The sequence below is a fragment of the Typha angustifolia genome, chromosome 15 (genome assembly GCF_048772165.1).
Source record: "Typha angustifolia cultivar Huaian chromosome 15, ASM4877216v1, whole genome shotgun sequence".
NCBI lineage: Eukaryota > Viridiplantae > Streptophyta > Magnoliopsida > Poales > Typhaceae > Typha > Typha angustifolia.
The window spans coordinates 18,589,061-18,647,086 of NC_133253.1; the positions used below are offsets into that span (position 1 = coordinate 18,589,061).

Genomic DNA, 58,026 nt, shown 5'->3' on the forward strand with positions numbered 1-58,026 from the left:
TAACACGTAGGATACACTGAAGAGTGAAGTGTGAAGAGTGAAGAGTGAGTAACGTACGACTTACCTGGACCTTTTTCCTAGGTCTTAGTTGATTTTAAGTGCGCCGGAGTGGGTCCCTGAAGCTGAAAGCTAATGAATTCCCTATGTTTGGAATACTTGTCAGAGTGGCGCAGGTATAATATTGAGACAAGCTAACGATAATTTAAATTTGATTATCTATATGTATCCATTATTAAATTTTAGTTTAAATTAATGTTAATTAATAAAAAAATATATAAATTATTTAAAAAAAAATATTCGACGAGGTAAAATTTAATTTAACTTTCATCCAGTTAATTATAAAAAAAATATCAATATCTTTATTCTGATATAAATTACATTTTGTTAAGAGTATATATATCTTTTATTTAATAAATTACTATGGTAATATAAGTATAAAAAAGAATCATTTGAAGGGTATACATCTAAATATGAAATTTTAAACAAGCAAAAGAATTTAGAAATAAGTAATCACCTACTGCACATGACTTCAAGTTTCAGTGTTCTTATTATACTTTTAAATTATATTAAACATTAGATGTCTCTCCTTAGAAAGATAAATAGATATGAATGGTATTGAACAAGAGCTCATATTTTAAACTTAGTTGAAAAGAGGTTAGTTAATAATGTATAATTACCAATTCATCCCTCGACAAACTCAAACATATTCTTGGTTAGTACTATGTCTACATAAGGTTCCTCTTGGTTGTCAAACATATTCTTGGTTGCACTATGCCTATATTAAGTTTCCTCTTAGTCGTCGGATCAAGAAAAAAGATTGAATTAAGATAAAAGGAGGGCTTATTTTAAAATAAAGATACCTTTTATTTTAATTTCTCTTTATTGTTTGGTTTCAAAAAGATAGATAAGTGCTGGAATAAAGAAAAAATTTAAGATCAAATGATGTTTGGATGTGATAGATGTAACAAGTGATAAAATAATCAAATTAATCTTATTGCTAATTTTCTAAATTATTATAAATAGTTTTTATTGTTATTTATTTTAATTATATTTTACAAGTTTTATATTATTTTCTCATTGATCATTTTGATAAATTCCGGGGAAAAAATAATTTAACTTAATTTATCAAAAAATATTCACGATAAATATATTAGAATGTTACTAAGTATAATGTAGTCGTATTACACCGATCAATATGAATCTAAATTATAATATATCACCATATATATTACATAAATAAGTGAAGACAACTTGGGCATTTATTTTCCTATTTTTAGCATGATTTTAAAAAAATAATAATAATTGCGTCTATTCCGAAATAACCCACTTATGTCAGTTAACCAAACAGCCCCGAATATACATTTTGGAGGCATAGTATGATAGTAACGGAGCGTTGCTGTTTTATAAGCATACAAAGCGCGAATGCTGCCACTTTTTACTGACGTTTGCACACGCAAGATCAGAATGGTCAGAAGAAGAGGACAGATCATACCTGGTCCACGGCTGACCTGTGCGTGAGATGGGAGTTAACATGTAGACTACACCGAAGAGTGACAAAAGCGGAAGGATGGAGTTGGACTTGCTTTTCTTAGTGTAATATACAAGTTGACAATACGTGCGGTTCTAAGGAAAGTCCGTGGGATATTTATGAGCTAGATAAATAGCTGCATGCGACTTTCTACTATTGGGTTTAGAAAGTTAATCCCAGCCCAGCCCATTCTAGCTCAGCCCAGCCCAGTATATTGTTCACGTTTTCCACCGACCCAAGAAGCTTGACTTTCTCAGTCTAATGTTCGACCAAGGTAGTGTCGCAAGGCCCAACAAATATCGCAGTAATAGCCGAATCACAGCCACAAATTTGCCTCGCGTCTCTGGAGTTCCCTCTCCTACTACCATATCCAAATCCCGGAGCTCCTCTGGGAAGATGCAATAGACCAAAATCCCTCCAATTGCCATGATCAATTGCCGTCCTACTCATCTCATCTCACCGTCTAATGCTGCGCTCGCCCCATTTTGGCCGAGCGAATTCGATCCCAAGCCCGCAGCCTTCTCCGGTTCGAGAAGCCCGGCTCGTATCAGATTGTTTCACTCTTCGAAAGATTTAAGCCTCCGCCTCAGAGCTGTCGAGGACGGCCAGTTCAATGGAGCACCAATGGCGTCCACCCCCGCCGATGACGACGACGACGATGATGACGAACTCTGCCCGGTGGATTGCGTGACGGAGTTCAAGACGGAGGAAGAGTTTCAGAAGATTATGGAGAAGGCCAAGGAGACGAGATCACTCGTGGTGGTGGACTTCTACCGCACCTCGTGCGGGAGCTGCAAGTACATAGAGCAAGGATTCACAAAGCTGTGTAAAGGCTCCGGGGATCAAGAAGCCGGCGTCGTCTTCTTGAAGCATAACGTCAGTCCTGTTCCTTTCCCTTCTTAGTCTAACTTTTAACGAAATAATTAACTTTAGAGAGTTATTGTTGCGATTTAACATCTATATTTGTTTTTTTAATAAAAAAAAAAGGTCATTGATGAATATGATGAGCAGTCAGAGGTTGCAGAACGGCTGCGCATCAAGGTAGTTCTCTTGATACTATTTTAACCTTTGATTGTACATTGTAGTAACTAGTAACTAGCTTTGATTGTTTATCTTGTGTGTCTAGTATTGGAAGGTTCTTTGTGAACAGTGATGTATATGCTCTGACTAAATTTGTTATCGAAGGTTGTATAGAGCTCCTCTTAGAGAACATATTTGAGTCATTTCCTTTGTAGGATCTTTACTATCGTTTCAATGATGTATATTCCTTCTCTTAAAATATAGAATCAAAATTGTAGCTGTTGATGCTTGTTTAGGTGCACTAGATTTTGTTATCTATCACTATTAGCTGGTTCACGTGTTTGGTCATATAATTATGTTGTGTTAAGGTGTGCTGATCTTTGCAGCAGTCCTCTCTATCCACACTATTGTAGTATACATTTGATCAATTGTAATTTAAGAGCCATAAAATGGAAATAAACAGTGGCATTTTCAGAGGGAAGTCCCTGAAAAGGTGCTTCTATATTCTGCAATTTCATAAACAAGACTGTCTTATTTGTTTATTTTACTTGATGATTTGTGATGGAAGATATTATTTACATGAATATAAAGTTTAAAAGCCTTCCAAGATAGCTGTGTTGTTTGAAGTTCTACATTGTGTGTTCCTGTTTCAACAGGATACCCTATTGATATAACTATAAAATGAGGTATGACCCTCAAGTATACATCTGCTAAAAAGAAATTTTCAGTGGCTTACTAAACCAACTGCTTATGATATTTTAACAACTGATATTCTAATACCATTCCTGAGTTCACTTACCATGTCTTTCTTATCATTAGAATATGCATAAGATGATTCTCGAGTAGGATGCCTATAACTCTAACTTCTGTTTAACTTCTCCTTTTACTTTATTTACCCTTTTTTTCTTCTTAACCTTCTTCCTCTCTCTTTTTTATTTCTTTTAACTAAGATGCTCCGTAAAAGTCTATCTAAGTTTCCTCTTTTTATCATTGAATATGCAACGGAAAGTACAGGAATTGTGATTCATGGAACAATGCATATGTTTGATTATATATCTTGCCTTTTCCATTCCTATTTCATATCTTATTCTGACTTATTTTTCCAATACATTCTGTCTCTATAGACCTTATGCCTTGCTTTTCTACTTGGCCACATGCGAGCAAATTTTATTTCTCTATATATAATAGACATCAATTTATATACGTACACCTCTTAATTTTTTTGAACTTATGTTCAGAAATATAGATGGATATCAATTTATATACATACACCTCTTATGTTTATGAACTTATGTTGAGATCGACCAGGACCTGAAATGGCGAGACATACTTCTGATTGAAAATTCTAAAAGTTCTTTTATTTTTGGCTTCCAATTAACATCGGACTTACTAATGTAAATGCAAGTCTGCTGCCATCTTATATTGTTAGATGAAATGTTTAATTCATTTTATGCAGGTAGTACCATTATTTCACTTCTATAAAGATGGGGTCCTGTTGGAAGCATTTCCTACTAGAGACAAGGAGAAAATTGTTGCCGCCATTAGTAAATATACGTCTCCCAAGTAAATCTTGAAGTTACAGTGTTACGTACTTTGGCAATTGTACACTGATTCAGAACCTGTAAATGTGGAAAATGTACCTCATTTTTCTAGTACATATTGTGTTATTGAAAATTCTTTGTGATCTATTCAACTGATGATACTCTTCTCTTTGTTTGGAGGAATGAGCTCATTCTTGTGGTGAAAAGTAGAACTAACAAGGAACTCTTGAAGCAGATCTGGACAGAGCTAAACTTCAAGAAATAATAAGTGAACAACAGTTACTTCATGGGGTCTTGAGGTGTCAACTCTTGAATGCCATATGAAGGTACTCCTTAATGTAAAACAGATCCTTTGTTCCTACATTCTACTATCTGCGGGGCTGTCAAAAAAGCTCATGTTTGACATCATGGGTATTTTAGTTCGAAATACTAATCAAGCCGAGCTAAGCCGAGAGCTCAGCTCAAATTAGCTAAATATTTTTTAAATATATATTGTTTGTTTAATAATTTATAGTAAATGTTATAGTGTACTTTAATCTCAAATAAGATTATATAAATTAAATCCTAGATTTTACATGTAAAAATCTAATTTTTTAAATTAGTTGAATGACATCTAGTTCCACGTTAGGAAACGAAGTGTTAAAATCATCTTTATATATACCCAACCCTCAAAAAATTTATATTATTATAACTCAAAATTAAATATATGATTAAAAAAATTAGAAATTGAGCTAGCTCAAGTCGAGTCAAGCTATCTCGATAATGTTATCAAGCCAAGCCTATATTATTAGACTCAAGCTTGAGCTCCAGCGCCAGCCAAATTGAGACTAGCTCGTTCAAACTCGGCTCGTTGACACCTAACTTTCTAACTTTCTATAATGCCTTCTTGATCTAGGGTGTTTGGGTAGCCACTTGAATCGTCCATTCCTTTCTACCAGGCTACCAGTCTTAGAAATGATATATACCACTAATCAAAGGCTTCCTGAGGGAGGAGGAATCCTGAGTTAGAAAATTTCGACTTACAGTAAGTGAAGGCAACAATTAGGCCTTGTCTCAGTTATAGATGCTAGAATGTTCAAAAATATGATTGATCCTCTTGACGACCTTAGGATGGATAGACTAGGCGGTCAAGATTTACTGAAGAAAAATACTAATTCACGATTACGATGCTTCATTAAAGTAACAGCTATGGTATGGAGTTGAGCAGAATAAGAACTGCAATATATTTATTAGATATCACTCGAGTAAAGTTGTAACTCGTATGTTGTGCGATTCTTTTACCTTTGCTCTGCTTAAGCTGGCCCTCTCCGTTCACTATACAGTCAATAGTTTTACTACAACACTACTGGCAATCTGAATCTCCAGACTCTCTTTGTTCCTAGTCTTGGGACTTGGGCTAGGATGCATTAGAACTTAAGTTTAGCCCAAACTGGACTAATTTTGATGCACTTCAAGCTAACCAGTTGAGATGCAGGAGTAGGCAGCCTTGTATTTCCAAAAGTAATGTGCTAACAATTTTATTACTGCTGGCTGTGATGGCAGCTTTAACTGTTAGATAGTGTCGCTAAATATATTTACCAATAGGTAAAATGCTCAAAAGATACCCTTCAAAGTTTCTTATTTACTTATAAGCCTCTATACTTTTTAAAACTTTTTTTTACGTGAATATTTTTTGGAGTTAATAAATTGTTAAATTTAAATATAAAAAGACAAGAAAAATATTCTTATTCTAATTTGTAGGTGTTTTTTTTTTATTAAATTATTCAAACTTAAGATGAAAAGTAACCAAAAAAATATATATGCACATAATATATGTTCAGTTACAAACATTAGGAATTATGTATGGCAACAATTATAAATTTAAACCAAAAAGAAAAAGAAAATCTTTGTTGGTATTTGAATAGAAATGCGGGCAAAATTAAAAGCAGTAAAAGTGTCGTACATTTCCGTGGCCCTCGGAAAAAATATTTAATACTAAGTTTTATTATTATTTTGTAGACGTTTAGAAATATATATCAACAAGATAGTGCCATCTTTTATATCCACAGAAATCTCCTGCTGCCTGTAAAGTGATTAAAGGAAGTCAAGCAAGTGATGAGGACTACAAATCGAAATGACGAGTATTATTATAAATAAAAATAAAATTAAAAGAAAACTTGATAATATCTCAATTAAACTCAAATAAATATATGTATATATATATATATATACAACATGAGTCTTTTCATGTATGTAAGCATACTTTCACCGGCCCACTCCTTCAGCATGCTGTTTGTTTTAGATGTTCACCATCACACCATAAGGATCACCTCCAATAAATTTGACATAAAGTAATTCACCAAGCTCGTTAAGAGAGCAAGTTGTCCCAGAGCAGGAACAGAGAGCCATAGCCACGTAACCAATCTAAGCTCCTGTACACGAAACCCTACAAGGAGTAGCATAAGATCTCGTTAAAGCACGAAATCCGTCGTCCTTGTCCTCTTATTAGCTATAGCCCCGTCTGTTTCCTTGGTCTCATCCCTACGACCTATCCAAATAATTCATCCACTGACCGAGGGGAGAGGGGGATTGGGAGATTCTTTGCATTTGTTCTTCTTCTTCTTCTTCTTCTTCTTCCCCCAAGAAAGCACGTCCTGAGATCCCCTGTGATGGCGACTGGGTACCCAAATCCAAGGACAACTGCTACCTCAAAGATATCTCAGATCCCGGAAACACATGTCCGCTGATGGATAGATGGATCTCTGAGGACTTAGGAGGGGACTCATGTGAATCCACAGTTGGCTTCGTTGGGTTAAAACGCATGTAGATTAATTCCCTCGTGATGAATGCTTAATTGTTAAAAAAGGATGTGTTGTAACATACTAGATATAAACAATTTAACAAGCTTTCATTCTTTATTTTTCTTAATTTGTTCAATCTCTTTCGGTGTGATAGAACACGCACCATCAGTTTTACGTGCAAATTTAAGTTTTGTTAAAGAAGGCACAGGTGAAAAGGCTGATTAATATATGTATACATATATATATATATATATATATATATATATATATAGTGTAGTGTAAATATTAGTTTCGTGTTTATGAATACTGTGAAATATTATTTCCATGAGACTTTTGTTTATCTTAGTTTCTCATGTCATATTATAAATATTGTATTTTGAATCGTACTGTGTGTTTAGTCTGTTACCTAATCTAGGCCTGCATTTTGTGGGTTGGTTCAAGTGCAATGTTAGGTGTGTGCAATTTATCGATTTACTCATGTGCATCCAACAACTACGATCGCTCTTATTTAAATCATGCATCCACTCTATTCTCTTTTGAATTCGATTAAGATCATCAAATGAGCACGCGTAATATGCTGGAGCACATTCAGCAGTGTATCCGAATCGGCCCCCATTGGATCCACGCTCTTACCTAACAGTTCATTTTATAGCTCAACTGAACTGTTCATCATTCGCACCAATTCAGTACATATCCGGCATTAAGCTTAGCGCATATATAAAATCTCAAAGACCTTAAACTTGTTAGGTCGTCAGGAGTTAGCCACTACTGCATAGTGTGGAGAAATGGTCCCTTGGGCAAATTAGATCTCACCCTACCCTTGTCCCACCACTAGCAGCAATTCATCTTTTAGTGTTTGATTGTGATCCCCCAACTCCTACTGTGGACCTACTTGTGTTTCTGTACTTTATCTTATTCATAAGATTCATGGTTGTATCTATTCTTGGATTCTGAGGAACTTATCCATCCATAAGCCAATGAGACCGAGAGACAGAGAGAGAGAGAGAGAGAGAGAGAGATACTCATTCATGCTTCTTATCCTTTAAGGGTGGTGCTAATAATGCAACAAAGGCGGTATGCTCCCTAGCTAATTGCTGCATCTTTTAAAGGGGATGTATACCTCCAAGCTAATCCTGCTTGAGCTTGAGTGCATGATTGGGTTGGGGTCACGTTGCCCCCAATGCACGGGAATTTGTTCATAATGCAAGCTCAATGAGCTTTCATCATGAATTCTGCTGTCCATGAGTGATGGGATCTCAATGAAACAGATGAATAGAATTTTCTTTCTTCCAAAGAATATTTGATGTTAGAAGGATATCTTTCAGTGCCCACAGGATCTTCTCGGATATATTCTAAAACATCATCAAAGCTTATCGGGATAATTCCAAATGGAACTTTCAAATAATTGTCTATTTTCACATGAATCCTTTTATTTACTATTTGACTTTTTGGTTACCAAAAAGAAAATATTATCCTTGTTATTGAATGATTAATTTTAGATGTTATAAGTATTGTTTTATCTTTATTTTAGAGGTAAATAAAAAGGACAAATTAAGAGCTAAAAGAGTCAAAAGTGTGACCAAAAAAAATAAATAAATAAAAAAGAGAGTAAAGAATATATTGAACTAACAGCGAAGAGAGCATGAGATTTATGCGAGTTCTTTTCATTCCCTACTCAAATAATTGAAGTGGCTGATAAGGATTGAAGTATTGGTTTCTGTTTTAGCTACATGATAAGAGCTACAGTGATCTAAGTCTATTTGAAAAGGAAAGTAAAGACGGAGACGAGTGACATCTAGGCGTGGCCTGGTTGCAATTCTGCACCGACATCGCTTAGGGCAACTAATAGTCGGTGGTTAATTAATTAGTACTCCCCCAGCTCTTCTTGAAAAGAAACAGTTGAGCTGAGGAGGGCAAACCATTTGATAGGAAATATCTCCACTTAAACATGAAAGATTTGCCTGATAACTTTCTTCCGAGAAAGATAAAATAATAATAATAATAATAATAAAAAAGGTAGGCAATATGTCCCTGAATCATTTAATCTTTCTAGTACAGTGGAGGAGAAACTCCATGCAAAAGTAAAGTAGCCCTCCATCCATCCATCCATCCATCCATGTAACTTGTAAGAATTGACGAGAATCCTCGCTACAATTTTATCCCTAACCATTAGTACTTTACGACAACTGCTAATTGTACGACCTATTCATTAATTATCATGGTAAACAAAATCCATGTGAAGAAGCAAATGATTAGGAGAATCTCATTTATGTAGCTCTCACGCTCATCGACTCCTTCCTGTTTCTCTTGCGAGACTCATGTGACCCAAACAAACTACTCTGCCATCGTCCTTTATTTGCCTCCGTTTGGATTGAGTTTAAAACCTTTTCTTTTCAACCATGTTAGTAAATATATACTGTAACATTAATTTATACGAAAGCTAGGTCAGTATCTCTTTTCTTTAGTGTAATTAGGAGAATGGCATCACTAATGCAATTTCTTTTTTCTCAAAAAAAGTATTTAAGGTATTATATTCTAAGATGAAGAGATAAGGTTAACCAAAATTTGAAGCTAATCCACGTTTAAACGCCACGAAAATTCACGTGAGGAAGCCAATAACGGCAGGCAATAAGTTACTTAAAAACGACGTCGTACGAGACTCGTGTGACCCCAAAGGTATCAGTGCGCAGTCAAAACGTAAATTCCGGACGGCGTCAGATACAATAAGAAATCCGAATAGATTAAATTATTATTATTATTTTTTATTTTTTTAAAATTGGTAAACGTGATACTTACGAGGCGTCTATAACATTCTTTATGGATGGCAGAATACATGTGAGGAAAAAACAACGAAGAAAAGAAAAGAAAAGAAGAAAAAAATCGTCGAGATTCATGTGACGCCCAAAGCCACCAACAAGTTACAAGTGCAACTCCACGCCGAACCACGGATCCATCGGCCGAGTGCGAGGCGGACCCAAAATGTCCGTCCTCCAACTATCTCCAACCCCACCACCAGAATATCGACACGTCCTCACTTTCTAGCTGTTGATGACGTCGACCACCACCCTCGTCCGGGGCCCCGCCCATTCCCGAACTTTCCCGAGCCGTCGGATCACTGGGGCCCCCCACCCATGGGCCCAGGTCCTGGCTGTAACGCACCCTAGTTGTCCGTTGCGCGCCACACCTGAGCCAAAGCATCCTGGGCCGTCCACGGGCTCTGATCTCGGCCGGGTGCGAATGTAAAGGCTATAGGGTCCGACAACCTTAGATCCTCTGTCGTCCTGCTCGAATCCAGACACCTGTGAAACCATGTTGGTTTGTTGTACTTGTGCGGACGTGCCAACTTAGCCGCACTAACGTTATATAGTAACATGACCTCGTCATGCGTCCGACCGGGAGCTAAAAAATTATGGCAAAGTCTCATCGCGTGGATTTGGTAAATATCCTGGGAGCGTTGTCGCGGCTACACGTGTGTGAGCATGATAATTATATATTTACTCCTCCATTCATTAATTTTATTTTCCCCTCTATATATACCCATTAATCCTTAAATCCCCCTCTCCATCTCCCCCTCCTTGACCCCTTCGACCGATCGATCCCCAAAGGGTCGGAGTTGGAGATGATGGGTTTTTATAGCCTAGTGTGCACATTCTTTCTCCTCCTCCTTCTCTCCTATCTCTTCATAAGAAAGCGCAAGAGAAGGCCTGTACAGAGAGCTCAGCTCCCACCTGGCTCCATGGGTTGGCCTTACGTTGGAGAAACCCTTCAACTCTACTCTCAAGACCCAAATCTCTTCTTCTCCGCCAAACAAAAGAGGTTAATCAATTAGTTACTACTCTTCCTCAAACTCTTCTTATTGGTTATTTCTTTTCGGTGCTATGTACTGAAATCATGAATTGTGTCCTGTTTAGGTATGGTGAGATCTTCAAGACCCATCTACTTGGTTGCCCTTGTGTCATGTTGGCTAGCCCTGAGGCTGCCAGGTTTGTATTGGTAAACCAAGCCCACCTCTTCAAGCCTACGTATCCCCGGAGCAAGGAGTGCATGATTGGCCCTTCGGCCTTGTTCTTCCACCAAGGAGACTACCATCTCCGGCTGAGGAAGCTTGTCCAAGGCTCGCTGAACCCCGACGCCCTTCGCGGCCTGGTTCCGGGCGTCGAGTCTATCGTCATCTCCGTGTTCGACTCGTGGAATGGGCGCGTCACTAGCACGTTTCATCTTATGAAGAAGGTTAATCAGTAGATTACGAATCATTTGGCCAACTGTTTAGCAGTTTTATTTATAATGCGGTGTTTCTAATTGATTTTCATCGTTCAGCTCTCTTTTGATGTTGGCATCCTTGTCATCTTTGGCGGCCGGTTAGATGAGCGTTGTAAAGAAGAGTTGAAGAAGAATTACGTGATCGTCAACAAGGGTTATAACTCATTCCCTACTAAGATTCCAGGAACTATGTACTACAAAGCAATCCAAGTAAGAGACGTTAATACGATCTACAATATTTTCTTCCACTTATATACGCTTGTTCGCCTCGTATGAATGTTTCTTTTCGCAAAATAGGCGAGGAAGCGGCTGCATCGCATACTGAGTGATATCATGAGCGAGAGGAGGAAGAAGGGAGAGGTGGAGAACGATCTCTTGGGATGCCTCATGGAGTCTAAGGATGACAAGGGAGAGCATCTCACCGACGACCAGATCGCGGACAACATCATCGGCGTACTCTTTGCGGCGCAGGATACCACCGCCAGTGTGCTCACATGGATGATGAAGTACCTGCATGATCATCCAAAACTTCTCCAAGCAGTGAAGGTAGTACGCATGGCACTCTTTTAATTTGATCACCAGATGGGACTAGTAATAGAGACTTAGTACTACTTTCATCTATGTAGGCTGAGCACATGGCCATACATGAAGCCAACAAGTCATGTGGAAACCATCCCTTGACATGGGCCCAAAGGAGAAGCATGCCACTGACTCATAAGGTGTCTTCATCTACCCCTACAAATGTATTGCAAGCAAGTGGATAACTATCCTCTGAGCATGTGTTTGTGCTCATGATTGGATGTGGAAAGTGACGCTACTTCTTCTCTTTTCTTTTGATCTAGGTTTTATTAGAGAGCTTAAGGATGGCAAGCATCATTTCGTTCACGTTTAGGGAAGCAGTTGCTGACGTCGAGTACAAAGGTAAGCATGTGTTCCAAGTCGAACACTCGAACTCTACTTATATATATATATCTATATATATTAAAGGAAATAGTACTCTTTTGTCCAGGATTTCTTATCCCGAAGGGGTGGAAGGTGATGCCTCTCTTCAGGAACATACATCACAACCCAGAATTCTTCCAAGATCCAGAGAAGTTCGAGCCGTCTAGATTCAGTGTACGTACGCGACTAGATTCGTTAATAGATGACTTGATTCGCTGGGCACTTTTAATTATGTTCGCTTTCAGTACATTTATTCCTTTATTTTAGGAGTCAAAGGCCGCGTATGAATTCAATTAATTAACACCCTAGCTATAACGGCCCTGACAGTGACGGGAAAAAAGAATATGGCAGCTAGTTCTAACGTTATAACAACCATGAGAGCATTCTATAATCTTATCGTGTCACTTTTTTTTGCATCCATAGAATTTTTCCCATTCTATAATATTCTCATGCTCCTTCTGTGACAAGTACAGGTTGCACCCAAGCCCAATACCTTCTTGCCATTCGGCAATGGAGTTCATGCTTGCCCAGGCAACGAGCTAGCCAAGCTTGAAATGTTCATCGTTATCCATCACTTAGTCACCAACTACAGGTGAGTGTAGTATATCCCTCCTTCTAAAGTACTGGACCACATCCATTTGTGTTTATTTGGACTATATATATTTTTTATATCTTAAAAAGACTAATTATTCTAGATCATGGTTTTGCTGTGCAGGTGGGAGATCGCTGGATGTCATGGTGATCAGATCGAGTATGGCCCATTTCCAATCCCCAAGCATGGCCTTCCAGTTAAATTATGGAGATCAAGCAGCAGCATAATGTCAGTCTAATCGCAAAAAATTCTCGGAGCTAGGCATTTAACATTATCAATCTAGATAAAAAAAAAAGCTTACAATTCCTCTATCACCAAGGCAAAAGAGAGGGATCCATCTCTAGCTTGCTAGCTAGCATTATTATTGTTATTTTTATTTTTATTTTTATTTTTTTTTGCTTTGTTAATCAATCTTATGCTAATTATTTGTCTATTAAAAAGAATGTGATTTGGAAGCCTTGTTGTCCCCCACGCATTGCCTTTTCCAACATGCAATATTCTATGTCGACATTCGCTCGGATAACGAAATAACATCAGCAGCGTGAAAGTCAAATTTGATGCGTAGCATAGGATCCACATAGGATTGGACAGGTACCGTGTCAACACGTGGCAGAAATAGGTGACATTTGCTCTGGGCTCCCAGTGGAATGGCCTAAAGAGAGCCAGGTGTTGTTGTATCGAGTTTGCCTTGATGGGGAGGGTACATTAACTTTAAAATCTATGATTAATTAAAAATAGACCAATGTGGATTGAATCATTTGAATGTTGAAGAGAGGAAGTTTGAGTGCTCTGCTTGTTAGGTCTAGCCAACACTCAGATAAAAGGTAACAAATTAGACCACATTCCTTGATGACGTTATAGATGAGGTAATTAATTTAATAATAATAATTAAATAAAATATTCGAAGCAGTGTCTTTAATTTGGACACAGCCCAGCCCAGCCCAGCCCAGTCCGGCCCGGTCCGGTCCACTAAACCAAGCCATTTTTACGTCTAAATTGCTCGCATGAAATTACTAGCGGTTACATCTTTTGTGTCTGAGGAGTTATATGTACTAAAATAATAACAAATTAACGAATCTAGTCGCGTACGTACATTGAATCTAGACGGCTATTATTGGAAAGACTGAAGCTTAAGAATATTAACAATAAACCTTGAAGAACTAAACGAACAAATGCTAAATGTTTGTATAGCACTGATTTGGACGTTGCAAGTTAATTTGAGATACAGTGATAGAGAAGCATTACTTGGGTTCTTGATCACCCTTCCTGATCACTACTCTACAACTTGAGTTTTAAGATTGTTTCAGCAATTACACAAATATACTAAAAATATTGTCTATACCATTAATTAACCTAGCTCGATCCTACATAGGTCGAGTACAGGTGCAGTTCTCGCCCTTGCCAATCTGCAGGGATGCTGGCATCTTAATTCAAGGCACCATGCATCCATGATCTCCTTCGTCACACCATCCTCTCTTCCTCTTCCCACTCTTCTTTCTCTCCTCTATATGCACCCCAAAAAGCTTAACTAAACTACCCTCTTCCTCAGTCTGCTCTCCTTCTTCTTCCTTCTCTTCTCTCTTAGTTAGAGTTAGCGTTGCATTGTCTTGCATCAAAAACTTGAGGTCGATCGCTTTGACGTCGAGGAACTTGGAGAGGATAACCAGGAGCTCCTCGCAGTGGCGCTTCGCTAGCATTAGCTCCTTGTTCAGTATCTGGTTGTGCTTCTTGAGCTGTTCGTTCTCGTTGGTTAAGCCGAGTAGATCTTGGAGTGGTGAAGGAGGAGGTGAGGGGATGGAGGAGGAGCTGTGGACGTCACCGGAGTTAGTAATGGAAGAAGGATGAGGAAGAGGAGTTGCCACCTTACGGCGATGGATACTGGCGAGGAGGCTTAGCTCTCCTCGCCGGAAGTTCTCGTTCGCGAACTCCCACCGGTCCGGCGCCACTTTGCGGAAGCCCTGCAAATATAAGAACATAGAAGTGGTTTTCGGTAAATATCAAAAGGAGAAACATACGTGTTACTTTATCATTTGTTATTGTGATCTTTTGTTGACGTCAGCATTAATGGTTGACTGGTCAACATTATAACCGTTGTACATGGGTTCACTATTCTAAACTTGTTACTATACGACTATGTGAAACATGTGCGACGACCTAATAAAAGCATGACTAAGGGCGAGCCAAATGAGTTTGGTGAGAGTTGAGACAAACGGAGCCTTATTATAAAGACAACAAAGAAAACGAGCTCAACTTATCTATCTATGTTGGGTTTGGAATTGGATGTTAACTTATAAATTTGTTAGCCTTCAAGATTATTTACATATATCCCATGGATATTGAAAACGACTACTGCTTTAAATTTTGACCCCCGTAAGCAGTAGACGTGCAGCTAGATCTATCTCTACATTCCAGTTTTTTCTTTTTTTCCTTCTAAAATGAGTACTTAGTATAACTCAAAATTAATTATAATTAATTGCTCTTAATTCCCCAAAACTTAATTAATGACCAACATTATATGTAGAAGAATTAATTACTTAGTTTTACTAGCAGGTTGCTGCGACATAACCTGATCAATTTAAGTATATATAAACCATAGTTGAATTGAACTAACTCAAATAAAAATTAAGGAATATAATTTCAATTCAAGATGGTAAAAAGATATTCTAAAAATTAAAAACGTACGTCCTCATAATAGAAGTTAAAGATCTGAGAGGTGAATTTGATAAAACTTACATAGGTGTTGAGCTGGCGAATGAAGGAGGAGAAGTTGCTATGCTTGAAGTGGAGAGGTAGGAGGTCACGCGCGAATTCCACGGGCTTCCAGACGACGAACGACCTCCCATTCTCCTCCCAAGAGATCACGTCGGCCGTCTCTCTCTCCTCCACCATCTGATGCGTCTTCGTCAAGAACGGCGCCGGCCCACCTCTACTCTTCTGCGCCATCCTTGATTAATCTCCCTAGTCTATAACAAACTCACACAAATTAATAGCTCGAATACTCTCAAGAAAAAGAAGAAAAGTCGGTGCTTTTTTTTTTTCCTTTACCTATGCAAACAAAGAGTAAGAGAGCAGTGAGGAAGAACCAAGCCCAGCAATAGAAGCCTGATCGCAGCTCTTCCATAATACATTCACCTCTATCACAGCATCCGAATAATCTCCATTAGTTTGGTAAGGAGGAAGAGGAGAAGAAGAAAACTAGAGATGTCTCTCTCTCTCTCTCTCTCTCTCTCTCTCTCTGTTTTTCTTTTTTTTTCTTCTCTATTTGGGTCAGGAGTGGTTATACATAAGAAGCTTCTCAAGTGTTTCCGGACACGTGTCGGTCATCCTCGTCTTTTACCTCCTCCCGCGCGCTTTTGTCCTTCCTTACGTTTCGCGTCACCTTGCCTTACATACCGCTTCTAGAGACATATCAGCACGAAGAAAAGGGAATGTTTCATTTTACACCCTGCATGCATGTCGCCCATTTTACATTTCAATCCCTATCTTTTGACTGCTTGCAAATCTGCACCCACCTTCTATGGAAAAGAGACGACGGGATATGAAATAGTGTAAATTAGCCTTAACATAAGGCTCTAGATGCTAAATTCGCACGCGGCCACACCAACCGCACGAACTCTGTTGCCTGACATCTTCTCTAAGCTCTGCTGGGCTTGGCTGCAGTCGTAGTCGACAGTTCTACAGGTAAGTTTAAGGAAACGTACCCACTTTGCACTCTGCTTCAGTTACATTTCTTTATCAAAAGAAGAAGAAAAACAAAATAGATCTCTTTGTCCAAAGAGGATACAGATAAGAACAGAAAGCAATAGGAGGAAGAAAAAGGAGAGGATGTGACGGAGACGGCATAGCATTTAGTCAAAAGATGTGACGAGGTTGGAATTGAGGTCTTGCAATTGGCCTCTTGAAATGATTGACTCCTGCGTTTGTTTCCGTTCTTTCACCGGCTAAGGGGTTATTTTACCATGTCCAAGTGACAACTTTATCAATCTTTCAATCGTTTCTGGAAGTCATTGCCCTTATGATAATGTATGGATGATCAAATATTAATCTCAACATTTTTGCAGGATTCGAACGAGGACTGACTTTTATCCATAAAAGTTGAATGCTGGAAAAGAGAAATTTCTCGCCCAATTTAGATGGTTTCAATAGAAACAAAAAGAAAATTGTGCGTTAGCCAGAAGGAGAGACTCTCCACAACGAATTGTCCTTCCGTTTGCATAAGAACCGGAACTGATGACTTCACCTTTGTTGTCCTCGGAAGTAGGTTACTACTTCAATTGCTTGTAGACAATGGGCCTTTCGAAACTTTCAAACATTTGACGGGGAGATCGATCGTCAATACTTTCCTTGCATGTTCCAGCTGACTTAAGAGTCATTAAATACCAAATAAAAGGTGACGACTTTAGCTGTACTCTCTATGTCTTCTTCCTCTTTTGTTTTTTTTAAGGGAATCTCGCTTTGTCCTCGATCTATATCTTTTTATATAAGAAAAATGCTTAGATTTCTCCGAGGATGTTCAGGTAAAGTGTGTTGATATGTGATCGAGAATTACATTTAGGAGAGTTAAAAGTCCACGGTAAAAATAAGAGTATAAATACACCTAGACCAGTTAAATTTCACCATTTTTCGTGTATCTCTCCAAGTTTTTTTATCTGACACATGAACTCCGTTAACTATTAAAATGCCTTGCACAGCTAACGTTGTAGTTGAAAACGCTAAAAAACTAAAATAACTCTATAATATATATAAAAAATAAAAAAATATTTTAATAAACAAAAAATTTATCTCTATTTTTTTATTTTAAAATATAATGATAAACATAGGTGACTTACACATAACTTATAGATAAAAAAGATAACAGAAACCTAATGGAAGATATATTTAAAAGCCTGTCACCAGAAACAAAATAGAGAAGGCATATAAAAATGGATGATATTCATGGAGGCCTAAGTGTAATTATTCTTAAAAATATATAAACAAAAAGTGAAAGTGTTTGCTATGTGAGAAAGCCCGTGGGCTACCTATGCGAGATCATCCTTTTCTGTTAATTAGGAACTAAAAACTTAACCAGGCGCATCCCATGGGCTAATATCTAGGCAAAGCCCAAGCGCCTACTTAGAGAAGGACTGAAGGGTAGATCGTATATATTGTTATACACTTTGCAACTCATTGCCGTTAGAAGCCTATTACTATAGTCCGGTGATGAATTCTTACACGAAGGTCATGAGTAGAATCATGAAGCAACTTGTTGACAATAGATTTGAGATAAATTCTTGAATATGTAGGCGCAACTTTGTCGAGAAAAAGTTGAGGTGGATGGTTACTATGCTAATGAGGCCAGTTACAGTGATTCGAAGATTTTTCATAAGCATAGAACAGATTCAAATACCGATCATAATGCCATTCGTATCACAAATAATATCAATCCAATGTAAACTGTAAAGTAGGATAAAAAATTACAAACAAGCACAATAATGAATACAACGAAGAGAGACTAACTCATGAGATGCTTAGTTGTCAACCAGATCTCCCAACCACAAAGCAATACGAATAGTTTGACATGTAAAGAAAATTTAGCTCAATGCTTTAGAAGAAGAATCCGCGGCAATCTTAGAGCAAACCAACTGGGATATTAATGTGTTATATCGAAGAAAGAGAACTTCAATTCCTCACTTTGTCACGCATCAATAGAAACCGTCAAAATTATGAGAAATAGGAAAGTAACGGAAAAGGTGAAAAAGAGTAACCGAAGTTAGTCTATCGGTCAGCACTCATTTACTTACATACACGCAGGCCCCAAAGAGGGAAAAATGTGAACAAAAGTGGAAAGATTGGATCGCACATTATACTTTCGCTCGATTCCTTTCCCGTTTAATTCGTCAATTACCACCGAATTCAGCAACGTTGACGCAGGGAGCAAGCAACCACCTGGGCCCACTGCTTCAGTCTCGCCTTCATCATTTCCGGGCTACCACCTTCGCATCCCAATTTTGCACCACCAAAATTAAATTATACTTCTAATAACATAAAACTACAGGGGCCTTTTTGCAATTTCCAGTGCAGAAAAAGAAAGGAGTTGCTTTTGTCGTACCAGGAGAGAAGATAGAGAGGGGGCTTCCCATCGGCGATCCATCGATCGACGATGAAGACGAATCCAAGGGCGAGGAATTCCCCTCGGCGATGGACGAGTGGTAGCTCTTGCGCACCGCGTAATATAGATCGAGCGCCGGAAGCGTCTCCGCGAGCCGCTTCCCGGATTCGGAGCACTCGGCGTCGAACCCGAATCCGAGATCGATGCATCCGCGGAGCTCGTCGAGATCCTCGTCGGTGACGCTCCGGATCAGGCGGCCTCTCCGGCCCCGGTGGATCCCCTTCCGGCGGAGCCACGCCTCGTCGCGATCCGAGTCCGGTGACCACGACCGCTGTTTGAGTAGGCCGACAAGAGGTCGGCTAGGGTTGGGGTTAGCAGTAGGGTTAGGGATTGGATCCGACATGAAGGCGACCCGGGTCCGCCCACCGAAGCGGGGGGTTGCAGGGCTCGCTCGCTTTGTAGAGTTTCAGACTTCGGAGGAGAGGGAAGACGGAGGAAGAGGGGACTCAAGGAGTTAAGGGTGAGGAGAGGGGTAGAAAGGGAATTAAGGGAGGAAGAAAGGGATTGGTTCGAAGGGTGGTGGAATGGGCTTTGGTTGGTCCGGGTCATTATGCTCTGTCGGCGTATTACTATTAATTAATTTCTTGCTGGAATGTAATAATTGAGCATTAAGGAGGGAAATATTTGGTCTGACGTAACGGTAAATCTTGTCATGATTATAATAAGGTAATGGTAATTGTCTTTGACCGCCAATCTGGTTCGGACCTTTTAGAGTGCTTGTTACGTTGATCCGAACCCGATAAACCCAGTAAGATCATTTGCCTGGGTCACTGGGTAGCAAGATAAGAATTCGTAAAGAGATCATTCCAGGTTTCAAGTGTGTATGGAGGATAGTAGAACATTTAGTCAATAGAATTATGGCAAAGTTTAGATGCGAAGGAGCTTAAATGAGTGTTCATATTGATCAAATGTGGTCCATGAGACTTCGCACTGTAACTCTGTAAGGCGGTTGCTATTCATTAGTCATTATTTATTTATTAATCCTTTTTTTTTGTTGAAAGAAGAGCTTTTCTGGTGTACTGGAAGCCTATCTTGTAAGCTGCTATGCCTCTTGAATACTAAAAGTAATCATGTATTCTTTTTTTCCCTTCTTCTTTCTGCATGGTAGTCTTTTATTTATACTAAATTTATGAAAATTATATAATCTTAGCTTTCGCAGCGCAATCCAGGGCTCAGCCTGTGCCTCTATTTATTACAGGTAATTCTTACCTTTTTTAAAGAAGCCATGATGGCGACTAATGAGCAGAGTTGGTAGATCATTAGATCATAGCAATAAGTTGTATTACAAACCTACCGCGTGTGTAAACCGTTCGAGCCAGATTGAGCCGGCTTTTGCTCAGGCCAGCTTGACTCAAAATAAATTTCAAAGCTTACAATCTGGTTTAAGCTCTCTCTCATTTTATTTAAGGCAAGCCTTTGAATCTATTCGAGTCTTAAATTAACTTATTCAAATCTTACAGACCCGAGATTAGAAGATATATTAACCATTAAAATTAAAATCTAACAGTTATAAATTTTTCGTAATATATATGTATATCTAGAAATAATACTTTTGAGTTTATTGAGCAGACTTGTGTTCAGGCTTGACTCATTTGTATTCGAGCTAATCCTGAGTTAACCCCTAATTGAGTTGAGGCCAATATTTATTTCGACAGGCCTATAAAAGGACCATGGAGAGATGCATAAAATAAAGTAAAGATTAGTTGGACTGCCCATGACTCATAAATACAATAGAAAAATAAAGAATTATCTAATTAATAATCAACATAACTTGTTAAACAATCAAGCTCAAGCTAATCATTTTATTAGCCTATTTGAGAGTCTCTCTTTAGTAGAAGTGTCAAAATAAATGAGCCTGAGTCCCAAACATAATATTTATTAATATTATATATATATATATATATATATATATATATATTAAATAGTTCTTGTTTTTTTTAAGCTTGGCAGTCTGGGCTTAGTTTGGGTCGGGCTCGGCCAGGCTCTGGCTCGGTTAGATTACACCCTTTGCTGATATTGCGCTGGAAAAGTGGCTAAATGGAGCAACTCTCCTGTGACTGGAGGTCCGGAATGCTGCATAAGTTTCAACTCTATCCGTTCGGCGCCGGACACCAGCAACCGTTAATCCACGCTCCCACCCCCACCCAAAATCCACCCAGAGCGCAAACGAGAAGACTAGATAGTAAAAATAGCGGAGGAGATCGATACACGGATAGAGCGGCAATGATGTAACCGGGCAAGAATAAGAAGCAAGCAAACGAATAATATTATTCCTCCTCTTCCCTCCCTCCCTCCCTCTCCATGGCCTCCTCCGTCTCCGCTTCCTCCACTCTTCTCCTCCCTCACCATCACCACCTCTCCCTTCGTCCCCAAGCCCAAATTCACCTCCCATTCCCTTCTATTCCACCCCCAATTTCGTTTATTACTCTCCACGTTCTCCGAGGCGGCAAGGTCCGGAGCCATGGCACCCCCGCCCAGGACCCGGCCCTACTGAGGAGGCCTCTGGTCTCCTCCCCGTCCAGCGAGGATGGCGATGATTCTCCGGTTTCCGACGAGGTCCCCGTGGAGGAGAGGGCGGTGGGGGACGGGAAACAGAGTGGAAAGAGGAGGAAGGGGGATGAGGATTGGGTGGATTGGGAGGACGCGATCTTGCAGGACACAGTTCCCCTCGTAGGATTCGTCAGGATGATACTCCATTCCGGAAAGTATGTTTGTTATATTGCTTTTGCTGATTTGAGATTCCTTAATTAATCGAATCATTGTTAAGTGGTTTATGTGGTTATGCATGAGATACTTGTTACTGCTGATATGCTGTTAAGAGTAAGTTAGTCTTCTGCTATGCCTACAGTGATTACTGATTTACCCTATCAAGATTTTTGCTGCCAGATAACTTTTGATCATCGAGCCAAGCATCGTGTTGCTAACTTGTGCTTTAGCAACTGTAAATTTTACAAAAATATTCTTAATGCGTCAAGACTAAATGATCAGCACTCTTCAAGGTATAGATAACTTGAACATATATAAGTCAAGAGTGGAGGTTTATAATGTTCAGGGAACGGTTGAGTATGATGAATTAGTGGCTTGACTTTGCATTTACTGATTATAATGTGGTTATCACTTACTAGTTGCTATTAATGTTATGTTAATTTCAGTAAGTGGAGGTTCACAATACCTATGCATGAATCCTTGATATGCAAGGTGCAGATTCTAAGGATGCTTTTATATTCACAGTTGGAAAGCTGACATCTTAAATAATTAGAAAAGCAACGATGTGCCATTGCAATCTAACTTGGAACTTCCATTCAAATAGATTGTCTTTCTCCTTGTTGTACTTGCACTTCTTCCTCTCTTGAAACTTGATAAATGATTCATCTTACAGTTTTGTTAGGTAAAGTTTCTAAGACCTTCTTGCAAGAATGATGGCCAAACTTCTCGGTGCCACATTCAATAATTGATGGCATTAGGGATAAAATATATTAATAACAACATTTAAGTTTGCTGTACTCTTTATCATTGTAGTGAGAGATGCCATACTGCATGCTGGGTACTTTTGGCCCTCTACATAGTTTTATTCAATTATAGATGATTCTTCTATAGAGTTGAATAACATTTGTACTAAACTAATTATTCTGCATGGCCATCAAAGTTGACACAATGACACCCTATTTTTTGTCTGTTGAACTTGAAGCATAAGTATAGTTAGAAAATTTTAATTCTTTCCTCCTTTTCTGTTTGCTCTTATTAGATATTATGTTAATTCTTTGTGTAGGTATGAATGCGGTGTCAGATTAAGCCCAGAACATGAGAAAACCATTCTAGAAAGATTGCTTCCATATCATCCAGAGTTTGAAAAGAAGATAGGATGTGGAATTGATTTCATCACAGTATGTTTCTTATAACAAAAATCTCTCAAATTTAGTGTATTTTATGTCTACCTTTCTCTTTACTTGAAACCAACAGCATAATTTTTTTTTTTTCTGTTCTTTCCTGTTCTGCTCTTGTTATTGAGTATTAGAATTGTAGAACCAGAAATCTGCAGCATGCTGAACTTTTTATTTATGTTTAGTACTTCCTAGAATATCCATTTTGCATCATGACCTTTATGGCAGGCATCATGGCAGTTCTTCTTTCATGCTCATCTTCTTCAAAGAGCTTGCTGATTTCTTACTGACCATTTTTTTTGTAGCATTTGATGAATCACAGAGTGATAAGTAGGTATCCTCATCTTTATGTAGTTGCATGAATGAACTTATTTCTATTGTTTATGCCCTGAGGTGTGCTGCTTCAAAATTATTCCTAATACAATATTTTCAATAATAAGTATAATTTGCAAAAGAAAGTTTCAAGGATAATATCTAAAGTTGGTACCAAAATTGAGGTCCCAGTCAAGTCTGGCAAATAGGAATTCCACATGGTGAAAAATTTTGCAACCTCTGATGATATCAAAAGAACTGAAATGTTGGAAACATTGATAAAGACATTTTTGGCACAGGTAAAACTCCAGGGATGAAACTTTCTGAGTGTTTAATGAGCCAATATTTTGAGGTGACTTGACGAACAATTCTGCACGGTTAATTTAGACAATCAATTCTTTTAAGATTTCATATAAGCATTCCACTTCAGTTATGTAGAGATGTAAGAACTATGTGATGTATGTTCATGAGTATGGTGAAAAGTTAAGATTTAGATTCGTTTAGGCCTTGATAAGTAGGGGTATAATCAAGTCTAGCTCTGATCAAACTTGAATTAAAAATAGTTTTAAACATAGATTCGTGATCAAGCTTGAATTAAAATTATTTTAATTTGAGCCAATTTCTAGCTCGAGCCTAAACGAGCATTCAATAAGCAATTTTAAGTCTTAATTAATTTAAACCAATTTTCGAGCCTTATCAAGCTTGAATTAAATTAAGCTTGATTTGGGCTTGAATTAAGCTTAAAATAAGACATAATTCAACTAAAAAAATATAAACATTATAAAAATATGAACTAATAGAAATATCCATGTATTTGAAAAATAAATAATAGAATCAGAATTCAAAATTAAACTCTATAAGTTCAGAGTACATAACAATCCATTTAAATAAATTTTAGGATATAACAAAAGTATAGTATAGAAAGTACTACTCATATTGTACATATATATATATATATATATATAATAATAATAATAATAATAATAATAATAATTGTTATTATTGCAAGTCTTATTGAGCCTGCTTGATTGAGTCGGCTCATGATCAAACTTGGTTCGAAAATATTTTTGAGCCTATTTTGAAGATCGAGCTCGGCTTAACTCATTTTTTAGTCAAGCTTGCTCGAGCTGAATTCAAGCTGGCTTGATTATTTTTGCAGCGCTATGACATGTTGCCACTGATTAGGCTTTGAGTCCTCAAGGTTCTTATTTTGACTATTCCTTTTCTTTTTCAGTTACCTTTCAATATCTCCTTAATTCTTCTTCCCTCAGTTTCTATAACTCATGCGGCAATAACCAGTTGCTTTTTTAGGGCAAATAGTTTCTGCCTTCGAATTGTTACAGGTGTAATTATTGCTATCCTTGCATGTTAAATATATTCTATGAAACAATTTTAAGACAGTTGCTCTTTATGACTTTAGAACTTCTAGGTTTTTTAATGATTTGCCCATTGACAAATAATCCTCTTGGGACAGTGTGATCAGTTGATACTTGATACCATAGACATTGTTCTCTTGTTCTTTAGACTTTGCTAAAATATAAAATATCCTGTGCTGCAAATGAACTTATCTTTAGATTGGATTATTTCTTGCATCTACAGTTGAATGGTTTTATATATTGATCTACTTCGGAATATTTATGTTTACTTGGCAAATGGTACTGGCTTGCACTCTCGTTCTCATGAAACTGAGCAATCTCATGATCATACACAGATGAAGCTGTAAAGACTGCAGCTTATATTTTGAATGTGCTGCATACTTTTACCTGGTTTCTGTGACATATGATCATGTAACCATAAATCTGTTAGCAATATTAACAAATTGTTGCTACTTGTCAATTTTTATATGATCCCATCCCATATAAGACATATGCTCATTCTTAACTGCAATCTTTGCTAATATATTATGTTTAAACTAAGACGATGTCATTACTACTTCTCCAATGGCAGATAGGGTTTCATCCAGAATTTGAAAACTCCCGTTGTCTATTCATAGTACGGAAGGATGGCGAACTGATTGATTTCTCATATTGGAAGTGCATTAAAGGCCTCATAAGAAAGAATTACCCTTTATATGCGGACAGTTTTATTCTCAGACATTTCCGCAGGAGAAGAAATAATGACTGAAGGTTACTTGAAGAGAACAAAAGATGTTTGTATGCATTTGAAATTATTTGCTATTTCCCTTAATTTGTATTTGATTGAATTAGAATTTGGTTTTTGTCCACATTCCAAGATTACATCTTGCAGTCAGCCTGTGATATAGGACTTTGTGATTGGAAGGGTTGATGTTCAGTTAAACACTGTTAGATCTGCTACAGCTATCACAGCTATATATGTAAATGATGAAATAATCAAAGCTTGGTGAAGTGGGCATCATATACAGATTACACCTGCTGATGGTTATCGTTGTTTTGTTTCAAACACTACATCTTTTTCAAAATTAAATTAATGATGAGAATTACCTTATCTCAGAAACCATCAGATGGATAGGCTACATTTCTGCATCCAATGCTGATAAGAGAATAAGAACAACAATTTAGAAGCCAATATGGTAAATATTTCATCTGTCTTTCGTATTACTTTTCTGCGTTGTGCTAACCTTGTTATTTATGACCAGATGTGTGCATGGAGTGCTACTAGGGCTGTACGCGACTGCAAGTTTAGATGGATCAGGTACGTCATGACCCAAAACCAATCAATATTTAATATGAGTAGGTCCATGAGCATCATGACTAAAGATTATTGTTTTCATATATGTTTGTATTACTGGCAAATCATAATATACTTCTTATAGACTGGGGTTATTTTTGGTGTTACAAAAAGGCATATTCATCTTGTCTTCAAATTACGTAATGGCAACAAAATGGAGCTCCCATGTCATGGATAAGATATATTTTTTTTTTGGAACTAAGAGCTTTAATTTGAAGCTTTTTAGCCCCACTTGTTTGATGATTAGTTAGCTATTGGGTAGTTTGAGTTAAGTGACCCATGTACACCTGAGTCTGAGTGGCACACGAGCCTAGAAGCTTACTTGATACCCCTATTTGAAAGGAATGGTTCTTAATGCCGCCCACTCTGCTTTTATATATAAATTCTGGTCTTTTGTAACTTAGCCTACATTCCGTTTGTTCACCTAACGAGTTGATGTGAAACAAAAAGGAAAAGTTACTCTACAGTTAGAGGATGCTTAGTCCACAACCACAAAGTTACATCTCTTCGCTATAGTTGAACTTTATATATGCCTCTCTTTTAAGCTTTATTTGTACATTGGAGAAGGTATCTAATTCACGAATTGCAGCCTGCGCACGGGTACAGCTCACTTTTAATCAAATCGCTAACTGCTTTAAAGTAGCTTGGCATCTTCTTTTCTCTTCCATGTTTTGTTTGATAGTGAGATGCCTCCTTAGAGAACTCTAAGCCCAGATGTGTGAACACCATTTTAGTACTCCTCACAGAGCCATCTCTATCCACACCTTTTACTTCTCTCCTATATTATCTTGGTTCCTAATGGAGCCCTAATGATGCCCCTATCCTTTGCCACCTTTAGTAGACTTATAGGCTTTTTATCTTATAAGCTCTCATTACTAACCCTCCTTTGAAATTGCACACTAGAGACAATTTCTTTGCGAGTTCTTTTTTCCCCCTTCCCTTTTACATGTTGGAAGTGCTTATCTAGGATATCTGGCTCCATCATGGCTTCAGCTGTACAGAGTGTAATAATTGTAGTGCATTACTATGAATACTATCATAATTCTCTTTAAAACATCTACATCATAGTTTTGTATAGAAATATTAGAGGTGCTTTTTGGCCTGAACAACTCTCTTTAACCAAATAATTCATCCAGTGCTTGTACATCATAGTTCGATTTTGAAGTGCAGTGCTTCTATGACTCAATTTTGACGTCATGCTGCCTCTTTTCATCGTAGCAGTAGCACTACCTCTCTTTTAATCTGTGTCATCCTACTATCTCATATTGTAAGACATTGTCAACTTCTTAGTTTGTCACAGTAATTTGGTTTTCTTCTTTGTAAATTTTATATCACAATATTATCATTCGAGCCAAACCACCACTAAAGAATCTGACTTACCTAGCAACTCTTTACATCTAATGGAAATAAATTTCACTTAGAGAGTCTCAATTGCAAGTTACTTCATCTCTGAGAAAGTGCTGAATTTTTATTATAGTACCTGTATATATTACCACCAAGAACTATTCAATGCATTCACATCTTTACTTGCATAAGCCCACAGCAAATATTAACAGTATTTTATTAACTATTTCTTATCCTTGGCGAGTATATGAGTTGACCGATCTCAAATTTGAAGTTACCACCACATGTCTGCACGTGCTCGGGCATGGCAAGTATTGAATTCGAGCACGAGCGTAGCGGTGCTCCAAAAGGAATCTTCTGTGGTCACTGGTACTACCGTTATACTAAGTCAACCACTTCACACGCTCTACTCATTTCGAATAGGAGATTTCTCCGTAAGTATGCATGGAAGAAAGTGATTGCCCTAGCATAATTATTATTGTAACGGTAACAAACGAACCCCTCCCAATGCACGACCCTAAACTCACTGCCAATACTATAATATAGTATTAAGCTTGCTTGTGTCTTGGATTACAGAAGAGCATTAACCAGTTACCTTTTCTTCAAGTTTTGAAAGGCGTACGTCCAGTTTGTAAATCCTCCACTATGCAAGCAGTAAGCACTAATTAATAAGTGGACGCCAGAAACGTGATCACGGCATGAGAAGAGGGTGAGAGGAAATGGTCCCGAAGGTCGGTAGTAAGGCCACCACCACCAATCCAAAGTCTAAGCCACTTGGGGATGGATGGGCACAAGTATTGAAATGGGCCCCTCACTTTGAAATCGCTGGATCATGACAGAACGGCGCCTGATGGATGACTAAGAATTTCTATATAATAATGGTAGTCTTATTAGTACCCATCCATCTTTTCATGTATGTCAATGTTTAAACGTGACAATTATTGGCTCATCTTAACTTTGGCATATGATTTCTAACCTAGCATTTGCTTTTCTTTTCTTTCCTTTCTTCTTCTTTTTTTTTCCAATCTCACTCATGCATAAAACCTGAGTTTGCTTCGGTCTCTCGTGTATATATTAAAGTTTCCATCACTGCATTAATCACTGTTGATAAAGTGGTGAGGTGGGATTCAATGCGACCGTCAACAAATTGATTGAATTGTCCAACTATGATAACCCGAGCAGTAATCGTATCATAAAATCTCGCTCTTGTGTACTAATAAGCATTTATAATGGCCAAAAATAGCAATCATGAGTCTGATTAATCCACTAATAATGAGACGAAGCTTCATATTATTCAGAGACCATCGATGATATATCTTCCTATTCGAATGAGTACACCTTTACCACCTTTATTTATCCAAGCCATCAAAGATGGTCCCTGTATCAAAGGATGAATTTTGAAAACAAGAGGGGCTGGATTATAATTGAATCCAATGTTTACGCGATGTTTATTCCAACTCGAGGGGCATTTTGTCAAAAGGCAACACCCCCCCACCTCACACACACGCAGAGAGGCACGGCGAGCCAAGATCTCGCTTGTGGGGCCCACAGTGTACTGCCCCGATATAAAGACCCACTCGTCCCCCTTCTCTCCTTCCATCTCCTCCTTTTTCCTATTCCTCCTTCCATAACTGCCAACTCAACTCGTCTACTCCACTCTTCCTCTCGCCGCCGGGAAAGCCCTAACCCGCCATGGTCGACGTCGACCGGAGGCTCGTCGGCCTCACCCCGGCCCACGCAGCTGGACTCCGCCGTCTCTCCACACGCGCCGCCTCCTCCTCCACCACCTCCTCCTCCCGCAATGGCCTCCTCTCTTTCTCCCCTCTCGCTGACTCCGTTGTGTCCCACCTACGCTCTTCCTCCGTTGAGCTCCACCCCGGTCTATCCGACGCTGAGTTCCTCCGGATCGAGGCCGAGTTCGGGTTTGCCTTCCCCCCCGATCTCCGCGCCGTGCTCTCTCTCGCCCTCCCCTCTGGTCCCGGGTTCCCTGACTGGCGCCACCGCTCCCGGATCCGCTCCTCCCTCGACCTCCCTATAGCCGCTGTGTCGCTCCAGATCGCTCGAGGTGCTCTGTGGCCTCGGTCTTGGGGACCCCGTTCCGCGGATCCGGAGCGCGCCATTCGACTCGCCCGATCCGCTCTCCGGCGAGCTCCTCTGCTCATTCCGCTCTTTGACCGGTGCTACATCCCTTGCCGCCCTTCACTCGCCGGTAACCCCGTCTTCTTCGTCGCCGAGGACCGCGTGATCTGCTGCGGCTTCGACCTCTCCGATTTCTTCCACCGAGAGTCTGCGTTCGTCGTTCCCGAGAGCCCTAAGCCCTCTTCGAAGCTGCCGCAGTTGCCACCGACGACTCGCCGGAGTCTCGACGCAGTCGCCGGAAAGGCCCCTCGCTGGATTGAGTTTTGGAGCGACGCCGCCTCCGACCGCCGCCGCCGCAACTCCTCCTCCTCCGCTTCTTCCAACTCCTCCTCCTCCGAGGCTTCTTCCAACTCCTCCTGCTCGTCGCCGCCACCTCCGGATCCAAAACGGATCGGTCCAACACGGCGAGAGAGCACACCAGACTGGGTCGGAAGCTACCTGGATCGGATCGGGTCGGTCCTCCGCGAGGGCGGATGGGGCGAAACCGACGTCTGCGACATGGTCCACGTCTCTGCCTCCGGGCTCTTCGACGGCGACGATGCGGTGATGGTCGACGCGCAAGCGGTGCTGGACGCGCTCCTGGTGAAGACCGACCGGTGCTCCGACTCGCTCCGGCGAGCCGGCTGGAGCTCCGACGAGGTCTCCGACGCTCTAGCCCTCGACTTCCGGCGACGGAGGGAAACGAGGCCGCCAGTGAAGTTACCGGACGAGATCGCACTGAAACTGGAGAAACTCGCCGAGGCGGTGTCCAGATCCTGACCGGGCGGTGACCGGATCCGAAAGATGCCCCTTCTCCCTTTTTATAATTTTGTGAATTTTTGTTTCAGGAAGTAATGTATAAAATGGAGGCCATGTAAAAAGTCGATGAAAGAGGAATCATAGTAAAAGAAATACGTGTATCATAAGTAATTAACAAATGGCACATGCTGCATCTTCAGCGATAATTTAGAGGGGGATAAATAAAAATATATTACTTGTTATCCATATAAATTTACGAATCTTTTCGGAGTTAGGTGTGTGAATAGACAAACCAAGTGGTTGGAGTGTGTCTCTCGGTCTCGGATGCCTCACTGCTTAGCTTACTACTCCCTTTTTTTTTTGATCCCCCCCTCGTTCCCAAAAAGAAAAGCTTTGTTTTGTTTAGTCTTTGTTGAGGTCGGCCCTCCACGCACACGCGCGGGTGTTGGGTTTCGCTCGCTACTATATCGATATCATAAAAGAAGAGAGGCATCGAGCCATCGAGAGAGGTCTCCTTTCCTTTCATATGAAAGCGTGAAGCCTCTGCTGCCGTTTACGCTTTCACTTTTCTTTTGCTTGCGTGCCAACAACAGCTTCGGGAGTTGGTTGGCTCGATTGCGGTAGAAGTTCAATACGAAGGCGAGGTGAGAGAGAGAGAGAGAGAGAGAGAGAGAGAGAGAGAGAGAGAGAGAGAGAGAGAGAGAGAGAGAGAGAGGCACGCGCTGTGACGGGGACCGAAACAGTAAAAAGACCCCCGGCCCCTTTTCCCACCTCCCTATTGGCCGAGCCCGAGTTTTGAATGAGTCTCGTTAAAAGATGGGTCGCAAGTTTTGTCACAGAGGCTGTTCTCAGACTCATTACAACCGACATCATGTGGTCTGAAATGGGAGGACACGGTCGGGTACTTCATAATGGCAAAGAGGTCTTAGATGTTGGCCATCGCATCATAGAGCATGGGATATAGCTCATTAGCTCATAATTGAGGTGGTGCTCATGTGACTGTATAATAAGCTTGATTCCCTTCTATCTAATTACAAACGACAGTGAAGCCACAAAAGCATTGGCCCAACTGCCCATAAAAAGGCTATGCTCTTTTGTTGCCCCATCCTCCAACAATAATGCCATTGCCAACTATTTGGTGGTCACACTGCGCCAGTGTCCCGGACATTCTACTATTATTGAACGTCTCCAAATTAAACCCCTTACCAAAGTTATAACCAAACAGCTCACCGTTGCACGGTCCCTTCACTATTCAATACACTACGCCTGGATGGATCCCTCTCCAACCTAAGAAACTACGCCAAAACTACCTTCTTTCTCTCTCTCTTTCCGTATCCCTTTTTTTTTTATTCTTTTTTATCACAAGATTCTTCTTGTGTAAGCTATCTAAGATGAGCAACTAGAGTCCAGCATCCTTCGCTGGACACTAAATGTGTATGTGTATGTAGATCCCAGCTATACGTGTCCCACGTACCGTTTGTTACATTAAAGAATTATTAATCAATTAATTAGAAAAGTGTGAAATCTTCTTTATTCTGTAATAATCGATAAGGAGTTCTTCCACTGAGACATAGGAAAAGCATCTCCAGATTACTTTGAAATGTGAATAGAATGCCGAATGCCTACCTACCCTACTTTTCTAAATTTTCAAAAGTATATTTCGAGGATCGCCAGTAAAGAAGCAGTACTCTTTTTAACTTCTTTTTTTCCTCACTAATATCTATAAATCCAAGCTATAGATGTCTGCGTTCTACTCTCTACCTTTAGAATCCAAGGCCGAATTCCGTTAAAATTTTTTTTTATACAATCCGTACCAGGTAACGGCAGGTGAGTAAGCGGAGCGTAGCCACGCGCGAGTGGACCGGGTCACCTCCCTCCCCACTTCCTCCTGGCACGTGTCGAGAGGTGAGATTCCCTGGGCGGTGACACGAACCGCCGCTCCCCAACGGTCACTTTTCCTGAACAATGAGGTGAGGTGACCTCCCGCCCTATTTATCCCTCTGTTGGTTTGGAGGAGAACATGAAAAGGAAATGCTTCTCACTCCTTGTCTATCAGTATAGTTTTGGCTGTGATTGAGATTTTTTACTCAACACTCATAACAGATTGAAATATCTTCTAATTAGTACACACCTTATAATTAATTATATCTGAAATCATGATTTAACTAACACTCACCACCCTAACTTTTGTTTTTATTACCATTTACGTTCTACTATATTAATATTTATTATTCAACAATTATATTTAAAAAAAAAACAACTTTACCATTAGTTTTATTAACTATTATTTTCAACACAGATGAATCAAAATATCTATAGATGTAAAATGATGGTAATTAAAAAAATAAATAAGTAGATTCTAAAGTCAATAAGGAGTATTTTATTTTTTATTTTTTTATTTTAGAAAATAACTAAATATTTCCTATTCTATTAATTAATGTTAAGATAAAATTAGTTTATCATACTTTTAAGATATTTTAGATAAAACGTAGGAATCAAATGATAATATAGATGAAAAGTTGGATGTTTTTTTTTATCATTCAAGAGTTCGAAGACTAAATATAGGTCGGATAAAGAGTCTAACTCTTTCTGGATACAGAAACACTAAGTGCATCTAATTTAGAGTTTAAGCCATATACATCGCCAAACTATTGTTCTAAACTAAACGCCGCTAAGATATTACTACAAGTGCCAAGCTGCTCCTCTAAGCCAATTGCACTATCGAGCCATCAACCGTGCTAAATCTTAAGCCAAGCTACCGCCAACCACTAAATAATTTTTTTGATAAAAATTATTTAGAGTTGAAGTCAATCTTATAACCTCCTTAGTTAATGTTAGTCAATATTATAACCTACTAATTTTACTGTACAGTAAATGTTAGATTTTTTTTTAATATAGTTATTATTTTTACAAGGTTAGATGTTTTTGATATATTTTCCTAAGGTTTATTTATTATATAGTCAGAAGATCCGGTGCAGGGAGTCGACCGTTGTTGTGTCACCGCCACCCACGCTCCTTCACGTGTCCGTGGTCTCGGTGACAGCACGATGTTGTGTTTCAAGTCGATTTCCAACTTCCTGATCACAAGCAGCCCACCGGGAACAGGGAGTGCAAGCTACGTACTCTTTATCATTTTCTTCTTCTTATTATTATTTTTTAAATAAATAAAAAAGAAAAGATTAGTTAATGTAAATAGATTAGTCATCAGCATTTTATGTCAGAATTAATAAGCGTCTAACTGTTGAGTTATAGCATTAAAAAGTAATCCCACAGCATGGAAAGGAATCCATATCGAAGGTTTGATGTTTTTAATATGGAATAACTAAATATACTAAGATTTCCTAAGCTATTTTTCATTTCTAAATGGTCCGTTTAATTTTATTTTTGGTATACACAAAAAGCTTTTTAAACTATAAAAATATCTTCTTCTTCTTTTATGAATATATATATATATATATATATATATATATATATATATATATCTTCACCCAGGACAGTATTGAAGGAAAATATAAAATGATTATTTTTCATAAGAAAATAATAATAAAAATAAAATATTCCATAAAATGTCTACAATTTATTGTGTGACACTCATGTATTATAATTTAAAAAATAATTTAATGTTTATTGAAAAAGACATTTTAGATGTTTTATGTAGTTACGAGGTCAATATATTATAAAAAATAAATGAGAAGATATATGTGAAAATGAATAAAAGTTTAGAAGGATTTTTAAGTGTAATAATCACGTTAAATATTCTTGTCTTCCATCGGGATAAACCAAACAAGAATAATAGATTCATATCCGTGCCCATCAGTGATAACGTAACGAAGACATTTATAATACTTTGATTAGGCGTTGGGGTTCTCGTTACATTGCATGTCCCCGAGTACGAGAACGAAGCAGGTGTTCCCATCACTCGTTGTCTTGCATTAATCCGATGATATAAATCCTAAATCTAGTTAAGCTCTCCTAATCAATCGCATTCATGAGTAGACAAAAGGAGTACAGAAATCAAAGCAGCCCATCTTTGTCCGCTTCTCCGGGTTGTGAAGCTTCTACTGATGGACGACGCCTCCATGCTGGGAGACATATCACTACGACTTCCCTTGGGCTGGTCGAAATGAGATCCTCCAGTTTCCGGCACCTTCTTTCCTATGGATGGTGACCGGACGGAGCCCACGTGGACTGGACCACTCGCCCAAAGTTGTCTCTTGGCATAAGTATAGGGTTCGATAAAGCAGAGAGCACCCAGTTCCCAAACATCCAACCCCACAAGACACTGGAGAGGTGAAAGGGGAGTCCATGTACTCAGCATTCGTCCTGTAGCAGATAATGGTTCTTAAGTTTAGGTAGAACAATCTCTCGGTGTTCGACCAGCTTGCCAGAGTGAGGGGAGAAACGAGATTGTAAGCAGTGAAGTTGTTGGAAGAACAAGGAGATAGGAGGGAAACTAAGCAGTAACTGTTACTGATAACATTTAATGAAAGGTCTCTGATACATGCACTGCAGGCAGAACGTGCTGGTGCTCACGCTTAACTTTGCTCTCAAGAGTTATTTTTGAATCAATACCTAACGGTCACTGAGGAACTATATATATATATATATATATATATATATATATATATATATATATATATATATATATATTGCTTTGATCATCTCTTTCATCCTGACCATGAGGCATAAGATGATGAACAAGCAACAGATTAATTTCTCAAAAAAAAAAAATATTTCACCTTTGAAGGGCAAAAAGTAATTAGAAAAAAATTGTACGGAAGGACAGAACTGTGTGAAGAATGATATTTCAAAAGCAAGCTCATACATCGGTCGATAGATAAATACTCAGAGAGCACTATTATCTCAAGCTTAGGTGCAGACTTATAGGCGCGACATTCTACATGACAACCACACCTATCAGGCCATACAATATTTAGATGTACAACAGAATTGACCTCCAAACTGAAGACAGGAGAACAGTATCCTGGTACTAAGATTGATGAAGGAAAAGAGAGGCATCGAGAAGTATCTGTGGCAGTGATCATACTAGTAATAGGGAGGGTGATAGGCACGCTAACTCCACAATGTATAGAGCCAGTCTACCAAATATCACACAAAAAAAAATAAAACTAAATAAATAAAAACTCTACTATGTATAGGTCCAGGTGCTGCATCACCAAACCCTACAAGCTGTGTGCAGCTAAATAAATGGCCTGAATTCTCACAAGCATCTACTTTCACCTAAGAATCCAAGGAAAATAAAGTAGAGCAAATGAATCAAGGGAGAGGTATCGCCCATGGGAATGAGCATATAGACAGAACTAACCCTGAACAGGCAAAACAGCGCAAAGTTCTCGGTCCAGGACCCAAAAGAGATAATCCAGAGACAAGCCGAATAGGACACATACAGGATGCTCAACTCCACAAGATAACTCTGTTGATTAATAATTTACAACAGAGACAGAAATTCCCTATTATATACACAACTATCATCCAATGTAAATATGCTATATCATGTCAAGTTTCCATGTTCACGCCTCATTTTACCAGGGGCCAGTTTGTGTCCTTCGCAAGCACAGTTTCTTTGGTCCACGCTGCTGATTAATCATCTCCAAGACCTGTTGGCAACACATTTGATTATCACTCAAAGGCATTATATTATTTGCAGCTACTGAAAATCTACTGTTACTGATTCACAAATATGCTTGAGAATGAGATAACAATACATATACTCAACAAAATCGAAACAGATGAAGTAGCTAAAGATAGAGTTGCATCATTAGTCACAAAATATCCCACTGAGTTACCAATACAATTCCAAATTCAGGGACTTGTATTATTATTTAATCATGTTTCTACCTAACCTGCTACACATTGAGTTCTTATCTTCAAAACTTTGAGCAGCACATTATTTCATTTCATCTTCTGTAGATGTTCTCCTTTTAGTTTAACTTATGCAAGTACAACTACTATAAATCTATACATAAAAATGCCTATATTAAGCAGACCAATTCACATGGAAGATGTCCCATGGATTTTCCTAAGTGAAAATCTTGACATTCTCATTTTTCATTTTATCTGCTGACAAGTATCTGGTTGTGCTACTGGTTTGGCTATTGTAAGGCCATCGATTATGCAAATGCATTAATTAGGACACAGTAACTTTTTAATTTGTATTTGATCGACCTAATCCTAGGAAGGTATGTGTTTCACAACATATGTAAACATTCTGTTCCTAAAAATGCCTCTGAGATAAACATATAAAGAATGACAAACTTCTAGCAGATATAATACTACCATTGACAGCATAGATAGCTGTAGAGATAAACATGTGAAAAGGGTAATAACCAATGTGTGACTATATTATATATACGTCAAGTAGCTAGAGATAAGGCTGCTACCATACTAATTCTAATAAGGCACTGTACAGCATTTGAATAGGTAAACAAATGTTAATAGCACCTCACCAATGGGGTCAGTTTCTCAGAAAAGTTAAATTATGCTGTTTTGGATAACTAAAAGAACACCATATACCAATATATAAAATCGGAAGTGTTACTGCATAAAAGAAATCCAAAGCTAGCTATTAAATTTTAAAACGACATACATTTTCCAATTTGGAAATTGATAGTATCTAGGTATGGTCATTATCATAAGTTCATAGCTGCACCAATAAATTTACGACTGTCCATATGCATCTAAAAGTTAAGGAATATACATCTAAGCACCTATACATCCTGTTGGATATGTCTGTGACTGGTCGGGTGAATATATCAGCCTAAATATACATCCGCTAAGATATTCAGTCTATACAGAAATTTGAAAAAGATGAAACAAGGAAATCATACAAGAAAGACGTGACGAAACATGTGCCTCATTCATACATATACTTATTTCTAAATTCTGAGTACACAACAGAGTATAAATGCCCAACACAAGGAAAACACTCTTTTAGGTTATCTCCAAAATCTTCTAAAAGATCATGTAAAACTGCATTCAATGGCTAAAAAGGCTGTAAAATTTATCAAAAATTCAAATATGAAGTTTGTATACACACACACACACACAAAGAGATATCAAAAATTCAAATATGAAAAAGTTTGTAGTCTAACTCTATCCTCTCTTTATTTAGTTACCTCCATACGCTTGTTATATATAAAATATCATATACAAAGATATGATAAATGCATCTAAATAATCTAATAAGCTTCAATCTTTTGCTTATATGTTATTAATAGTGTGCTCACGGCATCTTATAAATATCATGGTAAGGCCACAAAGGTATCATGCACAACTAGATAAGCACATATACAGCAGTCACAGCTATAAGGGTCCTCTTTTTTAGTTTATAAGCTCCCCCTTGAGCTAATATGTTTTGTGGTTGCAATTATACCGAGTTACCGACACGTAATTATCATTTCAGTGGTTATAAAATTTTACCTAACCTTGAGGAAATAATTCTGGGCACCCGTCAAGCTATCAAGGATTCTGTCTATGATTTTGAGGGTGTCATAACAACACAGTATATGCATGAATTAGTTTATTTAGATATCCAGCAAATAAATTGATTTTTTGTGATCGTAAGTAGTGAAAAAAAAAACATATCAGAGTGAAATAGAGATTTTGCATAACATATGCTGCTACTACTACAAAGAAGCAATTGACAAACGATGCAAGGGACCAATTGAAGGATTGCTAATAGAGTAGCTATTAACTTTTCCTTTCAATAGCTGAATGTCTTCATCGATAATGTTCAGAAGTAGCAGTCTTTGGGCTTCTGATCAATGCTTCCCTTAAAGACTTCCAAGACCACAGACAGACCCACTTCAGTTCTAAATATAATTGGCTTCATTTAAAATGCACTGGCAAACAGCGGACACTTTATTTATTATCCTTTCTCTTGGGTACTCAATCTGTAAATTTTCTCCCTCGATTGCATATTTTATGCATTTGCGCCAATTAATCACAGAAATAGAACACTATTGGAGCCCAATATCCCCTTAAAGCCCTTAAGAGTTGCCACAATAATAATCATTTACTAAAAAGATACACCTAAGGAATGCTTAGCTGCTTCATTTAATCATTAGAAAAAACTAATTGCGTGCTTAACAGTGTAGTAATCAAACCTAGGAAAGCAAGCAAATAATTCCATTTAAAATTAAATTTACGATTTTCAGAAGACACTCCAATCCTTAATTTCCTAAAAACAATTCATTAAGGAATTTCTATCTTACAAGCAACTTATTTCATTAAAAGAGTTTATCTGAATTGTTAGATTAGTGTGCAACCATTCCTAAGTTAGCTTTCCAAGATCTGGCCCACTCCATCACGGGAAATCAAGAAATTGTTTGCTAATTACAGAATCAAATATATCTCAATGCAAGAGACAATATAAAAATAATGAGCTATATTACAGCTTGCTAACTTAACATTTGTAAGAATATATCATGAACATAGTAACAAAAGAATGAAGCACATCCATAAATAACATATATCTGTTACATTAACACAATAAAAACATCTACCTGGTTCTTTTGCATCTCCATTATTTCAGCCTACACATTGTGGAGAAATGTTAGAGCATATCCAAAATCTCAAGATACAAATATGACAAAAATTGAACCAGTGCAATTGACTCAAGACATTTCTGGTAAGTATCATGGCATGTGAATTGGTATCCTTCAGAGCGGATGCCATCCACAATTCCCAATTAGCAGGAAGGTCTAAGTCCATAGGAGAACCATGGCATTACTGAGCACATCTGAATCACAATAAAGTATCATATGTCAAGTAATCTATGATCATAGCTATAACTACAATGTTGTCAATGATCTTGTCTTTTCACTTGATTTTTATTTGAGAAACATAATATGCGTCCACAAGGGAACATAATTCTGGCAAATTCATATGAGAACATCAATTGCCACCTGAGCAAGGTTCAAATAGTCCAATTTCTTAGTTTGATTTTTCTGTCCAGATTTGCATTTCATATTTGGTGTTTACCTTGAAGCTTATGGAAGAATACTTATAGGGATCTCTGAGCATAAAATGACTTAATACAGTTATCCAAGATACAAGAATTAAGACGTACGAGATATAGACATAAGAGTTCATAGTTATATACTCTTCTATCTTGAACCTAATGAAAGAAGGCTTCCAAATCTTTTCAATACAGAGATCAATCTACATTCAACCTACTGGAATTTATCAATAGAAGGAATTGAGGGATTGATAATTACTAGCATAACTATTCATAAACAAGTTTGGCCGTATTTGCTTGCTGAAACTATAATATCAATACTTGTTGCAGAACAACACAGAGATGCCCCAATTTGGGAGTCCAAGCATTTCAATCTATTCTTTTCCCTCCAAAACTTTCAAGAAGTCAGTCGCTAATTACCAGCAAACTTTGCATGCCTTGCAAATTCATGAAACACACAAAAGAGACTTCGGAGTGGAAAGAAGAACAGAGCATATCACACTAACAAGAAAGAAGATTTTCCAAGCCTAAAATTTTGGCATGAGTTTAATATACAAACAAGTGCAAAGCATACTTACCCAAGAGAAAAGGACATGACATCTATTCTCACAATCCAATTTCATTAAATTGAAGAAATAAATAAGAAATTTATGCACGACTTGACATGCATGCAGTTCTACCAAGATAACACATAAAACAAATGAAAGTACCTGTTTTTTCTGCAATTCTTCATTCTGCTCTTTGAGTTTTGCTACTTCAGCTTCTAACTCCATAGTATAAGCCTGTCGAAAGTTGAAATAAACATCATAAGCAGGAAAGGAAACTACGAGACAAGGTTCTCCATGAGGATGCTTAACACTCTTGCAGACCACCAGTGAACCATGCAAACAAGATTAAGACTATAAAAGAAACAAAGGCACACGATCAGATTGTGACCAAGATCACGTAACAGATTTCAAAAGTACCAACTAGTTAAGAATAAGATAGAATAATGGGGTCACCTGCTTACGAGCGCGCGATCTAGCAGCTGACTCCCTGTTCTTGATCATCCTCCTCTGCCTTCTCTCCACAACCTTCTCCACAGCCCCACCAGACTTTCTTCCCCTCAACCCTCCATTAAACACATATGGAACCGGAGACAATGAAGACAGATCGCCATTCCCTTTCCCTAGACCATCAGAAGAAATCTGATTAGCTGGTGAACCAATTGCTGCAGTCGCCACTCCACCACCCCCCAAACCAACCACTCCTGGCATCAATCCTGCATTCATTGCCGGATCTCCAATTCCTACAATTCCTCCCCTATTACTCCCCAGAGGCAGCGAAGCAGCATAATTCCTCTGCCCTGTAGCCATTATTGGTGAATTGAGTGCCGAGCTGTTACTTATTGGATTCACCAACACATTACCACCGCTCCGACCGGTCTGACTGAATCCAATAGCAAGTCCACTAGTATCATTCGACGTTGTGAAGTTCCCGTAAAACAAACTATTAGAACCGTTGTTATTGTTGATCGGCCTCGGCGCCACCGACTGATTCATATCCTCTCTGACCACTCCAGCCCTAACCAAGAACTCCTCAAGGGTCATCTCTCCAAGAGCCGGCTGCCGCTGGTGCTGGATTTCAGCCGCTGGTGCCGCCGGCGCCTGTCCGCCTTCCCTAACGAGATCACGCCAGACCTCGTCGACAGTCTTCTGGCTAAGAGTCCGCGGCAGCGTGAGAGACCCCTGCCGCTGGAGCCCACCGGCATCGGCGTCGCTGCCGAGGGCCGAGGCCATCACCTGGCTCTCCTCCGCCGTCCATATGCTCTTGAGCAACTCATCCATGTTCATCGATCCAAAGTCCTTCCCCGGTCCACCAAGCGTGTTCTGTAACTCGTCGAACGTTAAGGAGTAGATCGACCCTTGCCTCGCCAGAGCAGGCGGCCGGCCCTCCTTGCCATCCGATCCCATGCTTTTGGAGTTCATAATTGATCAATCTAACCCTAAATTCTCAATCCACAACCAAAATTCCTCTCAAATCTACCTGGATCACACCAAAAATTTAGGGCTGAGAAAATCAACCTTCGAAAAGCTTAATTTTCACCAAACTACTCCTTTTCCACTACATGCTGGAGCGCAGGAGCGAGAAAGAACAGTTTTGAGCAGTTAAAAAGAGTCGAAGCGGAACTAAAATCTAGGAGATCTCGGTTGCCCGAAATAGAAACGGCTAAATTCTTTTCCAACGTGATTAAAACATGCTAATCTTACTTATCTCAAGCAGAACCTAATAAGATAAAAATAAACGAGATATTTGTTTTATGATATAAAAGTTAGGAGGGAAGAGAGAGACCTGCCTTTGGTGCCTAGTTTGGCGACGCAACTCTTATCGCAGCGTGGAAGAGAAGGCCAGGTGTCGACTAACAACGGAATGGGGGGTTGATATAAAGGGCAAGGGATCTCATAAAGCGATCGTAGATTAATGAAGCCTCGGAGCCGGGCCGAGCGCAACGTGGCTGTGTCACAGAACGCAGAGCTAAGTGATGTGACCGCCCACCCAATGGCAGCATGATATATGGAGACATCTCGGCCGTCGTTTACGCTCCGACAAAGTTCTCCTGGAGGGTCGGATTTGCCCTCTTTCAGTTTTTTTCTTCTTCTTCTTCTTCTTTGATTTAATTAATTTTTGGTGGTAACGAGGATTTAATTCCTAAAAGTATTCTCATTAAATTCAACTAGAAATTTCACGTCTGGGATTAGTCTACCTAAACTTTTCCTGAAGAAGAGATCTAGATCCAACCACTGATCTAGGAGTACAATATGAACATTAAAAGAGTTTAAGTCCTATAGCCAGTTCAATGTATACACTTTATTTCCAGATCTAATCTAATTTATCCCGCGTATATAGCTTAAGGTTGGTTCAAACTAAAATCGGTTGGCTGATATGTAAAAATAGATGATCAAAGTTGAATTTCACTATATCTCCTATTGTGACTTTAACGATGATTGACTTTATCTAGCTTAATGCCATCCGGTTGTTTCTAGCGATTTATTAGTTGCTTAATCTAAGAGATAAACATTCACAATCATCTCCCATGATTTAATGTGTAATTAATTGGCGTGAATAATTAGGATCCGTAGAATGGAAGTAGTTCAAGTAGGTTCTCACTGACTGTTATAGTGTCAAATTAGGATTGGAATTTTTATACTTCGTTGCCATACTGTCAACCCAATACTGTGGTCAGTGCTTCTTATAACTCCTCTTTATAATCTCCCTTTTAGTATGGGGTGAGAAATAGCTTTTGATGGTAAACCGTTTGTTTTGATATTTTTCTTACTGAAGTTAATTTATTTCCTTGAGATTTATTTCAAATTTGTTGGATGAAACCAACTCGTGTCCATATAATTAAGAAGTGGCTGTAGCTTGTCAACCAGTGTATGACAACTTCAGCAATCAGGCGTCCTCGTCGAACTCCTCTTCAGCAAACTTCAACTTCCTCGCATGAGAAATCCTTTCGAATTTGTAAGGCACATTGAGGCTAGATATCCTACTGGATTGCTGTGAGATTACTCTAGTCGTGGAGGGGCTCTGCGAGAATACAACCTCGTATCCATCACTCCAGCTCTCCATTCCTTGAGCCATTACATGCCAGAATAGTGCACCGGCGCAGGGACCACCGGCTCTCGCCGACTCATAGATTGCGTCGTAAACCGTATCGAAGTAGGAGTCCCTCATGCCGACGTTATATCCATAGGACTTCGACGATTTGCCGAACTCCGTGAGCATGAGCGGTTTGCGGAGGACAGCGGCGGCGTCTTGGGTGTGGGATTGTATCCAGATCTTGACGAAGGCAACTTGGGCCTGGTCACTTGATCCTGAGACCCTATATATGAGCAAATATGTAAGATTAGTTTTATAAGTTACAATTGATCAGGGAAAAGCTTTCCTTAGGACTTAATTACCATTGATCAGGGTATGCATGAATGGTAGCGAAATCAATCCCAGGAATCTGGTTGTTGGCAATGAAGTCTGTGCCAACCTCATAGCCGGGGTTGAACTGCTTCCGGTCAGGCATCGATTCGCCGTAGAATCCTTCGAGACCGATCTCGAGCATGTGATTGTTGTCGATGGACTTGACATGGGCAGCCATCTCTTTGATCCAAGCCTGTTTAAATTAACCAAGTGTTACATGCTTTCAAGAATGCTAGTTTGGTTGAGCAAGATGAACATATCTATGTGTACTACGTGAATTTTGTATTGCAATCAACCTGCAGTGTTTGGCCGGAGAGGTCACTTTGGCAACGAGGCTCATTCATAAGCTCCCATGCAAAGATGGTCGGATCGTCCTTGTATGCTACCCCAGTTATCGTGTTAACCCTTGTAAGAATAGCCTGGTTCAAATAGTTAAAATACATAAGCATGACAGAAATAGACCAAAAGTTCATACAAGAAGCTAGCTCTCCACGCTTTTAGTGTACCGTGATATGATTCTTGTAGTATCCCTTGACAACATCATTTCTAAAGAAGTCGTCCTCAGAGTTCAAGTACTGGCTCCTATCCCTTGCCCACTGCACATACTGACCCTTCCCTCCAAACCCACTCCAGTTGTTAACTAAACTCAGTATAAGGTATATCCCGTGCTTCTTGGCTTCAGAGATCACGAAGTCTAGACCCTGAAATGAACAGTTCTATGAACATGGATATAGAAAAACAATGCATATATCGAATATATATATATATATACACACACCTTGAACATGTCCTCATTATATGAGCCAGGAGAGTACTGCAAGGGCCTGTAACCTCCATCACTGAAAGCCCAAGTTCTGATCACCGTGACCCCAAGATTAGCTGCTTCTTGAAGAGTAGTAGACACCTTACTCCTATCATTGGGGTCTGAAGCCATGTACATTAACCAGTATGCATTGAACCCGTTCGAGTAGAACGGACGGCCGTTCATCACAAAACGAGTCCCGCTGGTTCTAACGAAGCGCGCATCCCCGTTACGAGCATTGCAATGCTGGAAAGCAAGCAATGCGAGGAAAGCTAAGCTCCATAAGAGTTGTTTTCGCTTCATCTTTGGAAACAAAGATAGGAAGAAGACTTGAGAACTGAGATGTGGTAATGTCGACTGAGGCATGTCGAAGAGGTTTATATAGAACTCTAAGCCATGCAAGCCAACAAAGGTCCGTTACGAAGTGATTAATTACTGGATCGATAGTCTACGTGGAATAGATCATACTCAGCACACAAACACACACACTCACAGAGAGAGAGAGAGAGATGCCATGCGTAGAGATTTGGGTAGGCCGTTAGGTGGACGAGGAAGCAAGCCTATCAAACGTCACAAACATAGATTAGAACGCCCAACGGACTTGGCTAACATTGCAGATGACTTTTATTGTTCCAAGTCATGTCCATCCAATAGATCCGTTATGGAAGTTGAAGAACTATTATATATATATATATATATATATATATGATGCTTTCCAAGCCTTACTTGGGTATTTTGGTTTCTCACAGCCAGCTTTAATTAACAGTTAGTTTGAGTCCACTGGCTCGGGTTCGCAAAAACTAGTCTTATCCATGAGTTATCGACATTAGGTGATAAAGTTCAACGTCAGCTTCTTGTTTGGATGGTAATGGCTTTTACGTGCAAGTAGTCAAGTACTAGTAAGAAGGTTGGAGAGACTTTTTAACTTTTTACCCTCGCCTAAGCTTGATCATGAGCCACTGGTCCACTTGGGTTTGGATTAACGCTAGAATATGTGACTTGCTGACGTGTATTATCGCCCATTCATAAATTTTTCCGCACATATTCGATCACAGTGTCTGTTGACCAGGCCATGCTTGGTCAAACTGACTCGAGTTGATCCTCGTAACCTCCGAGTCTTTGGCCAGTCTATTTACCGGGTACGGATCGGTTTCGGATTCATTCGTACCCACTTCACTTCATTTTCCCTTCGGCTCTCGACACTCTCGTCCAGTTCTATCATATCTCCGCACTCGGCACTCCTCACCGTTCCACTGCAACAATGGCCGCCATGGCGCTATATCCATTAAATTACTGCACCATTTCTCGAGCTCCGAGGCCTTCGTCCACCCTCGCGCGCGCGGTGACGTCACCGGCTCCGTTAATCTCCGTGACGAATCCCTCTTCTCCCCCTCCTCCTAAGAAAAAGGTCCTCCTCTTCCTCTCTTCCCCTTTCTTATTCTCGACGCGGAACCATAACCCTAGGTCCTCTTATTTTTTATCCTCGTGAAGGTTCTTGTTCCCATTGGCATGGGCACGGAGGAGATGGAGGCCGTAATCCTCGTGGACGTCCTTCGCCGAGCTGGGGCAGACGTGCTTCTTGCCTCGGTCGAGAAGGATCTCGTGGTGGAGGCCTCATCCGGCACCAGGTTGGTGGCAGACACTTGCATCGCCGCTTGTGCGGACGAGATGTTTGATCTCGTCGCTCTTCCAGTAAGTTCTGATACAAAAGAAGCAATGCTTGGCTTCTATTAATTTTTTTAACCATCGGTATGTATGTGTCAATCTGTCGACAGAATCATGCTTGAGATTGTCTCGGAGATCTTTTTATGTGGTTTAGAATTTTGCTGGTATTTGAATTTTGTATAGTTTACCTTCCACAGCATATCTGCAGAGCTATTCGGGTATATATATATATTCTCGGTAATGTCTTTTTACCTTACAGTGTTGTTCTTGGAAGACGTAAGTTTTAATGTGTTGGTGAGTGGAAGGATTATGGTAATGTTGGTCAACTTTCAGTTTTGTCCCTTATCCAATTGTTTTCTCCGAATGAACAATTGGATAAAGTACCGTGCGCTTCTTCTTTTTTCAACCTAAGAGAAATCCTCTTTGTTCCTCCTTTTCTTTTAAGTCGAGTTAAATTTCTCTAGAAGTGTTTCATTTGTGCCTTCAGTCCTCTAACTAGATATAAATATCAATTATTCTTCATGTTCTTCATCATTGCACCTGTTATACATTCAGGGAGGTATGCCAGGTTCTGTGCGGTTGAGAGATTGTGAAATCCTTAGAAAGATGACAGTCAAGCAAGCAGAGGGAAAAAGGTTGTATGGTGCTATATGTGCTGCTCCTGCTGTTGTTCTTATGCCCTGGGGTTTACATAGGAGAAAACAGGTTAATTGATAATTAAATCACAAGGATGTGTTACTCTTTGTACACCTGTCTTTAGATGCTAATATACAATTTTCATTGCAAGATTACTTGTCATCCGGCCTTTATGGACAAGATCCCTACTTTCCGAGCAGTTAAATCAAACATCCAGGTTTCAGGAGAGCTCACAACAAGTCGTGGTCCTGGGACAACATTTCAATTTGCTTTGGCTTTTGTTGAGCAATTGTTTGGGTGCAGTATAGCTGAAGATATTGGAAGAATGTTGGTTTGTTCTTGTAACACTACCCTCATTCTTATTACTTATATTACTTCTATCTCCAATTAGGAAAATTATGATTTTTCCAGCAATTAGCTTTTAGTAGGTCTTCATGCCACTAATCCACTGCCTATGTTTTGAAGCATGTTCAAGTACTATCCTATTGGTAAATATACAAACTCTTGGAACCTAACTACCTATGATCTAACTCTACTTTGAAAGGTCATTAACAAAACTCGTACCTATATAATTCCTCATGTCCTAATGCTAACACCTGGCCACAGGTTTGATTAATTACTTGGCAAAAGTTTGTGAACAATAAGTCTTGCAACTTACATAGTTTTTATTGTGACAAAGGGTTAACACCTTACACTATTTTTAAAGCTTAATTTCTTTCATTGGCATCTTTTTTCTTTTGGCTATCTAATTGGTGAGTATATATAAGATAATTACAATGCTTCTATCCCATATTAGATTTCACAACTTTCAGTTTAGATAGTTCAGAAGGTGCTCATCTTGATAGCTCGAGAGGGATTCTTTTTTCTCAATCATATTGGGTGATTGACTTATTAATTCTTGTAGAAGTATGATTGCTAGAAAATAATCATTGTTTTGGAAGGCGTTTTTGGTAGCACCCTTAGTGGGGCGGTGCACTGGCCACCGCATAAACCTGCAATGCTGCTAGCACAAGACGGAGGGGTCCATGTGCCAGTCTTAAGCTAATGAGGGAGAGGGAGATGCATCCTTCTCATTTTTCTCTTCCTCTTCTCTTCTTCTGCTTCTATTTCTTTTCTTCTTTTTTTCTCCTTTTTTCTTCTCTTTCTCTACGTTGGGAACCCAATGTACTGTGAGTAGGTGCGTGCCTCACTTACTTGTTAAGCTCTCTCTCTCTCTCTACACATACATACATACATACATACATACATACATACATATGTTAATTTATAATTTAATTATATAAATTATTATTAAAAGATTCTATATACTATATTAGTATATTTATATATTATATATAATTATTAAATTATATTGCCTTGGCATCTGCCTTTCATCGTTGATGTATGCAGTGGGGTGACCGCTCGTCATTTTGTGGCTGCTTTTCAAGTATTCTAGCAAATAGTTCTTGTTGGTTTATTTGTTTAATTTTAAGTATTCTAGCATTTCATGCTTTTGTATAATCAGCGAGTTCTTGTGTTCCTAACTTTTAAGTCTTTTAGTTATAAACTTATAATTACTGAGTGGTTTAGATGATACCTTACATAGCTGAAACATTAATAGCTCATCATTCTTTACTTGTGGCATAGCTGATGCAAATTGATGGTGATCATCGAAGAAGTGAGGAATTCAACAAAGTTGACTGGTCTTTTCATCACACGCCTCATGTAAGTGCTTCATCCCTTGCACTAAATTTGTAAACACTGTTGTTGTCACAATTACAGTTATTGAAGCATTGTTATATAGCTTGTGCATAGTAATGCAAAACCAGGTAAAAGAAATGTTAATGGAAACAGAGTTAAAAATGAGATTAATGGCTTAACTTTTGATGCAAAAATTCTGATCCTGAATGGCTGTGTTTAGTGTTCTTTCATATTCTTGTAAGATCAGGGGGAAAAGAATAACTCCTCAGAGAGCTACTGTGAACCATCATAAAGATGTGGAAAACTACTGGAAATCAAGGTTTAAAAGATGGAGGTTTAGATTTGTTTTGCAATTTCAAGATGAAGTAAATTGAAGATATAAGTCTCATAGCCTCGTAGATCATGGAAGGCATGACGGGAAGTATTACTTTCAGATACTTTATTTGGACGATTATTTTGATCAATTTACCAAAAATATAAATTTTCTGATCAATTATCTTTGGTAAATAAATTAGAGATGATTTGTCAGTTACTATACACTAAAGGATTCTGGTAAAGATTTTCTAGCAAACAGCAAGAATTAGCATTTCAGAGAATGCATAATGCATACGGCAGTTATGTGAAAGCCTTATTCCCCATTTATTTTTTGTTGGAATTTCATTCAATATGCCAACTCTGTTAGGGCTACTTTTCTCCATAATCAGAGCTCTTTCATATATTTCACTGTTTCAATCCAATTCCTGCTGCTCTCCTCTTTCTCTTGTGGCAAATTCAGCTTGGATCAATCCTGCATTCTGGTATACTTGTACATTAGACATGCCCAAAATATTTTAAACAAATGTTGTAACTTATTTCTTCGACAGGTGCAATGTCCACAGTCCACACCTCCCAGCAACTAAAATATACTAATGTGTTAGCTAGAAATATATTTATTTCTTGTCATATCCATGCTCTCAATCAGATTTTCAGGATTTCCTTTATAATTCTGTGTGAACTTGTAACTGGAAATGTTGGAAATTTAATCACTGAAACATCTACCTCATAGTAGATAGAATAAAATAATCATATGTGCTTTTCTACAGTCAATAATATGGATATGTCATCTTGATAAGAAACAACTTGTTTCTGTGGAATTAGTGAATTTTATCTGTGATTGCCATTTATTATTTGCGTCCATTGGACAGGTTCTTGTTCCAGTGGCACATGGGTCAGAAGAGATGGAAGTGGTAATGTTGGTGGACATATTAAGGCGAGCAAAAGTGAATGTTGTGATTGCATCAGTTGAAAAATCCACACAGTTTATTGGATCTCAAAATACAAAGCTTATTGCAGACAAGTCCATTTCTGATGCATCTAAATCAACATATGACCTTATCATTCTTCCTGTATGACATTTGCCATTTTCTCTTTTCCTTGTTAATGAAGCATAAGGATCTCCTTTTTGTTATTTTCTGCAGTCTCATACTCATTAAATTGAACCAAATAGCTTCATTCATCCTTTACTTGTTGATTGCCAAAACTTTCGTCATTCATATGTTTATAAGCTACATAGATATGCTTCTAATATTTAATCTTTTGTTAATGAACACCATCCATGCCTTTTAATCATAAAGTAGTTTGAAATTTGAATATGCTTTTATGTAGACTCAATAAAACGTATTATTATCCCTTGTGTAATGCATGTACAGATTTGCTTTTACGCAATGCTTGTTGGTTTGGTTTATCTTTCCATAATTAGGAAATTTATCCTAAATCATGGTTTCAAGTTACTCTGCTTTAGTGTTTCTGAAAGTTTGGGGATCAAAGATCATGAATTGTAGACATCAACAGTATATATTATTCTTGTCTCCTTTATGCACAAGGTTGAAAGAAGTTAACATCTCCTATGAGTATTTACTCTCACATATTATTCATCCCCCCATATATCCAGAATCTGAACCTTGACTTGGGCTGATATAATATTACACTGATATGGAATAACTTTTAGAAGCATATGTTGAAGACAATAGATCATTTTTCCTTGCCAATATAGAGGGTCACTGTTCCTGTTGACTTATTTACCCTTGAACACTTGACATGATTATAAAACTTATATGTTTCATATGGGCGTAAAACATTACAGGGAGGAGGTGCTGGAGCTGCACGTTTGCAGAAGTCAAGAATTCTAAAGAAGTTACTCAAAGAACAAAAAGAAACAGGGAGGATATATGGTGGGATCTGCTCTTCTCCAGCTATCTTGCAGAAGCAAGGTTTGCTAAAGGTGACAGTTTCAAGTACTTAAATATAACAAGTCCTAGTACCTGTAGCAAATAGTGATATCATTATTATGCTAAATAGGATAAAGTAGCCACAGCTCATCCTGCTGTTATCGGTGATCTCACTTGTCAAGTTGCTGATGGTACTGGAGTAGTAATTGATGGAAACCTCATTACTGGAAGGGGCCTTGGAAGTGTGATAGACTTGTCCCTGGCTATTGTCAGAAAATTGTTTGGCCATTCACGAGCAAGAAGTGTAGCAGAAGGGATTGTTTTTGAGTACCCAAAATTCTGAAAGCCCAAAATTATCGATGTTAGGAAAAAATATGTAAAAGCAGATTCAGTGTGACACTGCGACATATTTGGGATGGTGACTTTGTGTTTCAGACTGCCGACAAAGTTCTCTTAAACTCAGAATCATTCTTCATTAGCATCTCCTGGGCATACAACTACAGTTATGTTTGACATTACACAGCTTGATATTGTCTAAGCTCATCAGTCTGGGTCCACGACTACTTGTAACACAGGTAACTTGGTAGATTTTCAACTTTTCCTTATCTTCTTTTTTTTCCTGTAGTTTCAGTTCTAGCAGATATACAATTGGTTCAATAATGTACCTCCTGGCATTTAGAATATTTTGACAGAAGTTTGTTTTAATGCCAGGAATTTAGTTGTTGATCTTGTCAATTTGCAAACAAGAATTAGCATGTCGATCAAATTTGCATCATTATGTCTATGCATCTTGTATCTTGTTTAGTCTTCAATGAAGCTGCAACAAGATTGACAAGTATTTATCATGGAAACAATTACTTCCGTACGCACTCTGTTGCTTTAATTTGTTTTATTATACCTTTGCATACCAAGTTAAGTCTGGCTTTATGACAACTTTCTGTTCTTGCAGGGTTCACGTGCCATTTCTTGGGGATCCAAATTTATTCTCTCCATCAAAAGACTGGATGCCTCGTTTCTATTCATCCCATTTCACTCTACAAATGTCTATTGCTGTCAAAATAGAAAGGGACCCTCGCGGTGTTCAATGCAGGATTCTCAACTTTTTTCGGATGACCAGATGATTTCAAGTTTTCGAGCTATATGTTGTCACTGAAGAGGTTTAATCTCCATCAAAGATTTTGGACTTTCTGGATATTTATAATCAATGCTAGTCGTGTATAGATTTTTGGTTTAAGTCCGTCAAGAGTATTTGATGATGCGCTGTTAGATCGAAAAGCTAGGTATCCTTGTCACCTGCAGAAAGGTGCCGGCCTTTTCTGGCTTCTGCAAAAGACTGGAGTATATTCTTTTATTTGCTTGGTCTATAGCAGCATCGAGAGTTGAAATATTCCGAGTCCCATTTAACCAGTGCTGGCATGTACTTAAACGGTCGTCATGATCAAGGACCTGCTCCTTGTTGCAGCTATCGTTCGTGTTGATCTCTTGTAAGTATAATAAGCTGCTGATCTATGTGATACTATAGAATTAAGGGGATTTTTGATAATGATAAGAACAGAGAAAGATAATTTATACCGAGTATGCCAATGGGTTTCTTTTATTTCTTTGTACAGCGTCATGTTTGGAATTCGGGGGAAGTCTTTGCACTTGATTGCTTGCTGTACTAAATGTGGCATCCGTAGGAAATTTGTGGCTCAAACCTTAGGGAACCATTTGATTTGACCTAAGCTAATTAAGGTATTCACTCTTCATGAACTAGACACAGTAGTGCAGAGATTCTGAATCACCCAAAACCCGTAGTACTGGCTCTAAAATCAAAACATCATTATATGTAGAGGTTTAATCATTCCGCAGCTAAATCACGATAGAGTTCTTTGTAGAACAACAATAAGCTCCAATAAAGAAATCTATCCACCTTGAGAGGTCGGGAGTTCGACTTGGCCTTCCATACCAACTGTTGGGGTTTCATTCTGTTGATCACAATCCTAGTTCTTAGAATAGAATTATATGCGCTCTAGATGTAAAATAGCTCATTATATTATCCAGAAATACAAAAAGGACTGAAGGTTGTGGTAAAAGCTTATTTTGTGAACTGCTCATCTCAAACGCGTCTTGTTACGAGATATTTCAAAGAAAACGTTTCCAGGTCGAAGACTTTTTCTTATTCCCGTGCGGAAAATTATCATTTCAATCCCACGAGGGGAACTCCCTGCTGATTTGACTATAGATGATGCCTAGTTCTTGAGACGCCGGATGGCCAGGTAAAGAGTTCGAACTCGTTTGCAGCTTCGACCATCTTGATGATCATCCAGGAAATAGTCAAAACATCCCTTTTTACCTGAAGAAAACAAAATTTTGATGGTTAGAAACAGCAAAGTTATGGTAGGAACGGAAAACCATAAATAGGAGAATATCTGATCTTACTAAAGAGTGACATTAAAACGAACAAGGTGAAAGAAGATTTCCTGGGATTTCCTGATTCATTGGACGATGTGCCAGTGCCGGCAAAAATGATATATGGGAATATCTATGGCATTTCCCATTATATCATTATATCCTTAGCCTCTGTTCACTTCAGAAATAATTTTTTTTTCTTATCCGAAGAATAAGAGTTAAACATCACTGTAACCCCATTATAAAATAGAAATGCTATTTATCAAAATTACTTTTATACCACACACCAACCCAGTTACTAATTTACCTTATCAAGTATCCTATCAAGCCACTTTATATTAAATCAAAGGACATTCATGGTAATTTTATATATATATAAATTTATCATATTTTCTTTCACTTTATATCATTTTAAAAATAATTATTACACTCTTATTCTAAAATATAAGTAAACATAGAAATCATTATTTTTAAACTAATAGCCTCATTTTATATATTTTAGAATTGCTCTTATTCCTAATCTAGAGGAGGGTTAAGGATGCAGCTTAGGGAACAAGACTTACCTTCATCTCTTAATGTTATAATACCTACATATTTCCTAAGAAATAAAGCAAAGATCGTCAACTTTGAATGTTATAATATATACATTTCCTAAGAAATTAAGCAAAGGCCTTCTTCTCTTAATGTTATGATATATAAATTTCCTAAGAAATTAAGCAAAGACAGTTAAAGAGTGAATGGTTTTGTATATAAGGAATTGTTATGTGTAGGTGCGCATTAATCAATCAGTAAGCAAGGGAATTCTGTCGTTAGGACTGCTATTTCAACAAATTGTGAGAGTACATAAATCTCTAAACCTGCATATAGAAAGTCAAAATAATTATTTTTGATATGGTTCAGTAGGTCAAGAAAGTGGCATTATGTACTCCAAGTTCAGAATACTAGCCTTCTTTCTTACCTGATGAAGTCAGAGCAAATCTCGAATACAAGCAACAAGAGAACAGAAAATAGATGCATTTGTAATAACTGTCTCAAGATTTAATGAATTAAAAACTCATGCTATCAAATTTTGCATATCATCAAACTTCAATAAAACTAAAACAACCAAATGAATAGAATATTTTGAAACTCGAGCACTAGGAAGCTAGTGTATGCGAACATAGTCAGAACTTGACTTACCAATGTCTCGAGATGGGACTAGATGTCTGATTGATGAAATTACATGAATTTAGAATGCATGACAGGTGAAGCAGCCGCTGAAGGATCTGATCTGGCCAGATTTGTGGAAGTATGACAACTTTTTGGTATTCCTGGCAACTTCTTGGGCTTGGTTGGCACTTGCTAAATTACGCATCTCCTGTGCTTTTTTCTGAGAGAACCTAAGCTTGTTCAAGATTTTTTCCATTGACGATGATCTTTTCTTTTCCAGCTTCACCTAAATAATCACAAAAAAGTTCTAGAGTAAAAAGGTATGCACCATCACTCCTATGATATTCGAATAGAAGACTAAGCATCATTCTACTGAACTTTACAAGTCTCTGTCTTCATAAGGTGAATCTTGTCTCAGAAAAATAGATGATGCTGCAAAACAGCAAATATGGAATACCTCTAGTTTCCGTATTGCTGCCTCAGCCTTTGCCTTTTGCAGATTCTCCCATGCTGTGATCTTGGCTTCCTCTCTCTTAAACCTTCAGATAATGTGCCCAAGTGGTTAGACTTTTGGAACACAAATGCATTTTGACAACCCTCTGATAAGTGTAGCATCCAAGTGAAGGGCAAAGAAGGGAAACAAGAGGTAGTATGGGAGGGAGAAAAATAAAACGGAATAGATGGTCAGCCTTTTGGATAAAAAGGGCAAAGGTCTTTATAGGTTAACTGAAACTAACAATTGGGGAAGTGAGTTGACCAATAAAACAAAAATTATCTGATCAAACTACAGTAGGAATCAAATCTGAACAATTGACCATATTTAACCTAACAGAATCAAAAGGTAGAACACTTGCAAAAACAAAAAATCTGAACTTAAACTAAAGTGGAAGGAGCTAGTACAACAAACACTACTATGGTACAACCCATCACAACTGTAAGGATAGATATACCATTGTTGCCTAGGGGTAGTTCAATAATGAAATTCGAACGAATTACTAAGATTTCCAATCAAGGTGACGGCATTATAGTGTTTCCTAAGAACATCTACATAAAAAAGCCAACTAAGGGTGTATATATTCTTACTTTGATAAGCATTTTGCAGATTCAGTTTCTTCCCAGGAAGAAGACTTAGCCTTCACAATCTTCTTCTTCCACTCTATGATGTTTGTTGAACGCTTATCAGATCCTCGTGTCACATGTTTCTTTGACCACCTAGTCACAGTTACCCGATCATCTATCTGCACATCCCTGACCTCAAACTTTGAGAAATGACTCTCCAGCTCTTCAATTGGATGGGCTGATGGTGAATGGGAAAACAAAGACCTATCCTTGGGAGAAGAGGGTGCAGTTCCCTCGGGACTCATTTGTGTTGCCACATCCTTCCTCAAAACTACAGGAGAAGTTACAGAGGTTGCTTGTTTTGTTTTTCCAAAAGTATCATCTGCAAGCCATATTAAAACAGGATCAGCTAAAATAATGAACTTGGATACCGGTAAAGAATTGGAATGCTCAACATACCATATGTTTTATCCTGCAACAAAGTAATGTAATTGCTGACTGAATCATCTTATCCTCTTTTACATAAGCAGAAAATCTTATATCTTTGCTTTTCATTGAAATGCAGTCCCTTAGCTAAATTGTTGAGTCTGGTATTAGTCCCTTAACCATGAGGATGACTTGTAGGTGATTACAATTTATAGTGAACAAAAGCTGCATCAGTGATAATTTATCTGCTACAGAATCAATTAATTCAATGCCTTCCTGCTTAAACTGGAATCTATCTTATCCCAAATCTGGTCCGTTTTAACTTGCACATAGTTGGACAATAGTTCATGCGTACATGTTATAGATTCAACATGGTCACAGAGAAAAATCCATATAGCATCATTATCTTAGAACAACAGCAACTAGGCAACCTCTGTTGGTCTTTTATATAGGAAATGACAACAATACATGTGTGTTGCCCACCACTGGGACATGCAATTATGCTTTTATTTGGAATGAACAATTATAGTCACAATTGCTTTCATAGTTGTTAAAACGACAATGAAATGCACATTTCAAAGACCACATTACATAATGAATTAACACCAACTGATCAACATACATGCATGCATAAAACCAAATTCATATGAACAATTTTCCATTTTTGCCATCTAGAAGAAACCACGACTATGATTTCAATCAGGAAATGTACAGAGCAGAAAGCATGAGTTGCCAAAATTTAAGTCACTGTAACCAGGTAATAATCCCAAGGAACGCTCTAAAACATCAAATGAAAGGACGGGTGAAAGGATGATCCAGTACCTTGTGTAGTATCTTGAGAGCTCGGCCCAGAGGAAGATGATTCTGCCAGTGTATCAGACCATCCATGTATGCTTGCTGACAAAATGTAAGGTTCTCCATTAGCAGAGTAACATCTACTTCCCCCAACACTGTTGCCTAAGCCACCAACTATAACATCTCCCCCACCTCTTCCGTTTTTGCCGCTGTCACGGCAAGCACGTTCTGGCATCAAAACCCCTGCTGAGAAAGGTGACTTTGCCACAAAGTTTCCAACTTTTCCACCATCAAAGCACGGAGCAAGCGGTGAAGCTGATGAGTATGCAGCGCCAATTCCAGCAGGGTGTCCAAGTGGCCCACTTTTCGACTTCGGCCGCCTATGATGAGGCGGAGGAACTGACATCCTCCCACCACCATCACCAGAAACTGGACTAAAGATCCACTTCTCTGCATCCTCCCATTTTGACGGTAATGCCCTTCCATTGTTGAAAGGCAACACCACGCCACTTCCAGCATACCTTCGGCTGCTATTCGATGGAAGCGGCACCCGCTCGGAGCTCCAGCCTTTCTGGTAACTCACAGCTGCAGCACCATGCCGATGGTAATTTGGCGTCCCGGGACTAGGGAATGTGCCTGATCTGCTGCGAGATGAAGCGGCAGAGCTCTTGCTCATCCCTCCTAAGCCACCAACAAAGAACCTTGGGGACAGGACAGCCACATCAGCTCCTTGGCCGTTAAGATCCAAGGACGCAGGCCGCCGCCTTTGCAATTTCACACCAGGTGAAGGAACGGCCTCAGATCTAATCCTCCGGCTTTGGCATTCTGAAAAGAGAAAGACAACAATAAAGCAACTAGTTTTAGTACATGGATTGTGACAAAGAACGGAAAAATAAAAACGAGAAGTGGGAGCTTGAGTGTTCCCCATACCTTTGAGTTCGTGAGAGGACAAATGCTTTAATGGGTCTGGATTCTCTAACCTCTCCTCTTCTTCTACTTTTGGTTCTAATGTGAGAGCCTTAAAAGCTTCAGATTTTGCTCTTTGCCCTTGAAATAGTGCACCCAACTGGGGTAAGGAGTGTAGTAACAGTAGCTACAGTATGAATAGTTGAACAAATAGCTAGTAGTACTGACTGACCTTTGGGGTTTGTAGCTGTGGGATGGATGTGGGGCTGGGGAGCGAGGACATCGAAAGAGGAAGAGGGCACTCTTCTCGCTGGATCTGGATCTGGGCCAGGGACACCGGAGCGCTCGCGTCCCGCCAAATGCTGTAACAATCGCAAAAAGCTGGTGTCCCTCAAAATGCACAGGAAGACGACGAAGCCCTTACGGAGCTAACAAAGCCAGGAAAACTCCCAACAGTGCCAAAGTTGCCATTTTTAATCCTAGAAGTCCGCTATTTCTCGTCACCTCACCTTTTTTTCTCTCCTCGTCCTCTACATATTGTTGAGTTTTCATTTCTTTTTATTTCTTCCTTTCTTTTAGTCATCAAAAGTCATCGGATTCGAGTCTCTTTCACTATTTTATTTGCATTGGATGCTCCTTAGATATTAAAGTTATCATGAAAAATAATAAACTTGTCAGATCCATTGACTCTCATAGCCGAAGTTCCTCCTTTTCTTTCCTTCTCTTCTTGAAATAAACAATTGCTGTGAGAAACAGTCTAATCGAAGTCGTCAGCTCAAATTTTATCACTCATGAGGGCTGAAGCTCGACGATAACAAACACAACATTTGAAGAATTAGATAGAGAAAGAACGAAGGCATCACGAATTTCGGTAAGTAAGAATTGCTCACCAGATCGGAGCTTTCTTCCCCCCCTCTTCGTCTCGATCCCTTCTTCCTTTCTGCCTCCGATCGCGAATGCCGCCGCACCGGCTGCTGCTTCTTCTTCGTCTTATTCTTCTCCTCTTTCCGCTCGAATTCCTCAGCCCGAAACCCTAACCTTAACCCTAGTTCGTGGCCCGGCATTCTGGACGCCTTCGCATTCCCTCGTGACGCTCAGCGAGAACACACACAGACAGTGAGAGAGAGAGAGAGAGAGAGAGAGAGAGAGAGAGAGAGAGAGAGAGAGAGAGGGGGGGAGGGAGGGAGCGAGTTGTTTTTGACTGATTAAAATAGCATGGCGGGTGAAGCTCGAGAATAGTATCTAAAATTAATTGATTAATCTTATACTACAGAGATTAAAAAATTAAATGCAAGTAATCACTGAGATAACGGTAACAGTGGCAAATAACAACAGCATTATCGAGAGGAAAATGAAATGGTTTTGATGACGAAAGGGCATTTCCATCAGAATAATTCAGGCCGATTCCGGTGTGGACGTTTCTGCCACCGACTAGCTGTTCTGAT

General features: G+C 38.9%; 10 protein-coding genes across 16 annotated transcripts; 5 read left to right on the forward strand and 5 right to left on the reverse strand.

Annotated features, from left to right (window-relative positions):
* Positions 1–1,850: 1,850 nt before the first annotated feature.
* Positions 1,851–4,261, forward strand: LOC140778183 (thioredoxin-like 4, chloroplastic). Its single transcript, XM_073122770.1, has 3 exons — positions 1,851–2,404; positions 2,516–2,569; positions 4,005–4,261. The coding sequence occupies exons 1-3, from the start codon at positions 1,955–1,957 to the stop codon at positions 4,113–4,115; spliced, it is 615 nt and encodes a 204-aa protein (XP_072978871.1). The 5' UTR covers positions 1,851–1,954; the 3' UTR covers positions 4,116–4,261.
* Positions 4,262–10,422: 6,161 nt separating this feature from the next.
* On the forward strand, positions 10,423–13,171 carry LOC140778389 (abscisic acid 8'-hydroxylase 3-like). The gene is made up of 9 exons (XM_073123074.1): positions 10,423–10,685; positions 10,781–11,099; positions 11,187–11,339; positions 11,427–11,675; positions 11,756–11,848; positions 11,972–12,050; positions 12,139–12,245; positions 12,545–12,663; positions 12,787–13,171. Exons 1-9 carry the CDS (start codon positions 10,489–10,491, stop codon positions 12,899–12,901), a joined length of 1,431 nt encoding a protein of 476 aa, XP_072979175.1. The 5' UTR covers positions 10,423–10,488; the 3' UTR covers positions 12,902–13,171.
* A 659-nt stretch (positions 13,172–13,830) lies between these two features.
* On the reverse strand, positions 13,831–15,902 carry LOC140777096 (heat stress transcription factor B-1-like). The gene is made up of 3 exons (XM_073120998.1): positions 15,709–15,902; positions 15,397–15,626; positions 13,831–14,621 (listed from the first exon to the last, which is right to left on the reverse strand). Exons 2-3 carry the CDS (start codon positions 15,604–15,606, stop codon positions 14,094–14,096), a joined length of 738 nt encoding a protein of 245 aa, XP_072977099.1. The 5' UTR covers positions 15,607–15,626; positions 15,709–15,902; the 3' UTR covers positions 13,831–14,093.
* Positions 15,903–18,270: 2,368 nt separating this feature from the next.
* LOC140777097 (uncharacterized) lies at positions 18,271–19,306 on the reverse strand. Its single transcript, XM_073120999.1, has 2 exons — positions 18,752–19,306; positions 18,271–18,635 (listed from the first exon to the last, which is right to left on the reverse strand). The coding sequence occupies exons 1-2, from the start codon at positions 19,152–19,154 to the stop codon at positions 18,556–18,558; spliced, it is 483 nt and encodes a 160-aa protein (XP_072977100.1). The 5' UTR covers positions 19,155–19,306; the 3' UTR covers positions 18,271–18,555.
* A 1,578-nt stretch (positions 19,307–20,884) lies between these two features.
* On the forward strand, positions 20,885–28,043 carry LOC140779712 (protein DCL, chloroplastic-like). 3 transcript variants are annotated; one of them, XR_012107392.1, is made up of 5 exons: positions 20,885–21,516; positions 22,581–22,695; positions 25,477–25,555; positions 25,622–25,677; positions 27,665–28,023. XR_012107392.1 is itself a non-coding variant. In XM_073124945.1 (3 exons), the coding sequence occupies exons 1-3, from the start codon at positions 21,113–21,115 to the stop codon at positions 25,126–25,128; spliced, it is 696 nt and encodes a 231-aa protein (XP_072981046.1). In that variant the 5' UTR covers positions 20,890–21,112; the 3' UTR covers positions 25,129–25,430. The 3 variants fall into 3 exon arrangements, 1 of the variants encoding a protein (XP_072981046.1); XR_012107391.1 differs by having other exon boundaries at positions 25,622–28,043; XM_073124945.1 differs by lacking the exons at positions 25,477–25,555; positions 25,622–25,677; positions 27,665–28,023 and adding an exon at positions 24,952–25,430 and having other exon boundaries at positions 20,890–21,516.
* Positions 28,044–28,484: 441 nt separating this feature from the next.
* On the forward strand, positions 28,485–30,170 carry LOC140778353 (uncharacterized). Its single transcript, XM_073123022.1, has one exon. The coding sequence runs from the start codon at positions 28,750–28,752 to the stop codon at positions 29,953–29,955; it is 1,206 nt and encodes a 401-aa protein (XP_072979123.1). The 5' UTR covers positions 28,485–28,749; the 3' UTR covers positions 29,956–30,170.
* Positions 30,171–35,232: 5,062 nt separating this feature from the next.
* LOC140777906 (bZIP transcription factor 46-like) lies at positions 35,233–41,335 on the reverse strand. Of its 5 annotated transcripts, none has more exons than XR_012107113.1 (5): positions 39,916–41,184; positions 39,625–39,696; positions 38,578–38,695; positions 38,460–38,489; positions 35,233–35,552 (listed from the first exon to the last, which is right to left on the reverse strand). XR_012107113.1 is itself a non-coding variant. In XM_073122319.1 (5 exons), the coding sequence occupies exons 2-5, from the start codon at positions 40,879–40,881 to the stop codon at positions 35,478–35,480; spliced, it is 1,143 nt and encodes a 380-aa protein (XP_072978420.1). In that variant the 5' UTR covers positions 40,882–40,935; positions 41,246–41,335; the 3' UTR covers positions 35,233–35,477. The 5 variants fall into 5 exon arrangements, 4 of the variants coding, with proteins under 4 accessions (XP_072978420.1, XP_072978419.1, XP_072978418.1 ...); XM_073122319.1 differs by lacking the exon at positions 38,578–38,695 and adding an exon at positions 41,246–41,335 and having other exon boundaries at positions 39,916–40,935; XM_073122318.1 differs by lacking the exon at positions 38,578–38,695 and adding an exon at positions 41,246–41,334 and having other exon boundaries at positions 39,916–40,939.
* A 1,011-nt stretch (positions 41,336–42,346) lies between these two features.
* LOC140777026 (putative mannan endo-1,4-beta-mannosidase 9) lies at positions 42,347–44,033 on the reverse strand. Its single transcript, XM_073120929.1, has 5 exons — positions 43,644–44,033; positions 43,372–43,566; positions 43,162–43,284; positions 42,856–43,058; positions 42,347–42,776 (listed from the first exon to the last, which is right to left on the reverse strand). The coding sequence occupies exons 1-5, from the start codon at positions 44,031–44,033 to the stop codon at positions 42,347–42,349; spliced, it is 1,341 nt and encodes a 446-aa protein (XP_072977030.1).
* Positions 44,034–44,868: 835 nt separating this feature from the next.
* Positions 44,869–51,459, forward strand: LOC140777763 (protein DJ-1 homolog C). The gene is made up of 9 exons (XM_073122103.1): positions 44,869–45,075; positions 45,159–45,359; positions 45,888–46,037; positions 46,120–46,299; positions 47,595–47,672; positions 48,833–49,033; positions 49,771–49,908; positions 49,986–50,430; positions 50,805–51,459. Exons 1-8 carry the CDS (start codon positions 44,929–44,931, stop codon positions 50,196–50,198), a joined length of 1,308 nt encoding a protein of 435 aa, XP_072978204.1. The 5' UTR covers positions 44,869–44,928; the 3' UTR covers positions 50,199–50,430; positions 50,805–51,459.
* A 408-nt stretch (positions 51,460–51,867) lies between these two features.
* On the reverse strand, positions 51,868–57,736 carry LOC140777762 (uncharacterized). The gene is made up of 8 exons (XM_073122102.1): positions 57,472–57,736; positions 56,814–56,943; positions 56,606–56,722; positions 55,703–56,500; positions 54,479–54,836; positions 53,853–53,934; positions 53,426–53,681; positions 51,868–52,190 (listed from the first exon to the last, which is right to left on the reverse strand). The coding sequence occupies exons 1-7, from the start codon at positions 57,643–57,645 to the stop codon at positions 53,475–53,477; spliced, it is 1,866 nt and encodes a 621-aa protein (XP_072978203.1). The 5' UTR covers positions 57,646–57,736; the 3' UTR covers positions 51,868–52,190; positions 53,426–53,474.
* Positions 57,737–58,026: the final 290 nt, after the last annotated feature.

What these genes read in the sequence shown, in the direction of transcription:
- LOC140778183 (XM_073122770.1), top strand. Translation starts at nt 1,955, where the DNA reads ATGATCAATTGCCGTCCTACTCATCTCATCTCACCGTCTAATGCTGCG. An exon ending in TCGTCTTCTTGAAGCATAAC is followed by an intron (nt 2,405 to 2,515) that starts GTCAGTCCTGTT and finishes TAAAAAAAAAAG; the next exon opens with GTCATTGATGAATATGATGA. An exon ending in CAGAACGGCTGCGCATCAAG is followed by an intron (nt 2,570 to 4,004) that starts GTAGTTCTCTTG and finishes CATTTTATGCAG; the next exon opens with GTAGTACCATTATTTCACTT.
- LOC140778389 (XM_073123074.1), top strand. Translation starts at nt 10,489, where the DNA reads ATGATGGGTTTTTATAGCCTAGTGTGCACATTCTTTCTCCTCCTCCTT. An exon ending in CGTTTCATCTTATGAAGAAG is followed by an intron (nt 11,100 to 11,186) that starts GTTAATCAGTAG and finishes TTCATCGTTCAG; the next exon opens with CTCTCTTTTGATGTTGGCAT. An exon ending in GCATGCCACTGACTCATAAG is followed by an intron (nt 11,849 to 11,971) that starts GTGTCTTCATCT and finishes CTTTTGATCTAG; the next exon opens with GTTTTATTAGAGAGCTTAAG.
- LOC140777096 (XM_073120998.1), bottom strand. Translation starts at nt 15,606, where the DNA reads ATGGCGCAGAAGAGTAGAGGTGGGCCGGCGCCGTTCTTGACGAAGACG. An exon ending in TTCGCCAGCTCAACACCTAT is followed by an intron (nt 14,622 to 15,396) that starts GTAAGTTTTATC and finishes TTATATTTGCAG; the next exon opens with GGCTTCCGCAAAGTGGCGCC.
- LOC140777097 (XM_073120999.1), bottom strand. Translation starts at nt 19,154, where the DNA reads ATGTCGGATCCAATCCCTAACCCTACTGCTAACCCCAACCCTAGCCGA. An exon ending in CCTCTCTATCTTCTCTCCTG is followed by an intron (nt 18,636 to 18,751) that starts GTACGACAAAAG and finishes TGGGATGCGAAG; the next exon opens with GTGGTAGCCCGGAAATGATG.
- LOC140779712 (XM_073124945.1), top strand. Translation starts at nt 21,113, where the DNA reads ATGGCCTCCTCCGTCTCCGCTTCCTCCACTCTTCTCCTCCCTCACCAT. An exon ending in ATGATACTCCATTCCGGAAA is followed by an intron (nt 21,517 to 22,580) that starts GTATGTTTGTTA and finishes TTCTTTGTGTAG; the next exon opens with GTATGAATGCGGTGTCAGAT. An exon ending in GTGGAATTGATTTCATCACA is followed by an intron (nt 22,696 to 24,951) that starts GTATGTTTCTTA and finishes CTCCAATGGCAG; the next exon opens with ATAGGGTTTCATCCAGAATT.
- LOC140778353 (XM_073123022.1), top strand. Translation starts at nt 28,750, where the DNA reads ATGGTCGACGTCGACCGGAGGCTCGTCGGCCTCACCCCGGCCCACGCA.
- LOC140777906 (XM_073122319.1), bottom strand. Translation starts at nt 40,881, where the DNA reads ATGAACTCCAAAAGCATGGGATCGGATGGCAAGGAGGGCCGGCCGCCT. An exon ending in GATCGCGCGCTCGTAAGCAG is followed by an intron (nt 39,697 to 39,915) that starts GTGACCCCATTA and finishes AACTTTCGACAG; the next exon opens with GCTTATACTATGGAGTTAGA. An exon ending in AAGAATTGCAGAAAAAACAG is followed by an intron (nt 38,490 to 39,624) that starts GTACTTTCATTT and finishes CACAATGTGTAG; the next exon opens with GCTGAAATAATGGAGATGCA.
- LOC140777026 (XM_073120929.1), bottom strand. Translation starts at nt 44,033, where the DNA reads ATGCCTCAGTCGACATTACCACATCTCAGTTCTCAAGTCTTCTTCCTA. An exon ending in ATAATGAGGACATGTTCAAG is followed by an intron (nt 43,567 to 43,643) that starts GTGTGTGTATAT and finishes TGTTCATTTCAG; the next exon opens with GGTCTAGACTTCGTGATCTC. An exon ending in TCTCCGGCCAAACACTGCAG is followed by an intron (nt 43,059 to 43,161) that starts GTTGATTGCAAT and finishes TAATTTAAACAG; the next exon opens with GCTTGGATCAAAGAGATGGC.
- LOC140777763 (XM_073122103.1), top strand. Translation starts at nt 44,929, where the DNA reads ATGGCCGCCATGGCGCTATATCCATTAAATTACTGCACCATTTCTCGA. An exon ending in TTGATCTCGTCGCTCTTCCA is followed by an intron (nt 45,360 to 45,887) that starts GTAAGTTCTGAT and finishes TTATACATTCAG; the next exon opens with GGAGGTATGCCAGGTTCTGT. An exon ending in AAGATATTGGAAGAATGTTG is followed by an intron (nt 46,300 to 47,594) that starts GTTTGTTCTTGT and finishes CTTGTGGCATAG; the next exon opens with CTGATGCAAATTGATGGTGA.
- LOC140777762 (XM_073122102.1), bottom strand. Translation starts at nt 57,645, where the DNA reads ATGCCGGGCCACGAACTAGGGTTAAGGTTAGGGTTTCGGGCTGAGGAA. An exon ending in GGGAAGAAAGCTCCGATCTG is followed by an intron (nt 56,944 to 57,471) that starts GTGAGCAATTCT and finishes CGATTGTTACAG; the next exon opens with CATTTGGCGGGACGCGAGCG. An exon ending in CAGCAATACGGAAACTAGAG is followed by an intron (nt 53,682 to 53,852) that starts GTATTCCATATT and finishes GTGATTATTTAG; the next exon opens with GTGAAGCTGGAAAAGAAAAG.